We start from the raw sequence: 72,089 nt of genomic DNA, 5'->3' as shown, positions 1-72,089 counted from the left end.
TCGCTGTCGTGACTTGGCTGGAGTCACCGACACAGATATCATTGAAGGAATGAAAAATGAAGGCCACTGCAGTCCGTCGTATATTAATAATAATAATAATAATAATCTGCATGACACCAACACCATTGTACTCACCTTCAACAAACCAACGGTTCCCAAAGTGGTAAAGGTTGGCTTTTTGCAACTGAAGGTCGAGATTTACATCCCAAACCCACTTCGGTGCTATAAGTGTCAGAAATCTGCCATCACGAAGACCGTTGCCCAAAAAGCCAAATATGTGGCCGATGCGGAGACAATTCTCATCAGGAATCTGATTGTAGTGCAACTCCGCATTGTGTCAACTGTGGAAAGGAGCATCACTCCAATTCCAAGGATTGTGATACCTGGAAACAAGAGAAGGAAATACAGAGTGTAAAATATACATCTAACATACCCTATCCAGAAGCCAGAAAACTCGTTCAGGCCAAAACAGCCCATACTGGCCCATCCTTCTCCACTGTAGTGAAAAACAATATTAAAACAACAAAGGACGCCCAAACACAAACATAAACAACTGATTCAACACCAAGCTCAAACACCCCACCCCCCATTAACAAGCACATAAAAACACGCATCTACTCAAACTACTTTCAGTAATACCCAACCACCGAAATCACCAAAGAATAAAAACAAATCACATGGAAACAGGCAACAAAAGGGGTCAGATGACCCCATCAAACTCTATAACAGGTTTGGAGACATTGAGAACATGGATGCAGAAGATACTGCTCCATACGCTCAAGGTAGCTCCAGACCTACAAACAAAAAATTCACTCCCGTACTTCCCCCAGAGAAATAAACCACACAAATTGCCTCCGCAAATGGTCTGACCTAGCTCCACAATCTTCAAATTAAACATATAATGAAGAACACCATCATGCAATGGAACTTTCGAGGACTTAAAGCCAACTACCATGATATTCTTCTGCTTTTAAACGAACATAATCCTGCAATACTATGCCTTCAGGAAACGTTCTTGAAAAATACAGATCACATCACACTTAAAAACTACTCCCTGTTTAACACCTACTGCCACAATGTTGACAGGGCCTCAGAAGGAGTTTCTGTTATTGTAAACAACAGAGCCCCTCATAGCATCATCCCCTTAACCACATATTTGCAAGTCATTGCTGTAAGCGTCACTCTACATCGAGTGATTACATTTTGCTCTATTTACTTACCACCAAACACTAACTCAGTACCAAACGAATCAGACAATCTTGTTCAACAGCTTCCCGCTACATTTGTTTTAGTCGGGCATTTTAATGCCCATAACATTTTATGGGGATCAAATCATATAAGTGACAGAAGTCACAAAGTTGAAGACTTTATTTCTAGACACGATCTGTGTCAATATAACACCAAAACACCGACATATTTACACCCAGGAACGGGTACATACAAATGAATCGATTTGACAAATTGCTCTCCTTCGCTGCTTTTGGACTATGAATGGAAGGTCGCTGATAACCTTCACAGCAGTGATCACTTTCCAGTCTCCCTTGTACATATTAATTCTACAATTGAAGACGTAATTCCAGAATGGAATTTAAAGAAGGCTGACTGGGCTAAGTTTGAAACACTCTGTAAAACTAAGCTGAATGAGGGTACAATTTTCAATGTTAATGACCCCATTCAGCATTTTACATCTATTTTTAACCGAGATTGCAGAACAATCCATTACCAAGTCCTCACCAAACTGTAAAAGAACCTCATAACGTTGGATCACTAAAGACTGTAAGGAAGCCATTAGAAAACGCAGAGAAGCATTGAAAACATTTAACAATCGTCCGACGCCAGAAAATTTAAGTAAATATCGTATTCTCCGGGCCAAAGCTCGCCGCACAATCAAAGAAAGCAAACGAGCACCATGGAAGAAATATATTCCTACTTTAAACTCTCGTTCTTCTATTAAGAAAGTTTGGAACACGATCCGAAAAATAAACCGAAAGAGAAAACAATTCTCTCCGACATATGAAACTGAACAATAATAATTTTATTTCAAAACGTGACATAGCAAATGTTCTTGCTGATACATTCTCTAAAAATTCCTCATCATCTAATTATTCAGAAGCCTTCCAAAAACTGAAAACTCCTAAAGAAACGTCAAGTTTAAAATTCACATCCAACAACTCCCAAACTCATAACCAACTGTTGTCACTATCAGAGCTTATGGAGGCTTTACACAAGACCCATGATACATCCGTTGGGCCTGACGAAATACATTACCAGTTTTCAGAACACCTTCCAGAATCATCATTAACATCTCTTTTGAAAATCTTCAATGATTTATGGATTACTGGTAATCTACCTAAGATTTGGAAAGAAGCAACAGTAATACCAGTTCCCAGACCAGGTAAAGATAGCGAAGATCCTACCAACTATGTACCTATTGCACTCATAAGCTGCGTGTGCAAAACAATGGAACGAATGATCAATTCTCGGCTTGTATGTTACCTGGTAACTGACAATTTAATATCTCCTTTCCAATGTGGCTTTCATTATAGACGGGGCACCAATGATCATCTGGTTAGACTGGAAACATTTATTCGCGACGCATTTATCAAGAAAGAACAGTTAGTAGCGCTTTTCTTCGATTTAGAAAAGGCCTATGACACGACATGGAAGTACGGGACACTAAATGACCTGCACTATCTGGGTCTAAAAGGCCGTCTGCCCTCTTTCATATCCAACTTTCTCTCAGACAGAGAATTCAAGGTACGAGTGGGCTCTACTCTCAGATCTGCACGTTTTTCAATATCAAAATCAATAGCATAACCATGTGTTTGACTCCTGGTGTGGATTGCTCGCTATATGTTGATGATTTTCTAATATGTTATCGATCAAAGCACATGCATACAATTGAAAGACAACTACAGCAAAATATAAACAAGATTTAAAATTGGGCTAGTACGAACGGCTTCAAAGTCTCGAAATCAAAACGGTATGCATGCATTTCTGTCAGTTACGACGACACCACGATGAAGCTAAACTCACGCTGGACGGAACACCTATTCAAATTGTTGAGGAAACAAACTGTTTAGGTATTATCTTTGACAGAAAACTGATTTTTATTCCACACCTACAGAACTTGAAAGATAAATACTTAAAAGCACTTGACCTACTTAAAGTAGTAGCGCGCACTAACTGGGGTGCTGATAGAAAAGTCATCCTGAATTTATATAGAACGTTTATTCGCTCCAAACTGGATTATGGTTGCGTTGTGTATGGTTCAGCCAGAAAGTCATATCTGAAAATGCTTGATCCATTTCATCATCAGGGAATAAGACTGGCTCTGAAAGCATTTAAAACATCTTCGTGTGAAAGCCTTCAAGCTGAAGCGAACGAACCCACCGTTATCACATCGTAGAGAAATGCTTTCCTTATAGTATGCTCTCAAATTAAAATCAAACCCTCTAAATCCTGCTTTTTTGGCTGTTTTTCAACCTAAATACAAAACCTTATACAAAAATATACCAAACGCCATACCTTCCTTTGGAATTAGAATATCATCCAGCCTTGACAGTACAAAAATAGATCTTTCTAAAATTCAGAAAACGTCCACCTCCGAAACACCACCCTGGCTACTTAAACAACCAAAACTACTTTATACGCTACACGATGGAAAAAAAGTCCGAGACAAACCCTTCTGTCTTCCACAACTCTTACCATGAACTCCACACCGAATTTAAAATCTACACAAGAATTTACACCGATGGATCAAAGAATGAGGAAAAGGTTGCTGCAGCCTTCGTTTGTGGAAATCACACAACGCAAGTTCACTTACCAAATGGAAGATCAAGTTTTTCAGTCGAAATCAGAGCAATAGACCTTGCTCTGCAACACATAGAAAACAAACATATTTTAAACAGCATCATCATCTCCGACTCACTATCAGTACTTCAGTCACTACACAATAGAAAACTGGAGAATCCATTATTGAAAAACATACTCGTCAAAATTACCAAGCTGGGTGTCTCCCACAATATAATATACTGTTGGTTACCTAGCCACATTGGTATTAAAGGTAACGAAAAAGCGGATCGCGCTGCTAAAATGGCCCTTACTCAAGAACCATCTGATTTTAAAATACCGTATACTGATTTTAAACCTAGTGTCGGAAAGTCCTTACGTCAGAAGTGGCAGGCATCATGGAATGTTGCAGTGAATAACAAACTTCATGCAACCAAGCCAACTCTAGGAGAATGGACTCTTTCCTACAGAACCATGCGTAGGGAGGAGGTAGTCATTGCAAGAATTCGAATTGGTCATACTTATATCACCCACTCCCACATACTAAAAGGTGAAGACCCACCGCCAGAGTGCGTCTTTTTTGCAATGAACCCATTCACTGTTAAGCACTTTGTGATAAAGTGTTTTGACCTGCAACCTACGCGCGATCAGTCTTACAATGCGCATGACATTTAGGAACTTTTTGATACAATAAACATCACTTGTATTATAGAGTTGCTGAAAACAGTGAATATGTACTCTAAACTCTAACTTTTATGCTATCACCTTGTGCAGTTTTATGCAATATATATACCCTCTCTGTTATAATACATTTTCATCATTCTTCATTAACATACACCATTTACATTCCCCGTTGATCGGGAAGCTTTAGTTGTCACTGTTACCATTTTATCGTTTTAATTTCAACTATTTGGTTTTAATATCGCTGGTCGATATGATACTTTTTATAATCTTTTAAACATTATACATATAACATTTTGTTTGGCGCTAAATAGCCTAACAGTGCTGATGCGCCGTTAAAATATAACCAATCAATCAATCATGTAGCCACTGCAGACGTGAAAACAAACATTCGAGGGAAGTCATAATAGGAAGTTTCCCTATTATTCCGGCTGCCCTTTTCTGGAGTTTATAAATTCTTGACATATTATAATTAGACGTGTTTCTCCATATAGTACAGACGTAGTCTATCATTGGTAATATATATCCAGAAAACTGAAGTTAAAGTGACTGGAGAGGTAGAAATCTCGACAGCAATTTTAGGAGAGTTATTCTTTTCACTACCATTGCACATAGGTGATCGATGTGTGCATCCTACTGAGATGATGATGAATGTAGATGCCAAGAAGGTTTTGATTTTTGTCAATAGACACGTCTGCACCATTTTGAGTTTGAAGTAAATCCATGTTAGTTGATAGGCACTGCCTTGTTCCGATTGTCATGCATTTCGTTTCAGAGATGTAAATATACAATTTGTTTTGTTGTCACCAAACTGATATATTGTGGAGGTCGATTTGAAGTTTATTTTTAATGGAATCAAGATATATACCAGATGAATGAAATGTAGAATCGTCAGCTGTGTTAGAGTAAGCAGGATATAAGGCTACACAGTTTATAAACAGTAGACAGAGAGGAGGCCCTAGTATAGAACCTTGAGGAACACTACTTAAGATATGACTAAGTTCAGAAGCATATTTAAGCGTGCAAACAACCTCGTGTCTGTTAGTGAGATACAACGTGAACCACTCAACTGAGTTTGAAGAAAACTTGTTGGCTGACATTTTTAATGAGCACCGAATGGTCAACCAAATCGAATACTTTTTAAAAATCAAGGAAGATTATGCTAGTATGTTCGCCTGATTCGATTGCTTGTAGCGACTGGTTTTGTCGATGAATTATGACATGATTGATTCTAATTGTGATATATGGAGGAGATTGTACGTGTTAATATATCTAAAAATATGCTTGCTGACATGTTTCTTTCAATAAGTTTTGAAAGTACAGATAGAACAGATATGGGTCGATAGTTGGATGGGTTATTCTTTTCGTTTCCCTTATAAATTACGAATACTTTGCTAGCTTCAATGACTCCGGGGATTTACAGGAAGTGATGCTCTAAAAAAAGAGGTTTGCAATATCGAGCTCATCGGTACGACTAGTGCCATCATCCTTAATTTCACATGGAGTTAGAGATGGAGGTTTCGTTGATGATAATTGACGAGTTGCACATTCGGAATAGTAATCACTAAAAAGGAAACATGGTACGTTTATCTCGTAGAGATTGGTAGTGTAGATGTGGTCGATCACAGTAGAAGTACAGATTGTTACTCTTGTTGGAGCATTTATTACCTGTGTAAGGTCGTGTAATTGTATCATATGTAGCCGTTTAGTGTTAGTATCAGAGGAAATCAATATTGAAATCTCCAGTGATAATTACTTCATTGTTGAAAGATAAAGAAGCCTCTAGTGCATGTTCAAATTGGTCAGTCCAAGAGGAGATGGATTTTGGAGATCAGTAAGCCGAGCTGACAAAACTACCATTAAACATCACACACACACACACACACACACACACACACACATATATATATATATATATATATATATATATATATATATATATATATATATATATATATATATATATATATATATATATATATTACAATGCCATTGAATCATGTGAAACACGATTTGAGACTCCAACGTAGTTATCATTGTAGACATTAGTTATATACTGTGCAAAATAGTTTTGTGTGCACAAAATCTAACATTAATTGTATATGAATAACTCATAATGGTGTTAAATCTTACACTTGTAGTAATATGTTGATATCTACTAGGCATACTGCTCCTTTCTACGATGGAGCTTCGTTAATCAGGTCAGAGTCCTACAATTGTGCGCCTAAATTTGAATACGTTTAAACTCAAGCGAGAGGGTGAATCAAGGTTCAGAGTAGTGTTGTAGAGTGTTTAGTGTGACCAATACCAGTATTTCATTCAACGCATTTGCTGTTTAATTCATGCTGCTGCGTTTGTGAACCGAGGTGACACGTCAAGTGAATTTTTTGTTCTCTTTTGTTTTCGTCAGTGATATTTCCTACAAAAGAATCCTAATGTGATATAAAAATGTAGGCTGTGCATTTTGTATCAAGGATGGACACTAACTTCCAAGACAGTCTAGTAAGAATGTAGATATCTACTCATTTACTTGGGATCCTGATTAAAGCATATCTTGGCAACAAATCATAATACTTGAGAATTGTACCATACATGTGATTGGGATTGTATGTTATACGTATAAGATCCTAACTTACATTTATTTTAAATATATCCTTCTTTCGGATTGGTATCATGCAAAAATGAAAGAGTTGGAAAACTTTATGATAAATACTTATGTAAATGAAATCGAGAGATTTAATAAACTGGAAACGATTCTTATACTGCCAGAAAGAGTTTACAGTTTATAAATAACATTGATTACTATGAAATGGCTGCAAATGACAGATTTACGATGAACAGTCGGCATAAAATATTTATTTAATCTGTGGTTTAAAAAAATCCTACTGTTATATTCAGATTAGTCTGATACGTTTCCTGTCCCAAAAAATTAAATAAAGTAAATAAATAAGAATAAAAGAAAAGGACCATGAGATCAAGAGTAAATAAATAAAAAGGAAAGGAAAGAAGAAAAGAGCTTGTTAGGATAAAGGATTTTCAGCTGTGGAAATGGTGAATTACAGTACGTATATTTACTATGATGTTTCATAAATATTTTGAGATGATCTATTTTGGTCTTGGCAGTGATGGATGGTATACACGTCAGAACGTTTTATCAATTTACACCAAAATTATTATCAATTTTGTCTCTATAAAAATTTAGTATTAATAAAATAACAGGAAAAGGAACAACGTGTAAAAGTCTCTTTAGTTTGGATTGCATACTGACGCAATCTTTATAGAATTGTGCAAACACACACACATACATACATACATACGGTCTGACAGACAGACTTATCCATCACTCAAGTCATCAGCATAAAGGAAATAAATTGGACTCTTTGTTACGGAACCACTGTATATTTAAAGGTATTTTTTATATTCCTTATTATTTCAGTTAATACGTAATCACGTGCATTTTGCACTAACTTCAACTGGATTCCTATGAATTGTTTACAAGGAAACATGGATGCTCGTGTCAGGGGGTTTTTTTTGCGGGGGGGGGAGGGTTCTGTATATATCGTGTCTACATTAAAACTACCTTGAAGAAGTGCTAAAAAAAGTATGTATGTACATTTCCTCATGCGTAATATGTAATCGAACTAGAGCAACTTTTCTCGGAATAGCAAATCCTTGCGCTTCAAGTTTCATAACAACCCTCCCGTTAGCAGCTGTGAACCTAACTATTTACACTCACAAGCTATGTGGAGTGTTTAGTTATCATATGCCGGCATTTAATTGGACAAATTTATTTGCTTTATCTTTTCATATTGACGCGTTTGAAAATAGAAGTGACAGATCAATTAGCGGGTGATCCATTCGATATACCGCTTACTTACCCCGTTGAAATACGTCTTCTGTCCTTGGCAATGGCATTTATTTAAGCAATCCTAATCGGATATAAAAAAGTAGGTGGCACATTTTAGGTTAACGATCGCCACCTAATGAGCAAGACAATATATATAATGTAGATACATGTTCATTTTCTTCTTATGTAGGTAAGGGTAGATCTTGACTATAAATCATAATACTTGAGAACTGTGTCATACATGTGATTGGTATTTCACTTTATACATACAAATTCCCAATTTACATTTAGTGTTCGTACGGCATGTTATGGGTTGGGGTTATCCGTGATTACTTCAACATGATTAAAAACTGAATTGTTTGAAGAATTTCTGATAAATTCTTCGATAAACAAAATCAAGATAATAAATAAACTGAAAACGTTCATTATATGGCCAAACAGAAAGATGAAATTATGCAGATAACAGTATAAACTAGAAAATGAAACGAAACAAGTGTGTGAAGAGCAATCAGCATAAAATATTTATAATGTCTTGTGATATTATCCATATTGTTTAATATTTTGTTTCTACAATTCCGCTTTCTTATAATTCTTTCATTTATAATATTTCTATATTTTTGTTTTAAATTTCCAGAATGATGAAGAAAGTCAATCAATAAGAATAAAAAGGGAAACGAAACGAAAAGAAAATAATAAAAAAAATAAATAAAGGAGAAATGAAGGTCTATTAGTATAATAGATTCTCACCTGAGGAGACAGGGAAAGTAGTAGGTACGTTCAATTGTTTATTGTGTCTTGTGTCAGATTAATGGACGCACCAGAGTTTCGACGCAATCATACTACGCAGCGAAGTTAGACAGTTCGGTCAATTTTTTTTTAAAAATCAGCTAAAGCTTGCATCTGAGATATTGTGACAGATAATCAAAACTTACTCCATATCTGAAGCCAGTTTGGGTTGGTTAAGAGTAGAAACCCATGCTTTCACTCAAGTTTTGTTTTTATTCTGACTAGATCTGAGAAATCAAAGTTAGTTGTAATGGTCTCGTATTAAACGCTGTTTGATACAGCCATTGTTATTATTATTATTCCTCCGAAACCATAAGTAACTATAAGTCTCTCTCTCTCTCTCTCTCTCTCTCTCTCTCTCTCTTCAATTACACGAAGTTAAGTACCAAGGTAGCTCATCTGGTGGAACATCGAACTTACAATGCAAATATTGCGAGTTCGATATCTGCTCAAGCCATCCCGGATTGGCTGCTTAATTGTTTTCGAGAAATTCACTTCGCTTCCATTTATTCAGCTTGATAAATCAAATCACATGCTGAAAATACAATAAAGCCAATGAAAGCAAAACAGAAACACAAGACAAAATATAGTCATATACATTTTCAGATCATAAGATATTTATAGCGGCCAGTATATATGAGCAAGGAAGAACACTGGAACAAATGCAGAACCATCACTGACGGGAAGCTACGGCAAGCTTTCTCTGCTTACTACATTGGCCACGCCTAAGACTCAATCCCACCCGGAAAGGGGTATGATGATAGTGATTGGTAAAGATGAACGCCTTGCACCATTTGGCCACCCGGATCCCTTTCACATTTTTTTTCAGCGTAATCATTACAGTGTATTAGGCACTAATACAAATTTAATCTGTGGCTATTAATGTTTGCGGTATATGATGAAAAGAGGTGATTATACTATAAACTGTAGAAACTTACTCTGCTGATGTTTTCAAAATTAAACGCCGTTAATTAGTAAGTATTCGTACCTTTAGCGGTTCCTGGCTATTTTACACGGTCTAAATCAGTTCTATAAATCTCTCCATACATTACTGTTCAAACAGTTATACTGCTCTAACAGTTGTCAATTAATCAACCTTTAATTATATGCTGACATCGGCAATCAGAAATTTAGGTACTAGAACTGAAATGTCGTGTCTTCCGCAGTTTGGGGCTATATCAAAGATATGTATTGTTGGCCGCAATTAGCAGACTGATTAAACACCTGCCATTTTAAGTTTATGGATCATTTGAAAATGACCAAGAATACAAGTCTTCATCAAAACTATTTTGTCATGATTCAGCTACAGCACTAATTTTCAGATGAATAATACTAAGTGCAGTTAACAATAAGTTGTTTAGTGGTATATTTAAAATATTGAGTTATATTGTTTAAAAATAGGTGTTGGAGTGTAATTATGTTTTAACTTTGTTAAATTCTCCGGATATCATATACTTGATTGGATAACGTAGTGTATATTTGTTAGAATGACTTCTGCCCGTGCTAGTAAGCGCGCTAAACACGATCAGTACCGGTGCGCTGTTTGCAAACAGAATTGTGCCAAAGATTCTCTCTATTGTGATTCTCACGAAAGTTGGGTATATGCATTGTGTGAAGGCATCACAGTTAGTGAATTATATGTTCTTTCCGGGAAAGATAATTTTATGTTCCGAGTTTGCATTAAGACCAATGGTGGTGAAGAATATAGCTATCTGAACGGTCGCTTCCGACTGAACGAGGTAAATGATAATTGTGTAGTTTGTCGTACATCTATCTGCTGCATGTACCTGTTTTTATATTTTAACTATGTACAGTGCATGGCTGTGTTACACGCTATACGTAATGGTGGTCGTGCTGAGCAAGGCGTCATTGTTTAATGCGATTAAGTAATTTCTTGAAAGTGATCGATAATTATCAATTATACCATGGCGCGTAAATAACCTGTGTTCTTGTTTACTCGGATTAGCGTGTCTTATTGATTACCCCATGGCAAAGTTATTTCATTATTACATCATGTATGAAAATGAAATATTTAAGTTAATCTAATGGAATTCTACTACAAAATATCAGCTCGTTTAATTTCAAAGCGATATCTCTCTACGTTAAAGTTTGTTTTATCGAATATAGATATTTTATTTTGGAATAAATACTAATTTTGCCTGCCATATTTGTTAATATGGGTTAAGCTAGGAAGAATGCACTGTAAAACAAAACTTATTTTTCATACAAACTATATATATATATATATATATATATATATATATATATATATATATATATATATATATATAAGATTGTTTGCAGGCTGCTTCATTCATTGTCTATCATCTTGTTAATAATGCCCATCGAGAAAGATGTCTTTTAGCGTCTGCACACAGAAAAACTGTCAAGGACACTTCAAGTCTTCCTATAGATTTCACTGCTCTAGGATTCTTGGAATATAATTCTCGCAACGAAACCGATATTTTGCAACCGTTTATGACCATGTTTGATGAGACTTTTTGAATAATTCGTGGTCTACTGGATTATGTGGCAGTGAACCGTTAAGTGCACTAATGAGAGCACACTCGTGAATTGAAACGGCCGTGAATTGCGACTACTGAACCACGCAATAATATGCCAGGGACTTTCAAATATGCCTGCCATCGTTTGCAGAAGCAATAGTGAACTGTGCCAAACTTGGTGGTTACTCTAGTGCATGGAAAATACAAGCCGCATCCGATGCACTGAGGTGTTCAATAAAAGCTGTGTGTCCGTTAATGAATGGCGCAGTGGAATTCCAAGCTAAACTACTGACAAGAACACACGACGAAGAATATACTGAAAATTCGTCTGAAGAGCTTAATGAAATGTGGTATAGTCTACATTGCTACAGTGGAAGTACATAGCTTCTAAATCATTTTGTACCTTTGATGTCACGAAAACCACAGGTCAGTACGTCAGCCAAATTAAAAATGACGGAAGCATGACATGCGATAAATCGCGTATTAACAATAATTCAATATTTCTCGATGAAGAAATGTTGTAAACGTTTCTACCACCTAGTAGCAACATTGGTGATTTGAGTGACAACAAATCGCTATCTAGCAATGAAAACAGGGATAACAACAAAACTGAGGACACTTACGCCGATTGTGACGACACATGTTCTAGAAACAAACATATCGCAAGAACATAATGGACAGTATGATGCAATCGGAAGTGCTACATGCTAATGCCAAAAGTGCACGGAAACATACGAACGAACCAATCCAAAAACTCTTCAATGGTTTCGAAAAGAGTTTAAGCATCAAAACCCAGTGAGATGTATTGAAAACTTACCGACCCCTCAAAGGATGACCCAATAAATTATCCACGCGATATCTGGCAGTGTCAGAATGATAATGCTCAAGTGAAGGTGCAAATAAGAGGTGAAGTAGGTTTAAAGAACGTTACGAACGAACTTTCGAATATTACACGAATGTAAAGCCATAAGAATTCGTGTGTACCGTCGTTTATTAATTCAAGAGACAATCCCTTAACCTCAGTAATATGCTACATTGATCAACAAATATGGACTCAAAGTCGTTTTTATTGTTTAAAGAAGGGTGGTCGGCACTAATAGAACATTTTCAATGGGAAAATGTTTTATTACAACCACGGTATACAAATCTAACAAGATGCTGCGCGCAGAGAACTGGAGTCGCGCCGATACTTCTCAGGCCACTCATGCTTCATTGGGATGGCCGCCAACATACGTTTCTCAGATATTTTCAGATTTGAGAGGGATGCATGTCATGAAAATTAAAAATATTCGAATGATCCTCTGAACTGACGCAGATCCGGTCCGCTCAAGAAAACTGTGCTCAAACCACGTACAAGACAATATCCCAGAGGATACAATTGATAGAAAGGACACCATTGACATGATTTTCAGACCAAAGGCGTTGCAACGGCAGACGATTCTGCGACCTTTGGTGAGCGAAACATCAAACTTTAAAACAGTCTTGAAGAACAAGGTCATAGTGACTTCTTACAGTATTACGTTAAGCATGTAGAGGATAGATTGGCGAACCATGCTATTTCCAGCGACAAAGAACAAATTTCGACAAACGACAACATGAACCACAGATTAAAGTAAAACTTAACTGAGAGATGAGAATCTGTTGAAAAAATAATGGAGTGCAAACGGTGGATCCAAGAAGGGCATTATACTGAACGGGTAACTTTTAGCTGAAAACGCGATTTTTGAAATTTAAAATTTCCGAACTTTCATAGAACTCGAAAGCAGAAGAAAAGAAACAGCAACTCTTCAACAAATTCTTAACTACCAGCACTACAAGTGTTTCAGGACTGACATCTTCAGATGGGAAATTCCCTGTCCATACGCTAGACGAAAAGACAAAGGACACGATGTAGATCTAAACAGACATGAAGCAAGTGGATTTCATGCATCCAGTGAGAACAGTGAACATAATGCCTGTGATATAATGTGAGGTGTGGCCTATTAGTTGCAATGAAGACCGTGTGACCTATTTGCAAAAGTTCTAAAATATTGTTGCTTAGGCAAATGCAAATTTTATCGAAAAACACTTGTGCGTACATCGACTTTGGTATGCATCGATTATATTTATAATTAAAAAGGAGTACATACTGCTACAGTGAAAAAGATGTCAATCACAATTGATACTTAATAAATCTCGTTATGGAATAGGGATATGAAACTTTTCCCAAACTAGAAATACTTTAGACAACACTTTGAGAAAAAAAATTCATAAAAAGAATAATTTACTATTTCTTTCAGGCAATATCAACGAAAACTGCGCCATAGTCTGGTCCCGAGTGCAAAAGCAAGAGGGCTGTGCATCTATGTCAGGAAATATTAGTTAATCTATACCAGAGGCAATCTAGTTAGGTCTACTATACTACAGTTATTATTTTATATTTAAAAAATATATCTCATATATATATATATATATATATATATATATATATATATATATATATATATATATATATATATATATATATATATAACCGGACCTTCTTGTAAAGATTCTGCCTTTGTCATACGTGATCTTTATAACACTATATATGCCTCTGTTATAGTACTGATATCATTATTATATAAGTAACTAAACAGTTAAACAGTTATAAATAACCGTTATGATACATATCCGTATATTAAATTTATGCAGTATACAACATTCATAATGATGTTATGTGTCTCTCAATAAGTTTATTATTATATAAATTTGTTTAAACCTGACTTTGTCACATTGAATCTTCTTTCGTCACTGGCTTTGCGTTATTCGACTTTTTCATATTTTATCTGCATTTGTTCTATAAAATATTTGTATTATACTTATGCAATATAATACAGTTACAGTGTTATTGTGTATATCTCGGTAATATAATTATTTTGTTAAATAGCTTGTTAATGAACGTTTTTTAACAATTGTCAGCATATATATCGTTGTCTCAACGCGCCATGTAAGGGATACAACTCAGGATGTGTATGTACACATTTTACTTTCAAACAACATTAAAACACGTTTTTTAAAAACTTTTTAAGTACAATATCGGTAAGATAACGTTAATATAGTATATTATACACATATGTGTACAATAAAACAAAAATAAGCGGACCTTGTCAGGCTTTGCTGTGTTTATTAGGACACACCCCTTCCCCCTTCATGCCCCTCCTCCAATGATAATGAAAATGTCTAAACTAAAGGTAAAGGACAAATAAATAAGTGTGATAGGAACGGACCTATCTTCTAACAAAAATGCAAACAAGATAAGCAGAAAACTGTTTGCAATAAAACGGTAAACTGTTTTGAGGTAACCTTGTTATCTAGGTCTTTGCAACAATATCGTGTTTCACATAGCGCCATCTATAATTTATTGCGGTTAATCATTCTCTTGTAGCTCTTAATCCCGTATAACTGCCGCTATGAGAAACGTAGTTGTTGTTGTTGTTGTTGTTGTAGGGTTTAACGCCATTTTTCAGCACACGATAGTCTATGCATGGCGGCCAGTATTAATGGTGGAGGAAGAACGCGGGAAGAACCACCGACCCACGAGAAACTACAGGCAAGCTTTCTCACATACCCACATTAGCCAAATCCGAGACTCGAACCTACGCAGACAGAGATAAGAGACGTAGATAAAATATGTATGTATGTATGTATGTATATATGTATGTATGTATGTATGTATGTATGTATGTATGTATGTATGTATGTATGTATGTATGGATGGATGGATGTTTGTATGTATGTATATATATGTATGTATGTATGAAGTGACCACAAGGCGTCAATCAAGGATAAAGCTCTAACATTAATATTAATTGAAAATATATTGATATTCAACAGATCTGAGAGTTATGTGATCGTACTGTTTTATTATATACCATTAAGAGATTGTTTCTTTATAAGAGGGGAAATGAAAAACTCGGAGAGTATATAATTATACATCAAAGAAAGGTAAGGAAATACAGCCTGTAGTTATATTTCCAGCTTAATGTTAAAGGAATTTAGCATGAAATTATCATCTGACTGTACATTTCCCATACTCAGCATATTTTATGGAAAAATGAATGAACCACAAGACGTGTCTTTTAATAGCTATTCAAGAATGATTTACCTATTTTACCTTTCAATGGAAAATCCATAAACGCACACTCTTCATAAAAACAAAAGTATTATTCATGAACCATGCATTGTGCATGAGCACAAGATAATATCTCCAGACCATGCAAAGAACATGCATCAACCATTACATAAATTCTAATGAAAGGACGATCAGTTATTTTATAGCCTGTTCTAAACTCCAAGTGAAGTTCACAATTTCGTAAAGTGGAATTACATTATTGCTATGAGCGCTGGTATTATAGTGGTATTTCCAATTTCGTTAAATGGAATTACAATAATGTCATGAACTTCTTTTACAAATGGTGGCAGCGAGGGCTGGTCTTGCTTCCTTTACCTTAAATACAATAGCCCACTTAAAGGCACTGATCGTACGCGCGACGATGACCCTTGCGGTAGGGGCCGCAACTCTGAAATGTGCTATGACTGCTGCTGGTGCTGACACGATAATTGCTTGGATGCTATAACCCATTTCGTTACCATCGTCAACATGTAGGATACTGACATCTCGAACTTGTACAGTGCATTTACCATATAATATGCTTAAACAGGAGTACGGTCTTTGATACAGAGGTCAACGGTAAGCGTGTATTCACTGAGGACGAGCAGATTGCGATTCTAGTTGGTCATCTTAAAGCGCAGTTTGCTGCTGTTTGGCAAGAACAAAGGCAAGGGTGGTACGAATAGCAGGACTCAATGTTTGGACTAGACTCTGCTCCATAGTGAAAATACAGAACATAAAGCCAGGGCTGGTTATCACTAGTGCTTGAGTCCACGAAAGATGTGCAGATATCGTGGTATTGATCTGCAACCTGTGAAAGAGCGATAAAACTCGTGCTAGTCAAAGTTTGCTGTTCACCATGTGGTGTGCAGGTTTCGCAAGCTATGGACGTCAGTCCCGCGAAAGAGGGACACGTATTTACCTTGTTGCGAACTCCATTTAAAATATGGGTGCAGTGTTCAGTCTTTTTATGCCGTCATGGCTAAAAGACGCATAAGTTTCCTCACCACCATCCCATTATCATCACGTCGTCATAAATGATGATAGTATCTTGACCGCTTCTAATTCACTAGAACCTTGGGCCTCCTCGAATTTGGATAAAAAGCGAATTTGTTGTCGACTTGACTCAATATGTCATTGTATTTCTGGTAGAGTGCGCTTGCTACAACCACATAGAGCCTGTTCCATTTCATCCAGCGCGTCAGAAGGTTCAGCAGCAGCTGCGTCGTGCCTTTTCCAGAGAGGAAAGTAAGCGACGAGGGACTCAGTGGTAGCGTTGCGTTGTCGGCATTTTGTGCCTGATATGTCAATTATGTCCATGCTATTACGGAGTCCCTACGTCCTTTGAAATATTTGCATATCATCTGTGCGGGAGAACAAACCGTAGGTGGACACGAGGTGCTCATCGTCCATGGGAAACACGTGATCCAAAGAACTTGTGCTGTATGCAGAGTGAAAAGGTCGACCTTAATAGCGCGTGCCGATGTTAGTTCATACCACAGGGTAAGCATCCGGTGAGAGGCATATACCGCGCAACAACTGCTGCGAACCAAGCACAAGGCTTGGCATTCGAATATACAGCGACGATGGTTCCAAGAATAGAGAGGTCCAATACACCGTGTAGACACCGCTTGTAACCAGCTAAACCTGCCGTACACATAAAACATCAACATAAATGGATGGTGAAAAGACCGATGCGGAATTGATCTGAGACCAAATCTATGTCCACTTCCCCAAAGACAGCGAACGCCTTGTTCGCTGACTCTTAAACAGTTTAATGTTAGTCGAGCTGATGGTGAGCGGGCGCCTTTAGTTACACCCTCCGCTCATACTAGTTCTATAGATCACGCGAAATAGCATCAAAAACAGTTCAGACTTGATATTATAAGTCTTATATTTATCTCCCATGACAAATATGTTTCAGTTGCACAAATTTTGTATATATCTTATGCGTTAACCCAGCTACACCTGTCATAAGATCAAAATCTCAAAGTCTCATGAGTTCAAATACTGCAGCCGCACAGTCCTGCCTGCATTGTCGCTCCTGTGGCTTACTCTTTAGAGCGTCGGCCTCGGATGCGGGAGGTCGTGGGTTCGAACCCCGCTCGAGTCATAACAAAGACTTACAAAAATGGTACTAACAGCTGCCTCGCTTGGCTCTCAGCATTAAGAGGTTAGTTTTAGGACTGGTCGGCCTGGTGTCAGGATAATGTGAGTGGGTGGGACATCATGCTTCATTTCTGCGGCATGATGCCCCAGTGCTAGACATCACTATAAACTGCCACACTGCAGAGATCCTAGCGATATGACTGAAACAGTGTTAAAGCTACGTTAAAAATCCAAATCACATCATATCACAACACCTACCTGCATTATTGTTAATTAGATCCCAAATGTACCTAAGAGTTCTATCACAAGTCCAAATGAGTAAAGTTCCAATTGAATTACGGCAGTTCCAAATATAGTTCAATATTGAACGTGTTCATGTGCATGTAGTCTCGAGTGTGCTAATGTGCCAGTGGCATGGAATTTGGCGATGTGTTAAGTCTTTTGATGCATCACAATAATATAATTCCAAATTAGTGATTTAGTCCAAGAAGTAAAAATGAGAATTTTGTAATTCCAGTGAATAATTTAAATAAATAAATCGACACAAATTAAAACTGAGCACAACAATAAGACTGATTTAAATTAGAATGTTAAGGTAGTAATGCGCAATTATTCATGTAAAACAAATTGATATAAAATACTAAGACACAATAATATAGCCAGGATATATTTCAGTTTCCTTACTAAAACTTTTAGTTATCAAGTAAACAACATTGTTATTGAAAAACTAAGACACAATAATATCGCCGGTATGTAGGTCAGTCTCCTTTCTGAAACATTTACCTGTCAACAACTTTAAGACTTCTCAAGTGGAAAACTACTGTAGTGGACTTGGATTAAAATAAACGTATTTACCTCCATTCATAATGATCTGAATATTTAATTTATAATTATAGAGAAATATTAGCAATGTATTCAGTTGTTTACAAAATAAATTACATTTGTCAGATAGACCATTAACTTGATATTGAACTAAGCTAAATTACAAAATACAGATAGATATGCATAACATAATCATAGAGAAAAGCCAACAACCAATAAAAATTTAATATACAAAATCTCGTCTAAGATGAGAGTCCATGCAACTGCCAGATACCCTTCGAACCTGTCTTCTAGACTTATCGATAAACATTTTCCTATTGTTTCTAACGAGATGTTTGATCTGACATGCTTTATATTTCGGCCTATAATTATTTGAGCGAGGTGACGGTCGAAATGAGGAACTAAATGTTGCTCTTGTTTTGGCCATCTTGACATCATGCAGTATTTTTGTCTTGTTTACTTGTGGAATCAGAATCCAGTTGCTGTTCTGGACAGAAAATATCCATTTCGACTATCTCCATAGGCTCGTGTTCCATCTCTTTTTCTGATAGTTTATGATCACTTCTCTCCGACCGCTGATTTCTAGGGTATTGTGGAGTTCTGCATACCAGATGACGTTCTTCGTCTTCGCCAGACTTAGCGCACTGAAGTTCCACACGAGGATGGCCGATGTTTTTCTTCCTAGGTCAAGAATGAACTCAAAGCCAGACAAAGCACATCTTCTTGCATAGTCTTCGTATAAAAGGATGAAACTACTGTTGGCGCCTAATTGTAATGTGGTCAAAGACCCTCGCTTTTACAAATCACTGACATATTACCTCTGTTGGCGTGGTTTCGAGTCTCTGGCTCGGCCGACTTGGGTGTTTAGAAATCTTGCAAGTCGATTCCTGTGATGGTCCTTTCCGGGTTTTCTATGGTTCTTTCTCAAAAAATAGCATAACCTATGATGTACTAAAAAGTGGCGTTAATCCTACAACAACAATAGCAATAATCAAACCGAGTCTAGCAAGATCTCGTGTAATATTCTGAGCAACACTAGGCTAAAAGTGTCTGTTACTCAACGTCCGACCATATCGGCTGATTTCTGTCTTGTATACGTTGAAATGTTCGAACTGAAGGAATCTGGTAACTATTTGATGGAAGCCACATTGCTGACGATTCCAATGAGTAAACGTTTTCATTGTTGACGACCTTAAAGCTGAGTCACGAGGCAATGTTGAAGGCTTTCACTTCGACTAATCTTAGAGGATACTTGACTCTCGTTCTGATGTAGTCTTTGATTGATACCGTTTATCACTTTAGGTCAGACTTCAACGCGTCGCACGTAAAGTCAGACTTATTCGATGCTTGTTTTGTACTCATTGTTATTAGTGATCCAACAAAACATTACCGTACTACTTCAAATCAATCACATGAGTTCATCCTATTCATTCAACAAATTATTTACTAAATGCAAACAATCCACTGCTTATAAACTAAATCCTTGCTTTGTTTTCTTTTGACTGTCGTTAAATCGAACACTGACGTCTGCATCATCATTTGCAATCAAAGCTGTGCAGTTGAATCTGTTCAACGTGTTAGGTTTCTACACCACGGAAGCATCAAAATGAGTGTTCTTGACTTATTTTCCGTACGTTAAGAGATTTTTCCCGGTACTCTTGGTAAGAAGCAATGACATGCTGCTGCGCAGAAGTTTGTTATTCAGGTAGAAATATACCTCGCTGAACAACTAATGCAAACAAATTGTTGATGTGAACCAATCTGGTATTGGTGCCTGGATTAATGTTGTGAGTTTTGACAACTTTTACTTTCAGACCCACGTTAATGCTATTAAGATCGACGTAATCTTTTGTTGTTTTTTTTTTTTTTGATTCAAACTCGACAGGCAATGCTATGATCAGAGACGACACAATATGAACTTCTGCCCACTGTTATCATTGTATTGTCACCATCGTCAGTGCCATGGCAAAAATAAGTTCGTATACTGACGTGGAACATTCGCAAAAATATTGGTGGATCTTTCTCCGGTTTTAGTTAGCAATACAACAATCTCTAGCTCTCTGAGAGATCATGTTATTTTATCTTTTTTATCGTGTTATGAGGTCCCAGATGTTTTCAGCCTATCTTTCTGTTTTGTGCTTGTTGCGTTAGAGGAGGAAGTAACTCCTCCGCCAGAAATCTGAACCGAATTTGCAGGAGTGTCTCCAAGTCCTGTGAGTTCTTTACCAGTTTGAATCATCATATACGTTTTCGTGCTGTACGAAAGGCTTCTTTTGGGCTTTTCTTGTCAGTTAATACGTTTTGAACAAGTCCTTTTCCTAGCGTCAGTGCTGCACCTTTTATAGAATGCAGGGTTTTAAGATACGGAAATCTGATTTGAACATATTTCGTAAACCATGTCCTCGTTGTCGAGCGAACCTCGGTACACAGGATGGATTAGTAACGATTCACGGGAAAATTGTTTTCAAAAATAGTGTTTCGCCGTAGATTGTCATTTGGGGAATATAATGTTTTGTCCAAGATCTCGTTTTATATTTATATTGACACTATCAGTAGAAGATTTCTGACAGGACGTTAATCTGTGGACTTAATATGTGCTCCAGCTTTCATCGTAAGCATATCTCCTTTTTGAAAGGAATCACTTTCAGCAACGGAGCAGATGTGGTTCGCTATTTGTACTGAACAACGTCCAAATACACAAACATAAAATTTGGTCCTTCATTCAGATAAATATGAAAGCGAAAATACTTGTACAGTTGATCGTTGTTGTAAATATCTTTCCTGGGATCGAGTGAGTGAGATGTGTCCACCTAGAATAGCAAACAAATCTGGAAAAAAACTAATTGACAGTATTTTCCTTCGGAAAGAAATCCATTTCACGACGATCTGCGTTGATATTTTTGACCTGAGTATAGTAACTATATAAAACTTAGTGTTGTTCTTCATGAAATCATCTGATTATACTACATAAGGCAGACATCCAACATAATACACACAAAACCTTACATGAAGTCTTTCATCCTAGGCTACAATTGATTTGAAATGCAACATATACAAAACATATCGTTAATGAAAACAGTAATAAGAGACAATTTAAAGTATAAAACCTTAGCTTGAGAGCTGGTGCTTCTCGACGCAAGAGAAATTGTATAAACCTATTGTGCTGTCACAACAAAACTCATGCCTCTTCAAATACGCGCTGGCTTACACTGGTGAGACTCCCCCTTCCACCAAATCGAGGTTAAGCCTGAAGTGAGCCCCAGTGTCATAAAAGGGTAAGGCCACGAGAAACCTGTGAATGGAAGGCAACCCCATGATTCTCTTGGTCAGTCACACTGTTTACAATAAGTTAAATAGTATTTTAAATCGAGGAAACAAAATGTGTCATCGACATCCATGGGGTGACCTCTGTCCCTAAACATACTCCTTTCTAAAAGATTTTGTATTTGATAACTTTGTTTAAGGGCAATTTTGAGCATTTCTTCTTAAGGGAGCCTAGCCTTAACCTGAAATATTTCATGACATTTCTAAAACTTGAGTGGAGTTTTTCCTCGTTTTTTCCTTGTGAAACGTAATTTGAACTTGAGGAAAATCTCCAAATTGAGGCAAATGATTAGTGAAACTGGGCCCAGTTCCCCAACACTGAGTAGCGTTTGACTGTGATCTTATATTGCGTCAACAGATCAGAGTGCACAACTTGCGGTCTAATAACGAATTCAATCGAACTGAGGAAACTCGGACATGTCGGGTCATTTTTGCTGACCCTAGACTACTCGTATCTTGGTTATGCAAGAGTGTACACAGTATTATAGCTCTAACCCATTATGTCATTTTGAACAACTCGTTTCTTAGCTATTTCGTGATATATCACTCACTGTAGACCTTAATTCGTAATCGTATACTGACCCTGTCGTTTTTTATTACAATGTACGCACAAAAATGGACCTTTTGCTATTTTTAATGATGGCCAGTAATGTTTACGAAATACCTTTATTGCATGTCTGCCTGTCTCTCCAGGTAAACATGCACGCGTGTGTGTGTGTGTGTATGACTCTAAAATAGTTGAAAAATGAATAAAGAAATGATTGAATTAATAAAAGTTTGTTTATTGTAAAGTGTAAATTTAAACATATGATGGTACAGGTCTCCAATTAAACCAAATGATGGTACAGGTCTCCAATAAAACCATATAATGGTACGGGTCTCCAATAAAACCATATGATGGTACAGGTCTCCAATAAAACCATAGGATGGTACAGGTGGCCAAATCAACCGTCTATGGCTGCACATTCAGCATTGCATCCCCCGCAGTAATTTGCTCTGCAAAAGTAGTAGTTGTATTTGTACTGGTTGTAGGTAGTGGTTGTGGAAGCAATGATATTATTGGTAGCAGTTGTAAGTATAAAGAGACAATACTGCGGCTGTTACTAACACTAATACTACTAACCATCATCATAATTATCATCATCTGTCTCCTCTTTTTCTGCCTTTTCATTGTTAATTTTGTTCGTTCCTTGTCTACTTTGTCGTTTTTGTTTCTTTTTCAGGTTAATTGATTATTTCTTCTATGACCTGCTATCGTTTGGTCTGGCAATACGCCATATGAGGCAGCAGTCATTGAAACGTTCCATTCGAAACGATTGCTTTTGAGGGCACACGATTACAATATATTCACTAGATCAGCCCGTTTTGCAATAATCATAGCTGTTGAGAGAAATAAATGTTAACAGTGACAAGCAGCTTCTTGATTTGTTTGATAAAATATGATATGGAAATATATCCTTCCTTTGTTGAAAAAACGAGTTAAGTAATTCGTACATAATTACTTACGTCACTGTGTGACTTGATTTTACGTGGCATCAGATATTGAGAGAAAAACAGAAGGACAAACAGAAAGAGACAGAGACAGATGGATTGATACCTGCATATGGTTCCGTCGGGACAGGTCTTAAACATACAAGGGTCCACAAAGCAATTCACCAGCACGCATCCTACAGTAATAATAATAATAATAATAATGATAATAATAATAATAATAATAACAATAATAGTAATAATAACAATAATAGTAATAATAACGAACACGTGTACAAATATCACTCCAATTTAAACATATGGCAAATTATCATAATCATATGTACATTGACCCATACACACGTCTGCACATTCATATGCTTACATACTAGATGGAATTTTCTCAATAAATTAACAAAATATACATTCTTGTACAATGTCTATTACATTCGGTATTGTTGTGTTCTGCCTTCTATTTCACCATGCAAGGACTTCCTATTGTCATCATTATCAGGTAAAGAATGTTTATGAAAGGCATATCATACATTTCAACTTTTTACTGTACGACAATAGTAGAATCATTCATATCCAGAAAGGTTTATACATTGCATAGTACAAATAGTCAAGTATTCAACTTGTATAATTTCAAGAAAGCAATAATTTCTGTTTATGGTTAAAAGATGCTACTAATTTCAAAATGAGACCGTAAGATAAAAATGGAAAATTTGATGCTGATTTCCACCTAATTTTGCTTGCAAGTTAGCATCTGTATTTATGAAAATTTTTATCCTCACAGTTGTCTATTTTAAACCATAAGTCTTGAGGCAAAGTAGAACTGTGTACTCAATGTATCGATCCTGAATCTTGAACGTTGCTAGACACGATGTGACATGTGCTGTTTTTATTTATAGAAGCACAAATCATGCAGGGGACTTAATCTGATTATTTGTTACTTTTTCACAAGAACTCTTACGAAGTATACGGACAAAACCGCGGTGGCTCAGAAGTAAGTGTGGTTGATAAGTAATCAGTAGATTGGAGAGTCGAAACAAGTCCATTCCAGCCTAAGTCGATTATCTTGGTGTGTCCCTTAGTACGCACTTTACTATTGTTGTGTGTACAATAGTTTTTCGTGGGCATGTATATGTACTGTGAAAATCAGAGTTGGTAAATCGTTCGTTTTGCATTGAAAAGGTACGTCATGGACGCCAGCATATAGGGGTAAGGTGAAGCAACCCCCGATTTAAACTCTAAACATGTTTTGGCCTAATTCCGTAAAACTTAATGGCTGACCACTTCATGTTTGCCGCCCACCCACCCAGCGAAAATAATTATGTGGTCGCCACTGGTCCTTGATAAATATTGATGTGGCAAAATTTAATTAATACTATACGTGCCAGGGAGTATTCATCAACATTTTCGAAATCCAAATCAATCAGTTAATTGGAATGAAGAGCATAGAGAAGACGTTGGGATAGTAACTGCATGTTCTGTAATCTGTTATTGGATATTAATTGCCAATAGACTTCAAACTTTAACGGAAACCTACGTATCATATTCGCATGTGCCTTGCAATAAACTACTGTATGTATGTGTGTCTAAATAATATCCGGATCCACAAAGCAGTGTTTAAGCTACAACTGATTCATTTCAAAATATTCACTTGAATTGACTGTGCCTCGAAAATCGAAGTGATGGATCACGTTACTGAGTAGCATCCGTTAATTATATGGAAGTTTTTACCGCTTTCATTGTCATACTCTCTCTCTCTCTCTCTCTCTCTCTCTCTCTCTCTCTCTCTCTCTCAATGGTCACTGGAGAATTCTTTTCTCACTATATTATCCAATCCAGATTGATTTCATTCTCTTATTACTTGTTAACCCTTGTACTGGTTCCCTATATACATGCTCAGGCATTTCATCAATAGTATGCAATTGATGTTTCACATTGCTTGCAGGAGGTATATAGTCCTTTTACTGCAGCTCATACGACTCCAACAATGATCATTATTTTCTTAACGAATTCTGCTCTGCTCTGTCGTCGACAAATAGGCAGTGTGTTATTCACGGCTTCTTCTCTCATACCATAGTAGATCAAAGAGGTTCTGGTTCAATTCCGTTTGATAATATGAGATTGATCTTGGAAAAAAGCTATAAAAAAACAACAAAGCAAGACATAGTACTAAGGAACTATGCCATACATATGATTAATTGTATGTATTACATGTTTAAAACCTCGAGCATACTTAAGTTGGATACGGCATGTTTTCTACGAGAGAGAGAGAGTGAGAGAGAGAGAGAGAGAGAGAGAGAGAGATGAGGTACCTGGGGCAGCTTCGACATGACGAAAACCTGAGACGATAGAAGGGAAACTCTATACCATAGAATAACAGAAACAAAATCTATTGAGTCCATAAACTGGTTTTTTTGGCAACATAAATAAATATAAATTTACATTGCGTCTATAACATTGACTGTTATGAAATTTAATTTTGCAATTTCGTTTTTAAAGTTGCAACTCAAAATGAATGACGAAAACAGAATTAAATGTTTGCAATGATATGGTAATGACAACCATTATATTCGATGTGTTCAGATACAAAGTGACTGAGATACTTCCTACACGCTTTCTTCTCAGGTGGAATAATAAATAAATCAAAAATAAAAAGTGGAGAGAGAGAGAGAGAGAGAGAGAGAGTGAGAGTAAATAAACAAAGGAAGACTGGGAAAGAGTGCGATTTGCAAATAAATATATAGAAAATAAGTAATGTCCAAAAGTCAAGTAATTTGGTAACTAGATGACATGTATTTCATATTGATGCTACCTTTGAAAAATGTATACAGATACATACATACATGCACGCACACATACATACATACATACATACATACATACATAGAGATAATGCAAACACCGTAACGAAATATTTAATACTTACCCAACACTGTCGCCATCAACATCAAGCAAATAAAGTGTGCTTTCATCATTTTGTTTTCTAAATGACGGTGTACATAAAGATATTCTGTTTATTCCCAAATAGTTCAGTATTAAATGGACGACAGTTTATGTTTTCAGGTATTGTCACATGCTTTAGAACCAGATTAAAGTGGATTCGTATGCAAATCATGATTGTTGACAACAAACATCGGTGTGTCATTATTAATTAAATACGTAGTACCTATGTCTTTGCCGCATTATAAATACTTTGAAATATTATACAAGTCGGATAATTTGATAAGTAGGTGACATATATTACATGTTGATGCTATCTTTCAAGAAAATATGTGTAACTATATATATACAGACAGGCAGAGCGCAAGATGGAGTAAAACAAGGAACATAATAAAGCTTTAGAATTTCCAAATACTGTCACCATAAATTAAAGCAAATATGGTGTAATTTTATCATTTTGATTACTCGGAATGACGGTGATTATAAAATATATCAGGATTAAATATATTGCAATCAATCTTTTCTATGATAATTTCATATGCTCAAGAACCGGATTAAAATCTATTCGTTTACTAAATGAATGTTGACAACCTAGGTCACATATTGGTGTCATTATAAAATGCGTAATACATGTGTCGTGTTTGTATTTTAAATAATTTTTTTTTTTTTAAAAACCGCTAGATTATTATGTAGATGATTTTCATTATTTTGTTTGATGTATTAGTTAAATCTCATCAACAATCTTGACAAGCAAACTCGCACCCTGTTGTCATTCTGAAATGAATAATATCACTCTGTGTGAAAAATCTCTCATATATTCTCTACACAATTTTCATTTTGTTTGATGGATTAGGAATCCCAAACTAGAACAACTCTTGCGGCTAGCCAACACATATTTGCGCTCTTTAAAGTAATCTCTCCAGTGACACCCAACCGCCTTCACTCACATAAGTCACACCTTAATATATATTATATCTCTTATGTGTATTCCTGCTATACGTGCATGTATAAGCTTTCGTACACATAGTATTTATAAACTTCAATGTCAGTAAAATGTATTTTATATCTCAACGTAACTATGAACTCATGAGTGAAGTGCGCAGTAAGGTGTAATAATATTCGAAGAAAATATCCATTGACTTTGCATGCCATTGATTGTGAAAAGCTTTTTTCATCGATAAAAATTGTATACAGTATGGCTTCGTCGTTTGCTATAAACGATTAGTTAACGGACAACAAAATAAGCCATATTGCAATCGCTTCTGTTAACTCCCTCCCACGCCGTGCAACCTCACCCCTCAAGCCTAATAGAGGAAAACTTAAAAGATGTTTGATCGGTATGTAATCATAATTACTAAAATCGTTTAAAAACCTTACAAATGGCTGTTAATAAACGACTAAATAAAACAACAAGTAATTGTATGAAATCCTAATTGTGTAGGCCACAATTATTCTCTTTCTCTGTCTCTCTCTCTCTCTCAAAAGTATAATTACAAAACTAAATTTTATTTTAACAGGAATGTGCCCAAATACCAACACTGACTTAAAGAGAGGAGCCAAAACTGACATGATCCAAGTTCTACTACATTTAACGTGTTCATAATTATTTTGTCATTGCCGTAAGACTTCCCAGACTCGATATAAGAAGACATGAAAAGTTACTCTTGATATATAAATCTACACTAAAGTGATACTTGCCTTCGATACATTTTCCTATTCCTAACAGTCTAATGAAACTGCTTATTTCGTTCAACTAGCTGTGTCTCAAAATGTACTGCTTATTTATCACGACATAACTATATTCTAGAAAACTGCATCATTCAAATTCATGTATAATTTTTACATTTCTGGGTCTTTTATTTTCAACATCGACTTTGTTTAACCTGTGTCTACCTCTCAATCCTTTCATTTTCTAGCCGTTGATCTCTATTATGATTAATACCTTCATTAGACATCTCAAACTTTTCATTTTCTCGCTTTTGTTAAACTGAAACAAATTTACTCTGAAGTCATGGTAAATCCAATGCGAAATCTGAATGACGAATGAAGAAAATCATTTTGACATAGTTTTCCCCTGTTGTATACATTTTTGCCGAGTTTTAAACGAATATTTCATTTGCCATCAGCAAGATTTAAATACAGAGACAGGAATCGTCTTTATGCCAGCCAAGGATGTATACTTAACAAGTTTGAAAATCCATCTACTCCAGCTTAAACACAATTGTACTTCTATTGACGTTTGATCCTGTCAGACTAGAATCCAGAAAATCCAAATAAGCCTATGTAGCTAGAAATACTAAATGCGTATTTATCAATAACCCTTGTGTCTTTCACCATATCGATCTCTAACTTTTCAAACTAACATGATCAGGTGGAAACCGCCCACACCAAAAAAATGAAATATGGGTGGCAGGGACATTCACAACAATCTTTGTGGGGTATAAAGGGGATAAAGCACTATACTTCCCGTGTTAGATAAATGCAAGCTGGGATAGGACTTAAATCACCCGTACTACTGTTGAAGGAAAAGTAGAAGTTATACAATTGTGACACCTATTAGGATACACATGTTTCAACAATGTTTAACAGATGAAAATGGGAGTTTATTTACGTGTTTTACTGAACGTTCTCGTGTATATGCAAGGGAGTCACAAATAATGTAGCAGTTGATATGGAGGTAAACAAAACTTAAGAAAATTCATATAATCAGCATCTCACGAGACACATTAATTCTAGGTATCACAAACTTAACTTTATAATCATTGTGTTTACTTTAAACATAATTATTTTAATCAACCCAAGGCCCATGTCTTAAAATAAAATCCCGATGCAACATATAAAATACAGAAAATATTATATTCTCATTTTTATTACTGGTTGTTGTTGTTCTTGTTGTTAATGTACTTAATATTACTGTATAAGTAGTGATGTTGACGACTGTACATGACCACACTATGCATGTAGCTTCCTGTTCATATCAGCGGTATGGTCCAATCGCCAAGCTGTTCATATCAGGGGTATGGTCCAATCACCAAGATGTTCATATCAGGGGTATGATCCAATCACCAAGCTGTTCATATAAGGAGTATGGTCCAATCACCAAGCTGTTCATATCAGGGGTATGATCCAATCACCAAGCTGTTCATATCAGGGGTATGGTCCAATCACCAAGCTGTTCATATCAGGAGTATGGTCCAATCACCAAGCTGTTCATGTCAGGGGTATGGTCCAATCACCAAGCTGTTCATATCAGCGGTATGGTCCAATCGCCAAGCTGTTCATGTCAGGGGTATGGTCCAATCACCAAGCTGTTCATATCAGGGGTATGGTCCAATCGCCAAGCTGTTCGTATCAGGGGTATGGTCCAATCACCAAGCTGTTCATATCAGGGGTATGGTCTAATCGCCAAGCTGCTCATGTCAGGGGTATGGTTCAATCGTCAAGCTGTTCATATCAGGGGTATGGTCCAATCGTCAAGCTGTTCATATCATGGGTAAGGTCCACTTGCCAAGCTTGAACTTATCGATCTGTATTGAAACGGCACGCTTTGTTTCAGAAAATATGATATTATCTGTCTATCATCATGGCCATTGACTAATTTTATAAGCAGACGAGCGTTAATAAATGCAGGCAGAATTGTGACTGATTTAACAGACATTTCCTTTCGCACTTCTTTGGTGGACTACTGTTGGTGCTGAAATTTAAAGGATAGTAAAAAATTTGAGTGAAGCTTCACAATTAACAATTAAACGTTCATAAATGGCATATCAGCATTAGTTTTACCAATTCGGAAAATGCGTTGTAAGCTGCCAAACTGCCACGAGGGCATGCAACATTATATCATTTTTCTCCGGGACAAGCTCCAGTCTAAATCTGTTTTTGCACACAGCCGGAATGAAGTAAGTATCATCAGACAATATTCACAAGCGATTACGACACTTGTGAGGATGTTTTATCTGAGTTGTCTAAACTTGACATGAATATTTTTCTGTTAATTTGTATTCCTATAAGGAAAAAAATGTTAATTTGTGTATGTTAAGTGTGGTTGATAATATGGCTATTTTGCCGTGGGCTAGACTTGCGGCTGACAAGTGTCAGACCACAAATAATATTACTATACATATATACCTCCAGGCTGAACTCAGAACAAAATTCCAATTACATTTGGATTCATATGTGTGACAGTGGTATTATCATCCGTACGACACAAAGACTTGTCACTTGTTTCCAGTACATCTACAAACAACAAACAGCTGATAAAAACCTACGGGGGTCATGGTTCCAATTATGGGTCAATCACAACATAGTCGGTGACCATATTTCACACTTTACTTGTGACCTTCCACCACACTACTCTGGCAACAACAATAAAATGTATCTAAGAAAAGGAATGCATTCTTCCCATATATTCCATGGCAAAGGTCAGTCTCTGTCAGGAATATTAAGCAGTAAAGACCACAGTTAAATAAAACTTGAAATTTAGAAATGAACTACTTAGGAACTGACCCTGAAGTAATTAATTCTGGTTAAACTCCCGTTCAGTTCAGATAATTAAGTTTAAGTTTAGATTAGTCTTGGTCACTGTTGGTCAGTAGTAAGTATTTGTGACTAATAATCAGGGGATTGTGGGGTCGAATCTTGCCTGGGCCAATCCAAGTCGGCTGCAGCCGTATGCACATGGGTATGGTTCTTTACTCTTATTGAATGGCGATAAATTTCGTGGACAGATGCACAGTCAAGGGTAGAGTTTGAAATCGTTCGGTTTAGATAGAAAGGATAGATAGCGTACGTTATACACACGAGCTGTGGTTGGTCAGAGGTGAGTATATACGTGGCAGGTAGAGTTAGTGAATATTTTCCGTATCCGAATAGTCTCAACCTTTTATCAATTTACACCGAAATAGTTTCCAGTTATGACTGGGTTAAAGATTTTGAGGGTAATAAAATACAAAGAAAACGAGTGATTTTTTAAAGCAAATATTTAAAAGTCTCTAAATTTGTAATCATATAAAACGTATTGCATACTGACACAGTCTTTAAAAGTCGTAATTGCATACATATATAAAAATATGTATATGTACAGACAGCTAGACAGAGGAACTTGTCCAGCAGTCAAGTCGTCAACATATAGGAAATAACTTGGGCTCTTTAAATGTTGTACAGAATGACTATATATTTAAAGGTTCTCTTTTTATTCTTAATTATTTCAGTAGTAGCTTGTAGTAAATGCTTTGGCACTTGATAAAACTGGATTCCTAGAAGGTTTTGACAACGAAACCCGGTTTCCCATGTCAGTTTTATGAGGCACTAATGCAGATGTCGTGTCTACATTCGAAATAATACGAGATGTTCTGTATTTTTCCTTCCTATGACGTATATAATCAAACTTGAACAACACTTAGGAGTCAGAATACCATATCCTTACGCTTTAAGTTACATCCGTGTGACTAAATGTTCAATGTTCAAACTCGGTAGCGATGTAGCATGTTTAGTGATCATGTTTAATTCTACGCATTTCATGTATCTTTTATATTGTTGCGCTTGAAAATAGAAATAATAGCAAGAAGGAGGAGACAGATGATGTCGATGATACTGCTGCTGCTGAATATTATTATTAGTAGTAGTAATAGTAGCAGTAGTAGCAGTAGTAGTAGTATCTCCTATCATTACCACCGCCACTGCCTATATCTTCTGCGTCCGATGCGAGGCTGAGTATGTAGTAAGTATTTTTCGTTGAATAGGCGACTTGCGTGCAGAATTGTATAAGTTTTGGTGGTCATATTTTTTATATATCTTGCTAACTTTTGATTCTACGTGTACAATCATCACTCAAGAATTTATCACATGATGTATCAAATATCTATACATATTTACTGGGTATGCAAATTCATATTGATCCCTGAGTCTCTCTAACTGTTCCCCACCATATGCACATTTATGCACCTTCTGAGAATGAAAATGTCCATTCAGATATGCAACCAACAACGGCCACTGTGTCCATCCATGCCCTGAGGAACATTGAACTACGGGTACAGATTTATAGGTGTATGGGTGATGGAACATACAATGTATAACCACTGTCGAGGTTATTTCCAATTAGTGCCATGCATATTTACTGTAACATTATGGCCAGTTTTCCATTTTATTTGAACAATATTTGCATCTGTGCAACAGAATGGTTAGCTCTTTTGTCATGTTTTTGTACAGATTTTACTCTATATGATAAGATGGGATTTTAATATTGTATTTTATATGATTAAGATGTGTTTTTAATATTGTATTCTATGTGATTAAGATGTGTTTTTATCATTGTCTTTCCGGTATACAAATGCCTGTGATTAATCTAAATATTTTCTTACTGACTGTCACATGTATCATGTATAGTGCCTTCTATCTTAATCAGTTAATGTCATATAAACAAAAAAAGAGATGTATGTGTCATCTCTGAGCATTGGCTATTTCAAGAACAGATTAGGTTCTTGGAAGGTATAACATTATCTTTTTCTGCACTGCCACTCTTGACCAGAAAACTGTTTTTGCCCTCGTGAATGATTAGTGGAAGAGGTTGGGGTGGAGGGATGGATTTTATTTTGGGCTTGTAACATGCAATACTGATTTTTCTGCTATCGCCGTAGCCAACTATCGTATCCATGGCATTAGATTAATGTTTGATTCAATACCGTTATTTTCTTCATTGAAGCTCAGTGTCATCGGTTAATTTTGAATTCTGCTCTGAATAATTAGACTTCATGCATTTACAATATGTACTCACAGGATGAAACGGTTATTCTATTAGCCAAACAAATCAAAGAAAACTCTTTCCAAATCGGAAAAATGAATGTAGCGTGGTATACAATTGTTATGTTTTGAGTCTTTCTCCAATTTAGGTGTATCATGGACCGGACAGATTAAAAGAAATTGAAAGATGCGGTTGAATTATTACTACAGAGAAATCAGTGACTGATAATGTCAAAGAGACAAGGGTAATCGATCATGACACAGTCATCTTTCTAACCATGGGTACATTTCAATCCGTGGAATTTCAGTCTTACATGATCAATGACTCAAACTTCAACCGTTCGAAGTGTTACTGTAGCAACACGACTCTACGATACGACAAACATTTTTATTAATTATAATACATAATGACGTAATGTCTTGTAAGTTTCCAGAGGATCGCAATGTGGGTGGGGTGGAATGCGGTGAAGTTGGATTGGGGTGGGTCGGAATCATCTGTATTACTGTTTGCTATTATTATATATGAGCTAGATGTTTATGCTAAAGAAACAATGCATATCGTATGTGATCGTTCTCTACAGAGAGAACGATTTTGATATTCCATGGCATGCATGCTTAATTGGCAATTCATCTTACATAACTTAATAAGGGCAATAAACATGTGTAGACGTACTTCTCGCATGAGTTCATAAATAAGGCCAAATATAAAAGAACATTTTAGTTATATTACAAGTCATAAATACTTTGCGTACGAAACTTTATACATGCACCCATACCATGAAAATACATAATACATATCATGAACTGGAACATGTGACCTTTGGATGTGTGTGCGTGTCCGTGTGTGTGGAATGGTTGTCAATTGAGAGAGGGTTTTATATGTAATTTAAAGGGCATATATTTTGTAGTGCGAGACTAACAGTTGCTTATGTTTAGTTTGCTTAATACATCAAAACCAAAATCAAAATCGTGTATCGAGTATCATAGCAAGTTTTCACAGGAATTCTAACAGTATATTTCCACGAAACTGGAAAAACTCATTTAATAATGATACCAGGATGTGGGTTTGATTGTCAACATTCATTTGTGGCTAATAATTCCAGTTTAGTCCGGTTCAAGACCATGTGTTAGTACTCTGGAAACATATAAATTGCCGTTTATTTAATACGGATGAACTAAGGAATAAACATAACACATTTAAATTCACCGTCGTTTTGATTTTAAAAAAATGCTGAAAGCGCACATTATTTGCATTATGTTGATGGCATCAGTGTTGGGTAAGTACTACATATTTATTGTTATCTCTGTCTCTGTATATGTCTGTCTGTCTGTATGTCTGTATATTTACTTAATAGACACAATCGTTAAACTTGTCATTTAGTTACCAAATTAATTGACTTTTGTGCACCTTTTTTATGTAAAATGTATTACAACTCACTCTTTCTCCTTGTCTTAACCGCCCCGGTCGTCTAGTGACTAGAGCGTCCGCCTCGGATGCGGTAGGTCGTGGGTTCGATCCCCGGCCGAATCATACCAGAGACTTACAAAAGTGGTACTAACAGCTGCCTCGCTTGGCGCTCAGTATTAAGAGGTTAGTGTTAGGACTGGTCGGCCAGGTGTCAGGATAATGTGACTGGGTGGAACATCATACCATATGTCTGCGGCATGATGCCCCAGTGCAAGACATCACTATAAACTGAAACACTGCAGACATCGTAGTGATATGACTGAAAAATTGTTAGAGCTACGTTAAAAATCCAAATCGCACACACACACACACACACACACACACACACACACACACACGTTCTCCTTGTCTTAACGGATAACGAACATGAGTTAATTGAGACCACCTTTTGACGTAAATATAATCAAACGTAAAATCAATCAAGTTTTCATGACAGTCATGAACAAGAAAACAAACTTACATAGTGAAAAATCTTATAGCCTATTTCATCCATTTATTAGATGGAAATGTTATCCTTGATATCCGAATTCATCCGTTTATCAGATAGAAATGTTATAATTCTTGGCATAATTCATCCGTTCATCAGATGGCAATGTTATACTTGTTAGCCTTTTTCATCCGGTTCTCATATAGAAATGTTATACTTGTAGTTTTTTCCATCGTCCTTTGTTCGTTCATACATCCTCTCTTTCCGTGCCACTTCCGTTGTATCTTGTTTATTTATTTATTGATTTATTTAGGTATTTGCTATCCTGGAAATGAAGTATTTTTGAAGAATCTAGACACATTTCTATTAAAACACACCGAACATAATGGGTGTCATCACAAAATCAATACAAGCATTTTCTGTCGATTGTTCCTCATATATTTCCAGTTGCAGCCTTGAAAAATGAAATTCAAAAACCCACGTTTCGTAGTAAACATTGTTATCCACACACTGTAAACTTTATTTTTGTCCTTATTACGAAAGGTACCAGTTTAAAGAATTGACGATTTTGTTCTCTGTTATTGTTTTTGATAAAGTCTTCCATCCGTTTCAGCTCTTCATCGTGTTGAATCTGCGCCAGGTACTCTCTCTCTCTCTCTCTCTCTCTCTCTCTCAAAACATGCCGTATGCAACTTAAATGTTTTCGGGATATTATACGTGCAATCTAGAACGCTAATCACATGTGTGGTAAAATAAGCAAGCAATATGTCTGCTTTTAGTCAAGATCCACCTCTAAAAATCGAGCATATATTTTTATTATGTATACATTGTCTTGGACGTTCTTGGCAATCGTTGTCCTGAACGATGTTGATCAGAGTGTTTTCTTCAAGATTATATTTTTAGAGAAAAAATAATCCCCGATTAGCGAGGACATAATATGTAATTTAAGAGAGTTACTAAGTTTTACATTTAATTCAACTCTCACCTCTAGATGTAGAACTTCCTTTAAGTCTGTAGTAATACATAAATGCACTGCAAATGCGCCAAATTAGACACAGGTATATGATAAAAAAGACACATACAGGTATATGATCACTCAATATTTGTAAACTCCAGTCTGAACTTGGATCTATTGTCTTGCTGGAAATAAAAATGTTTAGGGGCTAAATTATATAGTTATAGTATGATCAAAGGCTAAAATGTACAGTATACCTTTGATATCAATACAAGAATTATCAAACGGAGCACACATATGTCAGTAGAAACAAACTAATGTTCTGTATTGGTAATATTTAGTATGAAGAAAAAACACCAAACGTTCATAAAATAGGGTTTAAGGGACGGATCCTAAGCTGAGAAATGAAATGGCAAAACTAAACTAGAATCTATAATGAATGTACATGCACAGAAGTACTTCCACCAAACATATCTTAAAAGTATTCAATAGGAACCACTCGTCCTAATATCGGACTACGGTTGGGAAATGGAAAATTGAGCACTAAATATTTTGAGATAAAGTCATTAGATAGTAAATAGAGTTATTTTGTTTTGCGTTATTAATTTTATAAATTTCAGCCTGTGGATTATAGTTGACAACAAACATAGTTTTATTTTGTGAATTTGTATTTACGTTCCTACTGACAAAACAGCATATGAACTCTAGGAGCGAGGGGATGCTCTTTGGTGCAAACAAGGAGAGTCCCGTGTTTAACAGAAAGAGGGTCAACAATATGCTCTGAAACATATTTTTCAAGGCTGAATTTTTTATTTTTTTATCTAACTCTAATGAATAGAAGCATGCGTGGTCTGTTTGCCAATTTAGTGCAGAAATTATTTTCATTTATTAAATTTATTTTAATTATGATCTATTCAGAGATTAATTAGTAGTCCAATCCCTATACGGGTTGGGGTAATATATATATAGCATCTATGTGACTTCTGCATTCCTTTCAATATCATTAGACAATTTATGATAAATTACAATGCCATGGATCATTGTTAGAGTAAGCTAGAGCAGACACAAAAGCTTCACTATCTGGATCAATCGAAACATTTTTAACGTCCGTGTGAGAGTGAAGACCTGGCATGAAACGTATGACTGTATGACATTTCTTGTCCCATCGTGTGTAACATTTATTATATTTTATGTTACACGGTGGTTTTAAAATGGCTTAATTTCTAAAATAATTTACAACTCTCGTTGCCAAAGTATTTGATGGGTTATCTCCCCATGACCATCTATGTGAACTAAGGACTGAAATGGTTCCTGTATTTAGCGTTTATACAAATGACATTTCGGAACTGTGTGAAGCGCCATCTCTCTCGAAATAATGTATTTGTTGCAATAGTTTGACAGTTTTATTTTGAGTCAAATTTGATTTTTATATTTTTAAAAGCGTTCGGTTTACTTTACTTTCCGTAATGAAATTAGGACATGCAAAATAGCAAATAAATCGAATGATTATATCTGTTTTGTTTGCAAGATTGAATAACGATACATTTATATTTACTCCCTTTCTTTGAAGTTCTCGGCATGCTTTACAACCTAAGACTTTCTGGAGTTAAGCCTCAGGAACTAGTATTGCATCAAATGGTTCTCAGCCTCAAACAGAGGTTTACTGCTCTGACCAGTTGTAAGGACCATTATTATTATTATTATTATTATAGGATGTGTTGAGGTGTTTTGCTATCAGGACCCCTGTACATATAAGCACTGTCCTCCAGGAACCATGTGCAGGTATTAATCCACATTTCTCTCCCTATCATCTTACACGCAAAATCAATTCATAAACCTGATACGCCATAGGGATTTAAGCACGAATTACTCCAGTGGATAGATCGATCATGAAATGAACGGGACATTTCTATATATTTTTAAGAAACAAATCAAGAAGTGCTTGTGATTTTTAATTGATCTTGTCTCGCCTGCTTTGAGTATTGCAAAAGGGTATATATAGTTAGTATAATGCTCTCCCATGGTCTTCATGTCGATTTGAGTGAAATTTTCTATTACTGTCACTGTAAATGTTTTAAGTACCGGGTCTAAAGATATCAAGTTTGGTCAAAAGGAATAACCGGTATTCTTCATAGAAGCAGTTATAAAAAAGTTGAGGAAAAAGAAGACAAGTAAGACAAAGTTTAAAATAGTAACTTTAACAACAGTAAGAAAGAAAAGGCAGCGAAAGAGGAGACAGATGTTGTTATCGATAATTCTGGTGATTATTATTATTAGTAGCACTGTCTTTCTGACGCTTACAACTACTACCAATAATATAATTACTAAACCAACCACTACCTATAACTAATACTAATACAACTACTAATATTACAGGGCAAACTACTGTGGCGGATGCAATGCTGATTGTGTACCATCATATGGTTGAACTGACCACCTGCTTGCAACACATATTAGATAGCACTTTACAAAGCGCCGCAATATTTCATGATGTTCATGTAATTTACACTATGAATAAACAAGCATTTGCTACTTTGAATATTTCATTTGGTCATTATTCAACAACTTGTGAGTGACACAAGCTCTCGTATAAATGCATATCTGTCAATGTTATTGTATGTTGTTTTGTATATCTGTAAGTTAATCAATATATATATATATATATATATATATATATATATATATATATATATATATATATATATATATATATGTATGTATGTACGTATGTCCCAACATTGTATGCATGGATGCATGGATGCATGCATATATGTATGTATGTATGGATGGATGGATGGATGGATGTATGCATGGATGGATGGATGCATGCATGCATGCATGCATCAATGCATGCACGCACGCACGTACATACGTATGTACGTATGTATATGTATGTATGTATGTATGTATGTATGTAATGAAAATTGAAAAAGGTCCATTGTTGTGCTTACACTGTAATCCATAGAAAGACAACTTAGAACTTGGGCAAGAATCAATGTATGTTTCAAGAAATCTTGTAGACCTTACCTTTCCGAATATGATATAATGCGAGTGATAAAGCATGAAATAACAATCAAATGAGTGTTTGATAACGAAACAGTGCGACAGAAAGACACTAATTAACATAATTAGCTGTAATAACATATTTAATTGTGCATAGCCTGGTCCCATCTGCGAACAGTGTAAACAAGACAAATGCGCCGCCACATCAGAGTATACTCTGTTTCATTGAAATCGCTAGTAGGACACAGGCTGTACACTCGGATTCTAGCATAGAAGACCTGGAATACACGCGATCACAACATAAGAGTGTTTGAGGATAATGATAACTGTTAATGAGGATATAAACTCTACATGTGTGTGTTTCACTTCTGTTGTCTTCTTACTAAATTGATTGTTACAAAATGAAATAATGCGTGTCCAGTGTTAAGAAGATTCGTTGTTCTTACGTCATATGGCATTGACACTAACAAAAACAATAGCTCATGTCATCAGAGATGGATTCAGTGGAGGGAAAACTGAAGTAATTTATGAAGGTAGAAACTGTATTGCAACGCATGACATATGCTTTGATTAGGTTATGGAGTGGCATGTTGTATGCAGGTAAGACTGATTCTACAGTTTGTGAAGATTTTATATGAATTGAATAGTTTCGTTTGATAATACAATGCGCGTTGGAGACGTTGATGTTGTTGCTTCTGTAGGTAGTTGATACAGACAAGGCTAGGCTCAAAACTAACTTTGAAAACGGATGGATAGCCTAAGGTATTCCCTAAAATTGTTATCAATATGTAAAGAAAGAGCAGTATCGTGTGATTATTTACAGCCAATAATATGCCAGAAAACACATTTTATTCATCAAATTTACAAATGTTTAAGATTTTCTTCTGACCCTTCCCATCGCATTTTAGAGATTTAGGCCTTAAAATAAATGCGTAGTTTTCTAAATTGGAGTGGAACAGGAAACTAACATTATGTTTATGATTAAACTGCTATGACTGGATATTAATCAAGAGTACGAAGGACAAGTAAACTGAAGAAAGCAGGAGGTAATCCTCACTCCACACTGACTGATTCAAAGCATATATTCCTGGAAAAGTGAATATTTATTGCAAATATAATAATTCCACAATGCCAGACCTTATAATAATAGTACGAATTTGAATTCTTTAGAATAAAAAATAAACCTTTGAAGACCGTTGTGGCTCCTGTCTGCATTTAAACGACCTGATTTTACGACTTGGAATGGTAATTGTTCCTCACCTTTTCCATTTCTGGACTGACAAACTACCTATGTTAATAATCACAGTTTATAAATATATCATAGGTTTCAATTTTCTAATAAAGGATGAAGTGACAGGAAAGAAAAATAATTAATCTTCAATATCAGTTTGATTCTAACACATGAATAATGTCCATTATACTAAATAAATCTCATTTTATTATTTACATTCAGTTTGTTTTCTTGGAAAATCAGATTTGCTTTGCATTTAAAATGGTAATAACTCTGTATAGTTACATTAAAGTTGAAAACACTGCATAATAAGTGTATCTACTTATTTTGGAATTAGTAAACGTAATATGCAATTTATTTTAATATGCACTTATCGAAGTGAAAGATAATATTATTAAACGACTCAGAATGTTTAATATCAATAACTACAGATAAACTACAGATAAACTTCAAGAAGATTTGAAATTGATGCAAAAACACGACGTGAAAAACATAATGATCTGTGTTATAACCAAGCCAATATACATTTGATGTCCTCATCAGTAATTAGTATTGGACACATCAGCAGAAAATCGGATTTGTTTTGGTAAATGTTTAAAAGTGAAATTTAGATTTAGTCCTACCATGGCCAACAGGTCACAAGGTTGGGATCTGTACCTTTCCAGCCTATGTGATCCGATATGTCATATGTACATCTAGCACGGGGCTGACCTGATGGATATAGGACTAAATTAGCAGTACTACCCGCAAAAAATATTTAGGACCGGAGTAATGGTATTTGCAAAATGGTTTAATGACCAATATTAATCGAAGAGCTTTCTAGGATCCAGCAAGAATGTAGTCCCTGAAATTTTCTAACGATCATTTGTTTCCAGCTAGACGTTTGTTCCCAAAAGGTTACCTCCAAAGCTTTCGAAATCGATATCATAGCTAGCGGCTTCGAATCGCTAAAGAAAATGGCAGATGACGCAGGACACGCAATAGAAAGGGAAGTACTCCCATCCTGAAGCACCAGTGAGAAGTTGTAAAACCAAAAAAAGAATGGGTTAATTTTGCGGCGGTCCATCAGCGGATGTGCCTCACACAAGGAGCGATCCTGGTATGGACGGTTTGTTTAAAAAAGTATCTAGGGACTTGTCAAAATGGCTCAAACACGGCAGCGGGGACGAAGGAAGCACAAGGTGATGGAAAGGCATATTTAATAAAAGAGTAACCGATGATACAGAGACAAACGCGAAATGCAATGCAACATATTGTTTGTTCGTATAGATTCCCAATCGTATCAATCTATGTTTCTATTTTTTTTAGAAAATATATACTAAAAATGGGAGATAGAATGTCAGATAGATACATAAGTTTTACATTTGTTTCAGAACAAATTTTAATGCTCGTACTAACCTTGAACAGATTTTGGAAGGAACAAACCAAGCCAAATATACAACACACATCAAATACATGTAACCTGAATTTTACAACGCTGAATGAGACACAGCAATTAAATCGGGTTGATATTGACGATAGATTTCTGCTTCTTTAGTTTGACTTCTGAAAACTTTTGCGTTAAATAAGTTTGTGAAACGCCCAAGTTGGTTGTTCTCGTAATCATTGCCATACGTCTTTGGGTTTTGGCATAACGATACAATTGGGTTAGTTTTGCGGCGGTCCATCAGCAGATGTGCCTCACACAAGGAGCAATCCTGGTATGTAAGGTTTGTGGAGATATAATGTCAAATAGATACATAAGTTTTAAATTTGTTTCAGAACAAATTTTAATGCTCGTACTAACTTTGAAAAGATTTTGGAAGGAACAAAGTAAGCTAAATTTAGAACACACATTGACGACACATAACAAATACATGTAACCTCAAACCAGGTTGATATTGATGATAGATTTCTGCTTCTATTGTTTGACTTCTGGAAAAGTTTTCGTTAAATAAGTTTGTGAAACGCGCACGTAGATCGTACTCGTAATCATTGCGATACGTCTTGCAGACGTAAAAGTTTGAGGTTGGGTTTTGGCATAAAGACACAAATATTGAATACCTGCGCATCCAGTCGCATGTGCTATATTCAAATAAATGCCGACCAAAAGTGGTGTCGTTGTTACTGCTCAATAAATCACCAACTGTTCGATATTCCTCTTGGGAGCGTGTAATATTTTGGATTGTCATGCTTGACTCGTCTGACGAGCAATAGGAATAGAAGTAGTAATCCGTTCTTTTCACTCTTTTCTTGATTCCTTTAACTCTTTAACTCTTCTGTCTTTCATTGATTCTTTCTCCTTGTGCTGGGGGAGGGCCTTGAAAACATGTGTTTGACACAGGCAGAGTAGGGGAGGGCTTCAGGAAGGTTGTCGTCGAGAAGGAAAAAGAGCAGATGGTGTTTAAATACTTCTCTTGTTTCTTTCTCTTCTGCCATACTTGTGGATGTTTCTGTCACTGTCTTTGTAGTTTGCTGATTCCTTAGCTCTTTGGGGTATAAATTTCTCAGAATTGATTTAGCTATACCGTCAACCATTTTTCTGATACATCATTTTGAAGAAACTCAAACATTACAGGAGACAGGTCGTGAGGGAAATCTGATTTAGAGGTAATACTACTTTTACTAAACATTTGCTTATTCACGACCTGTAAGTCTTGAACGTTTTCCTGGACCTCCTCCAGTGGGATGCTTTTGTGGTACTAAAGTGTTGTAGGTGAAAGTCGTGGCATCCGATGTCTTCGAAATGTCGATGGATAATCAATGTCTGACAATTTGAACCCTTTAAAAGTACTATGGCTTTGTATATTCCTTTTATTAGGTCAGAATGTAAACTATAAATACTTTGTCTAACGTATCCACCACGATCATAGTCTTGACCGACCAAATGAAAAAAGAGACAGCATGGACACCATCTCGAATGCTCCGAATAAAGCTATATCTTTATACTCCCATTCATGACGTTTCCCACTGCAGCTAAATAATTGTACTTGGTCGCCACGACGGAAGTGAAAACCTCTGCTCTATCGAAAGTTTTGAGTATGTCCTTCCAGATATTTAGGCCTTTAACTTTAAATATTTGAAATCGACTTTCAAAACTACAATAGCCAGACAAAAGCCAACGAAAGACATAATCTTCTTTCATTTGTGATTGCCGATGTACTTATTATATTCAGAGTGGTTTGTGAGTGCCTGGATGGATCAGGTCCATAGATGTGTACACGAACATCAATACTTGTCATGTCGTAAGGTACAGCATCACCCTGGGCACAGACCACATCATTGCACTTAACCTCACTGAACTTATGAAATATCGGACGTTGAGCTAGTTTTTGCCACATACAATTCAGATTGATAACCAAACAATCAAAGTCTCTTCGTTTTGATCAACATTATTCCCAGGTGATTCCTTCTATGGATCGGTCCAGTTCTTTGAATTTATGTCTGTTTTTTGGGGTGTGATACCAGAGAGGATATCACCTATTTTTGTGCTTTAATTTTGGAAACTCGCTGACACAGCCTCAAACAAATTCCAAAAACGCGAGCCAATTTTCGTACACTTTAACAATGAATGAGAGCATGAAACAATTCGACACTCAGGTAAATTCCTATCGAGATTCATTAATGGTTCTGTCGCATCATTGATGGTCTTGGTGATGTTTTGCCTCCCTTACCACAAAATGAAATTATCAGTTTTCCGACATAACGATGAGATCAGACTGGATAGTACAATTTCGTCGGTAGAAGAACATGACATTGGATCAAATTTTCGTATCGTCGAATATGTTCCACGTCGATGTGTTGAAACACACATGAATGTATTTTATTTGTTCCCCGTGAGATTCGCCAACATCGTACGGCAATCGTGCAACTTTGGTCCGTCATCTAAACAAACTCTCACATGGAATAAAAGGCACGATGCAACGTCAGGCTAGATCTGTTTTCAAGCCATCGATCGTAGTCATATTCTCTCATTTGTAACACTCGGTATCCTAAAAATTCCAAGCTCTAGAGTCGATAGTACGTTTGGTCCTTCAGCTCTTCCATAGACGACTCTGAGAAAGTGTTTTTCATGCCTATTTAGGAAGACAGGTATGGCATGCATGAAAAAGAACACCACCATCCCTAAAATACGTACATATCTGTGGGTTTTCTAAATCCCAACCATGCACATAATACGATCCAGTATTATTTTCTCCACTGTTTCTTGCATGCTGTATCTGTTTGTCTTGGGTTTCACACAAGTAATATAAGTGACGCAAAGCTTTAGTTGACAGCAGACATATATAGGATTAAAAACGTCTTCCGGTACACAAATCCAAACTCTTTGGCAATGGGAAACGCTTCCTTCAATCGATCGATACCATCCTGACTTAGAAACTGTAACTGTAGAGATTTTACATAACGTTAAACAAAATTCCACATCGGATCGACAATATTTAAACATGTCTCCTTGAAAATCATAATGATCTAAAGAGTGAGTTTGGTACCAAACGTAGAAAGCTTTTTGTCTCACTGTTCGCATATTATCAGGATCGAAGTAGAAAACTTCACGCAAATGCTGGAACACGACGTGCTGTTTTGCTTAGGTATTGAGAAAATGTGGAAAACAGCATTTAACCATTTCTGTCGTTCGAACCGTTTTGGGCATTCTACACAAAGGTATTGACAAGTAACTTATCAAATGTTTAAATTGTACTTTTCCCACTTGCATATAAATAAGTTTGGCTACGTTCGTGGTGAATGAAATTCCCTTCCTTGGTGTTTGATAAATATTTCAAATTTTATTAACATTGCCCGTCGTAACATGGGACATTTAAAGCAATTACTGTATAATAAACATGACAGTTCCTGTAATGATTTACCATCTCTTCGTTTTAAGTGTCGTCTATCAGGTATAAACTCCGCTCAGCAAAATCAACAAGAGTACGGGAGACACCGCGAAATATGTTTCCACGTCCACATGCAATGACGCTAGAACTCCAACAGTGATGAAATAATAGTTCTTGAATACAGACGCTGAAAGCGCGATGAGCTACACAAATATTAGGAATGTGTATTCCAGACTCTTGAAAACGTTAAAAATCAAACAACATAAAATCCACTTTTCTTATTCTTTTACTGATCGTCATTCAATAATTATTCGACTTCGTTGTCATATCATTGAATATAGCTTTGATGATCTAACCCATCCCAGTTTGTATTTAATTAATAGTTCAATGCTTGTTTCTCTAAATTTGCAAATATTTAATTTGATAAGCATTGTTAATTCTTGTAAATATTCAAGGTAATCAACGCATTTTCTTTCTGGTATGAGCCGTCTGTACTTGATTATATAATATTTGACAAGACAAAGGTTGATATAATCAATTTTCTAGTACCTTATAACCCTTTAGACGTTTATCCTAATAATCAGGGATTAGATAAATTTGCAAACGTATCAATCATACATAATTTTTACCAGAAAGACTATTACAGTCTCAACATTCAAACCCTGCTTCCAGTGCCACCAGAATGATGAGTGATGGAAATTGAAAGAGAAGGGATAAAAAGAGGCAAGAGTTGATACAGCAAGGGAAAACGATTGGTCGAAAAGATATATATTACATTCGGCATACGGATTCCGCGTCAATTTATCAAAAACGAGGAAATGAAAATAGTGAGAAGTACACCAATACTAATCTTAATAAACATTTTGAGAAATATATCGATGGTAATCAAAATCGATTTAAAAAAATATCAGATAGAAAGGTTTCAAAAAACTTAAAGTAAATACGAATATCACAGTTTTCAAGGTTATAATGAGATCATGATAAATATACAGTATATCTTGAGACAAAGTCAAACAAAAAATAAAACAAGTTTCATGAGGAAGTTAGGGAATATGTAAACGTATTGACAAAAGAGATCAGTTATTTAAAACATGATTACATCCAAGAGCTTGAAAATGTGTCCATTATATTCCGAGTCTTGAAAGTATTATGGTATCTAAAATATAATGTATGAACACGATAAGAGTAGCATAACAAAGACCAGGTCAATTTTAAGTGCAATCTTTAAATCAATGTTTTTATTTGGGCACTTCCTTTGTCAATCAAAAGGAATTTAGTACCTAACCTTATCAAGAGAGGTAGTAAGACTAAATGTTACTGCAATTAATTACCTGTGTTTAAATTCTTGTTAAAGCAGTTTAAGTTCCGACATCTGGATGTGTGCTTTTGTGTGTGAATGGAAGGGTGCTTCAATGGGGCGGGGTTGTTCATGTTTATTTGTGAGTGCGAGCCAAGCAGATTGTTCAAGTTTGGTTTACTTATATACAATGAAAATCGTGTACAGAATATCCTAGTCGTTTTTCAAAGTGTAACAATGCACCCGCAACACAGGTATTAGGCGTTTAATAATTACACCAGGATGTGGGTTTGCTTGTCAACATGTATGCTTAACATACCAATCCGGCTTAATCCGGTTCAAGAACATTTGACAATATCCTGGAGACATATAAATTTACATCTAGTTAATACTTAAACATTATGGATTAAGCAGAACAGCTTACAGAACTGTTATTCCGAATACAAAATGTTAAAAATACAAATTGTTTGCTTTATGTTGGTGGCCACAGCGTTGGGTATGTATTAAATATGTATGTACTATATGTTATCTATATCTGTCTGTCTGTCTGTCTGTATATATGCTTTTTTAAATTAGTTACCTTTTATACATCATGTCTTTTCTGCACATTTTATTACCTTTTATTCTTCTTCACTGTCTTAATTGATAATGTACTTGCTCTGGGTTTTAAATTATACCACCTTTTGACGCAAACACAATACATCAGTGCTAAAGCATAACAATAAAGCAAGATTTGGTCATAGTTTTCAAGAAAAATAAACGTATATATTGAAAGTACAAACACAGATTCATCTTTTCCCTTGTTTATTTACTCTTCTTTGTTTCAATTTTCTTTATTTCGCATTTATTTATTCATCCTGGAAATGAAACACATGGGAAGAATTCAACTGAAATCGTACCCAAAAATACCAAACATAGTAGATGTCATTCAAAAATCATAGCAAACATTTTATGAAAATTGTTTTTCGTATGGTTTAAACTACAACTTTGAATATTAAAATAAAGACTTACATTTCCTGGTAATTAATGTGATCTATATTCCGTAAACTATCTTTGCCCTTATTACAAAAATAACCAGTTGATTAGTCTATCGATTTTGTTTTGTACTCTTGCTTGTGAGAAAATCTTCCATCTTTATCCGTTTTTCATCAAGCTGAAGCTGCCCCAGGTCTCTCTCTGTCTGTCTGTATGCCTGTCTCTCTCTCTCTCTCTCTCTCTTCGAAAATGTCACCAAATATCATCCACGTCTTATACATGTAATCCACAGTACCAATCGCATGTATAGTACAAATCCCAGCAAGTATGTTGTTTTCAGTCAAGATCGATTTTATCGAGATCAGAAGCAAATGAATATGTATTTATATTATGTATACATCGTCTTGGGTATTGTTGGCTATCGGTGTCCTTAACGATGTCGATTACATTTTTCCTATCATGTTAGAATTGGTTTGAGAAACAAAGTTATCCCATCTACACAAGAGCATAATACTTAATTTTGGAGGAGTAAACACTTGCGTCTGGATGTATAACTTCCACATAACCACTACAGCCATATGAAATAACACAAGAATTGCGCCATATTAGATACATGTGTGATCCGTAAATCACACACAAGGTATACGAACAGTAAACGCTTTGCAACTCTCGTCTCGTCGAACAGAAAGGAGGAAGTATTCAAATTTATACATTCTGGCTAGATGAATGATGCACCATTGAAAACGTGTACAGAATACATATTTGATCTCAACAAACAGATCACAAAAAGGTATACTACTAGTAATCAGTAATGATTGTTATAACATAAGAAAAGAAATACTACCCTTTCAGAAATAAAAGGAGGGATGGAAACTGAGCTGATGAATAAAATAATAAAACCACTCAAATCTATTATGAAATTATGTGCAACTACTAATTTTGTTTCCAAAACCTAGATACCCAACTTTTACTTTGCGAAAATATATGCAAGAAAGTTACTGACAGATGGCAGTAAAGAAAAATCATAACTGGAGAACGTCATTTGAAGTGCGGTATTTCCAGCTGAAGCCGTAATTAGTCAATCGCCGTCTTTCATAGGTTTCTAATAGTTGTTGTTGCTGGGTTGTCTTGGGTTTAATGCCATTTTTTAGGACAAGATAGGCTCCACATGGCGGCCGGTATATATGGTGGAGGAATAAAGCGGAAAAAACTACGGTAAGAACCATCGACCCACGTGATTCTACTGGTAAGCTTTCTCACATACTCATATTGTCGGAGACCGAGACTAGAACCAACACGGACAGAGGTGAGATGACAATGATCCCTAAAGACACACTTTAGACCACTTGAGCACCCGGGGACCCATTTATGATGGTAAATGTCTCTATCACCTCGATCACTATATAACGGACTTAACAAAGATAAAGGTCTGTCCCCATACATGAATAAAAAGACGGAACGCAAAACACGGAATCTACAAACACTTTGGAAAGTATCTCATCGGTAGATACTAGAATGCTGTCAGATGACAACATGCGCACAATATGTATCACACACTTTGAATTTTATGTACATTCTCTTTCTTTAGATCTACTCTGACAAGTCATGAAAAAATTAGTTTCCAACCTTAGCAATTCCTTGCCTTATCCCTAGCATAAGTCTTTTAAATCAAGTAACAACTGCAAGACCATTTCAGAAAAACCCGACCAACAAATAACTTGAGAGAGAAACTTGCAAATATTATATTCAGAATCGATACAATTGTCAAGAAAATTAAAATTTTTGTTAGGGTCTTCCTGTTTGGATAAAAATATATATTAAAAAATACTGGACCCGATCAGGACTACTTAGATCTACTGGGATAGGAGAGTAGAATTGACAAATTACACACATCCTATGCAGGATACAGTGGGTTTACTAGACTTAATACGCCTAGTTTATTTCGCCCAAAAATTAGGAACAAACACTTTTCGGAAAATCAATGATCATTGTACAGCCGTATGAAATGTAGAAAAGTGAAGACGCTTTACAATATTTAATGAGAATATACGTCATGCAGAAATATAAAGTATCTGCACAACATTGCTGAAATGTCTGAGCATTTATTTAGGGATCAAGTACGCATATCAGCAAGCAATAAGGAATGAAAACATTTGTCCATCTGACTTAAATGATGGAGATAGAGAGGAATGCTCAAATGATGATAGAAATAGTGGATATGATTATGGAAACGGTAGACATAACAGGAACGTGTACTGCGGCAATTTAGATGGAAAAAATATCGTGAACAACATTCACACATGATGATGCTACATTCTTGTAACAGTGGCGGCTCAACACGTTACCTTGAATGTAAGAGGTTGTACATTTTTTTGTTTGTTTGCTTGTTTGCTTCAAACACTGTCGAAAAAAACTAAGGCATCTACTGCTGCTACTTATTATTATTATTATTATTATTATTATTATTATTACTTTGTTATCGCAGGATGTGTGCCCGAGTATTGCATTCCCCATCCCTGTACATTTGTGAACTGTCCTCCAGGAACCTCATGCAGGTATCAGTTCACCTCTCCCTCTCTCTCTCTCTCACACACACACACATACACACACACACAACACTCAGTGACACTCAAAATCAAATCATGTACCTACAGTGTCGTTAGTATTTAAGTACTTATTACTTAACAGAGTCGAATGTGTCAATCTTTCATGAAAGGAACGCGACATTTCCACATCGTACATTATCACTGTTAGTCATCGTTAACATTGTCTTATCTCACCCATTATGACGGTTGGAAAAGGGATAATATATGGAGCACAACGGAATCGAATGAGCTCCAAATTGGTTTGAATGGAATTATCCATGATTGCTACCGGAAATGGTGCTATTTCGAGACCGAAAATAGCAGGTCCAGTCAAAACGAACTATTATTAGTATTAAAAGAAGACATTTTCAATAAAGTAGGAAGTAAATAGATAGCCATGGAGACAAAGAAAGAACAAATAAAACAGCAGCATAAAAGAGATGACAAACTTGATACAGATGGTCATGGCACTGATGGTGATATTGAGGAGGAGGATTATTAGTAGTCCTTGTTATTAGTACAACTACCACCAATAATATAATTACTAAAACAACCACTACCTATGACTAATACTAATACAACTACTACTATTCCAGGGCAAACTACTGTGGCGGATGCAATGCTGAGTGTGTACCATCATATGGTTTATCTGACCAACTGCTTGCAACAAATATTGAATAGATCTTTTCAAAGCGCCGTAAGGTTTCGTGATGTTCATGTAATTTACACTACGAATAAACAAGCATTTGCTACTTTAAATATTTTATTTGGTCATCTTTCAACAATTACTGAGTCATATATGCTAGCTTATTTATGTATACTTGTCACAATTAATGCAAGTTAATTTGTTAGTGTCTAAGTCATTTCATTTGTCTTTCTATATACATGTCCCTACATTGTATTTATGCATGTCTAACTGGTAGGACACGCAGGAAAACAATAAAGTAGTTTTACCAAAAATAGAAATGGTCAGTGGTTTTTAGTACACTGTAATTCATCCAAAGACATGCTTAGTACATGGTCTAAGTTTAGACCGAAAAAGCAGGGTTCAGAGGGTTTGATTTTAATTTGTGCGGAAAGCATTTCTCTACGATGTGACAAAACTGATTCGTTCTCTTCAGCGAGCAGGCTTTCACAAGGGGATGTCTTAAATGCTCCCAGAGCGAGTCTTATTCCTTGACGATGAATTGGATCAAGCATTTTCAAATATGACTTTCTGGCTGAATCATAAACAACGCAACCGTATTCCAATCTGCAGCGAATAAACGTTCTATATAAATTGAAGATGGCTTTTCTATCAGCACCCCAGTCAGTCTGCGCTACTACTTTAAGTAGATCTAGAGATTTTAAGCGTTTAGCTTTCCATTCTTTAGGTGTGGAATAAAAGTCAGTTTTCTGTCGAAGATAATACATAAAAACTTTGTTTCTTCAACAACTGGAATGGTGTTCCGTCCAGCGTGAGTTTAGGTTCATCATGATGTCTTTGTAACTGACAGAAATGCATGCATACCGTTTTGGATTTCGAGAATTTGAAACCGTTAGTACTGGCCCAATTTTGAATCTTGTTTATATTTCGTTGTAGTTGTATGCATGTGCTTTGATCGATAACATATTAGAAAATCATCAACGTATAACGAGCAATCCACACCAGGAACCAAACACTTGGTGATGCTATTGACTTTGATGTTGAAAAGCGTCACAGATAAAATACTGCCCTGGGGCACACCCATGTCTTGCTCCTGCAGATCTGAGAGGGTAGAGCCCTGTCGTACCTTGAATTCTCTGTCTGAGTGAAAGTTTGATATGAAAGAGGGCAGACGGCCTTTTAGACCCAGATCGTGCAGGTCATTTAGCATCCCATACTTCCATGTCGTGTCATAGGTCGTTTCTAAGTCAAAGAAAACCGCTACTAAATGTTCCTTCTTGATAAATGCATCGCGAATAAATGTTTCCAGTCTAACGAGATTATCATTGGTGCTCCGGCCATATGGAAAGCCACTTTGGAAAGGAGATATTAAATTGCTAGTTTCCAGGTAACATACAAGCCTAGAACTGATCATTTGTTCCATTGTTTAGCACACACAACTTGTGAGTGCAATAGGTCGATAGTTGGCAGCATCTGCGATATCCTTACCTGGTTTGTGAGCTGGTATTACTTTTGCTTCTTTCCAGATTTTAGGTACATTACCAGTAATCCATAAATTATTGAAGATTTTCAAAAGAGATGTTAATGATGATTCTGGAATGTGTTTCAAAAACTGGTAATGTATTTCGTCAGACCCAGCGGATGTATCATGGGCCTTAGGTAAATCCTCCCTAAGCTCCAATATTGAGAACAGTAGGTTATAACTTTCCGAGTTGTTGGATGTGAATTTTTAACGCGACTTTCCTTTCTGAGTTTTTAATCTTCGGAAGGCTTCTGAATAATTGATGATGATGTACTTTTACAGAAACCGTCAGTAAGAATATTTGGCACGTCACGTTTTGAACTAAAATTGTTATTGTTCAGTTTTAGATGTCGGAGAGAATTGTGTTTCCTCTTTCCGTTTATTTTGCGGATAGTGTCCCAAACTATCTTAATAGAGGAACGAGAGTTTAAAGAAGAAATATATTTCTTCCATGATGCTCGTTTACATTCTTTGATTGTGCGGTGAGCTTTGGCCCGGACAATACGATATATATTTAAATTGTTGGGCGTCGGACGATGGCTACAATTTTTCAATGCTTCTCGGCGTTGTCTAATGGCTTCCTTATATTCCTTAGTGACCCAAGGTTTTGGGATTCTTTTACAGTTCGGCGAGGACATGGGAATGGATTCTTCTGCAATCTCGATTAAAATAGAAGCAAAATGCTGAATAGGGTCATTAAGGTTGAAAACTGTATCCGCATTCAGCCTAGTTGTACAGAGTGTTTCAATCTTATCCCAGTCTGCCTTCTTAATATTCCATTGTGGAATTGCGTCATCAATTTTAGGGCTAATATTTTCAAAGGAGATTGGAAAGTGATCACTGCTGTGATGGTCATCAGCGACCTTCCATTCATAGTCCAAAAGCAGCGAAGGAGAACAAATTGTCAGATTGATGCACGTATATGTACCCGTTCCTGGGTGTAAATATGACGGTGTTTTGGTGTTATATAGACACAAATCGTGTCTAGAAATGAAGTCTTCTACTTTGTGACCTCTGTCACTTATATGATTTTATCCCTATAAAATGTTTTGGGCATTAAAATCTCCGAGTAAAACAAATGGCGCGGGACGTTTTTAAACATGATTGTTTAATTCATTTTGTACTAGGTTAGTGTTTGTTTGTATGTAACTAGAACAAAAGGTAATCACTCGATGTAGAGTGACGCTTACAACAATGGCTTGCAAATTTGTGTTTAAAGGGATGACGCTATGAGGGGATCTGTTCTTCACAATAACAGCAACTCCTCCTAAGGCCCCGTCAACATTTTGGGAGTAGGTGATAAACAGGGAGTAGTGTTTAAGTGTGATGTTATAAGTATGTTTCAAGAAAGTGTCCTGAAGGCAGAGTACAGCAGGATTATGTTCGTTTAAAAGCAAACGAATATCATGATAGTTGGCTTTAAGTCCTCGACAGTTCCACTCTATGATGGTGTTCTTCCTTATATGTTTAAATTGAAGATTGTGGAGCTAGGTTAGACCTTTCGCGGAGGCAATCTGTGTGGTTGTTTCTCTGGAGGAAGTACGAGGGTGAATTTTTTGTTGGTAGGTCTGGTGCTACCTTGAGAGCCACCTTGAGGACATGGAGCAGTTTCTTCTGCATCCATATCCTCAAAGTCTCCAAACCTGTTGTGCAGCTGTATGGGGTCATCAGACCCCTTTTGCTGCCTATTTGTTTGCGATTTCCTTTTATTGTTTGGGGATTTTTCGGTGTAGTGTTGTTGAATGTTTTTTGAGTCGATATTGAGTTTTTCAGAGGTTTGTAATGCGAATGTTTGAGCTGGAAGGGATTCAGGTGGGTTTGTTTGGGTTTGGGCGTCTTTCGTTGCTTTTGGGTTGTTTTGAACTATAGTTGATAAGGTCACGCCGGGGAGAGAAGTTCTAGCTTGCACAAGCTTCCTGGCCTCTGGATAGGGATGTTGGAGGTGTACTTAATCCTCTGTATTTCTTTCTCCTGTTTCCAGGTGTCACAATCCTTTGAATTAGCATGGTATTCCTTTCCACAGTTAACGCAATGCGGAGTGACTCTGCACTCGGATTCCCGATGAGAAGGGTCTCCGCATCGGCCACATACTTGGCTCCTCGAGCATCGGTCTTCATGATTGCCGTATGTTTGACATTTGAAGCTTCGAAGGGGACTTGGTATATATACCTCAACCTTGACTTGTAAGAATCCAACTTTGACAACTTTAGGTAATGTTGGTTTGTTGAAACTGAGTATAATGGTGTTTGTGTCCTGCAAATTGTTGTTTCGTTTGATGCGAATTCTACGGGCTGCAGTGACACCTTCATTTTTCATCCCTTCGATGAATTCATTGTCGCTGACTCCAGCCAAGTCACGGCAACGAATGACCCCTTTTGATGTGTTCAGTGATGCGTGTGCGAAACAAGTTACTGGTATGTCATGAAAGGTCTTAATTTCTGGATGTTTTCAGTATGTGCTTTACGTTCGCACTATACAAGCAGACCTTGATTTTTTTTAACACTTTTGGGTTTGCCGACTAATTAAGTATAGTCTTTTCAACTATAAATGGCGATAGTGCGGCAAGTGGTTTAGATTCCTCTTAGGACTGGATGACCATGAATTGAGGAAAAGATTCCACGCTTCATGGCTCTGAAACAGTTTTTGTTCTCTTGCGTTGACTTTTTTTATTTTCCATTTTTGTTGTTGTTATTTCTTCACCCGCCACGGTGTCAAACAAGGGAACACTTTCCAAGTGCCAGGAATACACAGGTGGTATACTCAGTAGGTAAGATTACCTCCCGATTGACCCGTTGAGCCGCCGCCTTCTAGAGAGTCTTCTGAGAGTAGGAGAAAGAAAACATAGAGGGATAGAAAGTAAGGGCAATGGCGGTATCAAGAGATATACATGGAAAAAAAGAGAAAGTGAGCAAGTAAATAAAGACCTCCTAGGGCTTGGCGTGACCAGCCGATTAGTTGAGACGGGGCCCATCCCGACCACCCGTCTAGAAGACGTAGAGGCCAAAGTAGTGTATTGCATCTGAAAGCCTCTGCTCAACAACCAGGATCCTCTCCTCAATCCGACACGGGACGCAACCCACGGCAAACAGGTTGCCTCTACTTAGTCGCCTCTTACGATACGTAGTGAGGCACGTAGGGCCAATTCTACAACCCCGGACCCGCAGGGGGATATATATTTAAAGGTTGTCTTTTTATTCATAATTATTTCAGTAGTAGCCGGTAGTATATGCTTTGGCACTTAATAAAACTAGATTCCTAGAAAATGTTGACAACGAAACCCCGATTCTCGTGTCAGTTATGAAGCAGTAATGCAGATGTCGTGTCTACGTTAGAAACAATATGATATATTCTGTATTTTCCTTCCTATGACGTAATATAATCAAACACTTAGGAATATCAGAGCCTTACGCTTTAAGTTACACGCAACACCCTCTCTTTGCAGACTAAATGTTCAATGTTTAAACTCACTAGCGATGTAGCATGTCTAGTGATCGTGTTTAATTCTACGCATTTCCTGTATCTTTTATATTGAAGCGACACATCAAGTAACGAGTGTTGCATTTTTCATACAGCTTACTTACTCCGTAATAACGCCTTTTGTATCCTCTTTTCGTCAATGGCAATTCTTAAAACAATCGTAATCTGATATAAAACTGTAGGTGGCACATTTTATGTTAACGAGCTCCACAAATGATCAAGACACTATGTAGAATGTCTATACATATTCATTGACTGGCGATGTTGATAAAGGTAGATGTTGACTATAAATCACCACAGGAATTGAAAAATACACATACATGTCATTAGCATAGTAATTTATTGGTATTAGATCCTGATTTACATACGACCGGGGGGGGGGGGCGGGCTATTTGTGATTACTGCCATATAATCAAGAAATAAATGAGCTAGAAGACTTTATAATAAATACATATATAAGCCAAATCAATAGAATCAAACAATTGAAGCCGTTAGTTATACCATCAAGTTGAATAGTTTGAAGTGTGTAGATTAGATAACATTAACAACAAGGCAAATGCTGAACAAGTGGTTGATATTTGTAATTAACGTATGGTGGTAGAAATAGTGTGTTTTCTTCTTTTATCTTTTTTATTCTCTTTCATTTATATTTTTTAATATATCTTTATATTCCAGAATGATCAAGAAAGTAAATCAATAAGAATTAAACAAAGGGACACAGAAAAGAAGAGGAAATAGATAAAAAGAAAATTTGCGAAATAAAGAAAATCTGTGGAGATAGCGGATTTTCAACTCAGGAAAGAGTGAATTAGTGTTGAAGGTGTCTTCAGTTTGTTAGTTGTTTCATACATATGTTAGAAACTTCCAACACTGTAATGCTTTGGTAGTGATGGACGGTATGTAAGTCAAAACGTGTAATCAAGTTACACCGAAATCATTGCCAATTATGACCTGGAAAAAGACTTTGAGCGTAATAAAATATAAAGGAAAGAAGTGTTTTTGTTTTAAAAACAAGTATGCGAAAGTCTCTGAACTTTATTAGCAGATAACATGTTTTGCACTGTCGGAATAAAGATAAAGACAATATTTTGGGCTCTTTTCATTTTCTTATACAACGATTGCATATTTAAATGTGTTCTGTTTATTTCTTATAATTTCAGTATTAAATAATCGTCAAAATATGTTTCCAGTGTATAATATCATGCTCTTGCACTGGATTAGACAGAATTTGTAATCTACGCAGAATTGTTTACGACAAAACTCGGATTTTCGTGTCAGTTGTAGGTGAGTAATACAGCTGTTTCGCCTACGTTAAAATTACGTGTGTGAAATTGCTAAAATATATATATATATATATATATATATATATATATATATATATATATATATATATATGGTTTTCAACTTAGTGACGTAATATGTAACTCAAACTAGACCAGCTTGTATGGCTCAGCATGTCCATTCCTTACGCTTTTGATTACACACAACAACCCTCCCCATTAATCCCCCAACTAAATCAACAATAAAACATGTCCGGGTACCAGCCAGCCGATAACAGCAATGGTCCCGGGGCATTACATATCCTATGTGTACTCTAATATAAATGCATTTCTTCAGTTTGTTACAAAAAATATTTATAATGTCAATGTCGCTCAAGTTGTTGTGTATATTTCTTTTAGTGATCTACATGGATGTATGTATCAAGTACATCTACAGGTAGATATTCATTGTATTCAGTAAAAGTGTAATTTTTCAAATGATAAATACATTTTTTATACCTTCATGCCAGATTGTCCAAAACATTCTCTTTGTCAATAAAAGTTGGATATAAGAAGCCTTGGTTCTTTGGCTTAAAAGACTACTACATGGATTATAAAATAGGTTATATTTCACGCCATCCCATTCTGAAAACCCCAACACTGACCTAGTCCTCCTCCACTGTAAACTGAAAGCTTAAAAGACGTAGATGATTATGTATCCTAAGTAACACAATCGTTTAAATTCCCTTAAAATTAATCAATAAAATTATTTTAAAAATCATCAGTGTAGAAAACATTATTGACCGATAACTGTTTAGATCATATTTTCTTTCATTTCATCCCATTTGATTGATGTCGAATGAGCACAAATACCGATACTGAGTTAAACAGAGAGGTCAAAAAATGTTCTATCGTAAAAAAACTATATATAATGTGTTCAAAATACAAACTATAACAACAAAATACAAAACATAACTAGCCATTATAGATGAAAAATGAAAATCACCGATATTTTTAACTCTTCAAATGTAGCTCGATGTTTCCACTCAGATTTCATTTGCCATATCTTGACCGATTTCCTTACTATATCATGAAACTTCTTAGTCTATTTTCTAGCTTTAGTGGGGACTGCAATGTCTTAAAATATTTTGATATTGATCCACACTATCTTTACTCTCTAGAGAACAAAGTGATTAAAAGTCATTTCAAGGGTTTTTCGATTTTTCCATCTATTAAGTTTTATTTTAAAATCAATTTTGATTTACTTCGGTAAACTTCTGATATATGAAACTATGTCAGTTTAATCAACCACCATACTGACATAGAAAACAATATTCTTTTTTTCATAAGCGACTCTGTACGTAGTGTGTCTTACGACGAATTTATGACTTAGGATCCACTACTTGTTTTATAATCGAAATGAAAAGCTTGAAGCGGTTTTATGGCAGACAGGTTGTGTGTACTTATTCACGAAATACCTAAATGGTATTCATTCTGCAACAATAAGTATTATACAGATTTTACCAGTGAAATTAGTATGGAGCAAACTAGTAAATAAGCTATAACTAATCTCAGAAATTCAGCTCCAAAACGAATTCTCGATGACTGCATGTAGTGTAGTAGGATTATCCATGTATCGAAAACTTTACTACTATATCTGCCTATGCTTGGAAACGTCTTACGCATTCTTGTGAATGTAAATTATCTGATTATTTAGAATGTGGATTGAGATTCCTGAAACCAATGATTTTGACGCATATCCACTGCGTAAATCGTGTTATCTAAAGATCTTACAGCACACACCACACCATCTACTCCAACATGTGCCTTGTGTCCTATTAATGGACACTCGAGCGTAGCGGCACATTCACACTGCAGATAAATTAGAGACTTCTATCACCGAGATTTAAAACAAAAACTACAAAAAGCTTCATGTTAAGATTGATTTTATGATATAGCGCTAGATAATCAAAGATTACTTAATATCGGAAGTTATTTTGATTGGCCAAGAGTAGACAATTAATGTGTGTATCAAGATCTTCATCTTCTGAAAAACATTGATTAGTTGTAACGGTCTCGTGCTAAACAATGTTGATACTGTTTCTGATGTACCTTGTTGTTTTTTTCTTCTTCTTCTTCTTCTTCTTCTTCCAATTATTATTATTATTATTATTAATATTATTAGTAGTAGTAATAGTAGTATTAGTAGTAGTAATAGTAGTAGTAGTAGTATCAATACCGTCCATCAGGAATCATATCTCTCTCTCTCTCCAAATCCAGTTACACCAAGTTATGTACCAAGGTAGCTCATCTGAAAGAGCGTCGAACGCGTAGTGCAAATATCTGCTCAGGTCATTCCGAATCGGCTTCGGCTGTGTGTCTTTGAGAAATACACTTCTCTCCCATTTCATCGGCATGGTATATCCAATCATGTGCTGAAAATGATGTAAAGCCAATGAAAGTAAAATACAAATACAAAACAAATTCCAAGTCATATACCTACAGCATCAACTATATTTTTGTCAGCATTACTTCGCCGAATGGAACGACTGGATATTTCATAACTGGAATGATAAAATTCCATATGAAATATTAACAGCAAAGCATAGAATGTATTGGATACAATGTTAATACCGTTTCCATCGCCATTGTTGTCATAGCTGTCGTTATCACCATCATTAGTTAACATTTGCATTTTTCACATATAATAATATATTGCTAAAAGGCTTGTTAGTAATTACTCAGATCAGAAATAGTAGAAGGAGGAGACAGTTGATGACGACGATATTGCTGCTGCTGAATATTATTATTATTATTATCATTATTATTATTATTATTATTATTATTATTATCTACTACTGTTAGAAATATTAATAATAATATTATTACCACCAACACTGCCTATATCTTCTGCGTCCGATGTGAGGCTGAGTATGTTGTAAGTATCTTTCGTTGAATAGGCGACATGCGTGCAGAACTGTATAAGTTTTGGTGATCATATTATTTACACCTTGCTAACTTTATGATTGTACGTGTACAATCGCACCGTTCCGGTGGACTAGTGGTTAGAGGGTCCGCCTCGGATGCGGGTGGTTTGGTTTCGATCCCCGAAAGGGTCATACCAAAGACATACAAAAATGGTACTAACCGTTGCCTCGCTTGGCGCTCAGCATTCAGAGGTTAGTGTTAGGACTGGTCGGCCTCGTGTCAGGATAATGTGACTGGGTGGGACATCATGCCACATGTCTGCGTCATGATGCCCCAGTGCTAGATATCACTATAAACTGTCACACTGCAGATATCGTAGCGATATGACTGAAAAATTGTTAAAGCTACGTTTAAAATCCAAATCACACACACACACACACACACACGTGTACAATCCTCACTCGAGAATTTATCACGTGATGTATCAAATATCTATATGAACTTACTGGGCATGCAAATTAATATTGGTCCCTGGGTCTATCTAACTGTGCCCCACCATATGCACGTTTATGCAACCTCTGAGAATGAAAATATACATTCAGATATGCAACCAAGAACGGCCACTGTGTTCAAATTTATGGGTGTATGGGTGATGGAACATACAATGTATAATCACTGTAGAGTTTATTTCTAATTAGTAACATGCATTTTTACTGTAACATTAAGGCCAGTTAGCTAAATGTATTTTACTGTAACATTAACGCTTATTAGTTACATACAGTTTTACTTTAACGTTAAGATAGTTACTAATTTATAATTAGCCATTTTATTTGAACAATATTTGCATGTGTGAAACAGAACGGTTAGCTCTTCGGTCATGTTTTTTAATATTTTATTCTATATGATTAAGATGTTTTTTGGTGGGGTTTTTTCAGAGGGAAGATCCAAAAATCTAAGTGTATTTAAGTATACACTAGAAAGATAACAGAAATGCAATATGTAGATGTTTTCTCTTTTAATTTCAATGTAGTGAATGTAAAATTATGAAGTCAATACCAGAACCCTCAATGTTAAGAATCTGGTATTTTAATCATAGCTTGTTAATTTACTACTTCTTTCAACAAATATTTGAAATATAATTCTTTATTGTTGTTGTTGTAAATACTAGTGGTTCAAACTTCTAAATCAATCAACGTCTGGTTTATGTTAAATTTGTTTCATACATGAATAATGAGGAGATAATCCACTACTTACGAGTCTTTGTTGGCCTCTTACAAAGAGGTAAATCTCCATTTGTTTTAAAAAAATCATATGTGATCTTTATAAAATAAATTTACCAAATACTCAGGTGAGTTATGTCTGAATTTAATGGTTTTTGCTTTCAAACGTTAGCCATTTATACATGCTATCTTTACATCAGGATGGCAAAAATCTAGCCCTGTGTCGGTAAAAAAGTATTGAATATGGCCTAAATATACTGTATGACATTGCCATCAGAATTGTTGTAGAGATGTGCACAATAATTGCTGCCCAGGGTTCTTGGTAAAACGTATATTGAAAATGTATCAAGTATTCTGGTAAGATCATGGACACAGAAGGCCAAAAAGATCAGGGATGACTATGCAGGTAAGATAATAGCAGAAGGCCAAAAGGATCAGTGTAGACTATGTATGTAAGATAATACCAGTGCTAATAACAGCAATAATTTTGTTCTTGAGAATGATACTGATGATTTAGATTTGGACAGTTAGAACAAGAATCAAGCCGAATGGCAAGACTTACAATGATTGGGATTAGCACTTGTAACTGGGGCATCTAGAATATAAAATAGAAAGGTTATTTGCAGGTAAATCTGATCCCTTAATAGATAAAAATACAAATGAAACGTTTCGTCGTAGACGTGACTCTGAAATCACAAACGGATTGCTAAAAGTAAAGGGCCTGGTTGCACATTTAATATAACAAATGTAAAAATTCTCTGGATTTACTAAAAGTCATCTGACCCAAAGATGTTTATTGCAGACAATAGTTAACGTGCATGCACCTAAGCAATCATGATGATTACCATACAGCATCAGCTGGATAAACAGTCATGCGAGTCTTCTCTTACCTGACCATTTATTGTGTCTTACAATTATACAAATGACTGCGATTGATCTAAATATTCTCTTACTGACAGTAACATGTATCATGTATAGTGCCTTCTATCTTAATCAGTTACTGTCACATAAACGAAAAAGAGATGTATGTGTCATCTCTGAACATTGGCTATTTCAAGAACAGATTAGGTTCTTGGAAGGTATAACACTATCGTTTTCTGCACTGCCTCTATTGACCAGAAAACTGTTTTTGCCCTCGTGAATGATTAGTGGAAAGGTTCGGGTGGTAGGGTGGATTTTCTTTGGGCTTGTAACATACAATAATGATTTGTCTGCTATCTCGGTAGCAAACTATCGTATTCTTGACATTAGATTAAGACTTGATTCATTACTGTTATTTTCTCCATTGACGATCAGTGTCATCGGTTAATTTTGAATTATGCTCTGAATAATTAAAGGACCGTGTATTTACAGTCTCTACTGACAGGATGGAACGGTTATTTTATTACCGAACAAATCAAAGAAAACTATTTCCATATCAGAACAATGAACGAAATTTGGAATACAATTGTTATGCTTAGAGTCTTTCTCCAATTTAGGTGTATCATGGACCAGACAAGTTAAAAGGAATTGAAAGATGCGGTTGAATTATTACTACTGACCAATCAGTGACTGATAACGTCAATGAGACAAGGGCAATCGATTATGACACATTCATTTTTCTAACCATGAGTACATTTCAATCCGTTGAATTTCAGTCTTACAGGATCAACGATTCAAACGTCAACCGTTCGAAGTGTTGGTGTAATAAGTCGACTCTACGATACGACAAACGATTTTATTAATTATAATACATAATGACCTAATATTTTGTAAGTTTCCAGAGGATAACAATGTGGGTGAGGTGGGATGAGGTGAAGTTGGATTGCGGGGGTGGGGGGTCAGAAGTTTCTATATTGCTGTTTCCTGTTATTATATATGAGCTCGATGTCTATGCTAAAGAAGCAATGCATATCGTATGTAATCGTTCTCGACAGAGAGAAAGCTTTTGATATTCCGTTGCATGCACTCTTAATGGCAATTCTACTTATAAATATTAAACTTTATCACAGGCAATAAACATGTGTAGAAGTACTTCACGCATGAGTTCATAAATAAGGCCAAATATAAAAGAACATTTTAGTTATATGTAGTCATAAATACTTTGCGTACAAAACTTTATACATGCACCCATACCAAGAAAACACATAGTACATTTCATGAACTTGAACATGTGACCTTTGGATGTGTGTGCGTGTCCTTGTGTGTGGAACGAATGTCAATGGAGAGAGTTTTTGATATGTAATTTAAAGGGCATAGATTTTGTAGTGCTAGACTAACAGTTGTTGCTCTTGTTTATTTTACATAATAAATCAAAACCAAAATCAAAATCGTGTATAGAATATCTTAGCAAGTTTTCACAGCAATTCTAACGGTATATTTCCACGAAACAGGAAAAACGCATTTAATAATGAAACCAGGATGTTGGTTTGGTTGTCAACATATTAATCCAGTTTAGTCCGGTTCAAGACCATGTGTTAGTACTCTGGAAACATATCAATTGCCGTTTATTTAATACTGAACAACTAAGAAATAAACATAACACATTTAAATTCACCGTTGTTCTGATTTTAAAGAAATGATGAAAGCACATATTATTTGCCTTATGTTGACGGCAACGGTGTTGGGTAGTACTACATATTTATTGTTATCTCTATCTCTTTATATGTCTATCTGTATTTCTGTACGTTTTCTTAATATATACAATCGTTATACGTATCATCTAGTTACCAAATTAGTTGTCTTTTGTGCAGCTTACTTTTTATGTAAATGTATTATCTCTCACAGTTTCTCCTTGTCTTAACAGCTCAGCGTTAAGAGGTTATGTTAGGATTGGTCGGACTGGTATCAGGATAATGTGACTGGGTGGGAGATCATGCTATATGTCTACGGCATGACGCCCCAGTTCTAGACTTCACTATAGACTGCCACACTGCAGATATCGTAACAATCTGCCTGACAAATTGTTAAAGCTACGTTAAAAATCCAAATCGCACACACACACACACACACACACACACACACACACCAACCCCAACACTTGCACTCACAAATTCTCCTTGTCTTAATTGATTATGAACTTGAGTTAATTAAGACCAGCTTTTGACGCAAACATAATAAAACATAAAATCAATCAAGTTTTCATGACAGTTATGAACAAGAAAAGAAACTTACATAGTGAAAACACCTTATATCCTAATTCACCCGTTTATGAGATGGAGACATGTTATACTTGATAGCCGAATTCATCCGTTTATCAGATGGAAATGTTATAATTTTTGGCTTAATTCATCCGTTCATCATATGGTAATGTTATAGTTGTTAGCCTAATTCATCCATTTTATCAGATGGAAATGTTATGCTTGTTAGCCTTTTTCATCCGTTTATCATATAGAAATTTTATACTCGTAGCTTTTTCCATCGTCCTTTGTTTGTTCATTCATCTTCTCTTTCCGTGCCACTTCCTTTATATCTTGTTTATGTATTTATTGATTTATTGAGATATTTACTATCCTGGAAATGAAGTATTTTTGCAGAATCTAGACACATTTCTATTAAAACACACCGAAAATAATGGGTATCATCACAAAGTCAATACAAGCATTGTTCCTCATACATTTCCAGTTGAAGCCTTGAAAAATGAAATTCCAAAACCCACGTTTCATAGTAAACATTGTTATCTACACACTGAAAAGTTTCTTTTTGTCCTTGTTACGAAAGGTACCAGTTTAAAGAGTCGACCGATTTTGTTCTCTGCTATTGTTTTTGATAAAGTCTTCCATCCGTTTCAGCTCTTCATCGTCTTGAATCTGCGCCAGGTACTCTCTCTCTCTCTCTCTCTCTGAAAACATACCGTATGCAACTTATATGTTTTCGGGATCTTATACGTGTAATCTACAATGCTAAACACATGTGGTGTGGTAAATTTCGCAAGTAATATATTTGTTTTTAGTCAAGGTCCACCTCTAAAAATCGAGCATATATTTTTATTATGTACACATTGTCTTGGACGTTCTTGGCATTCGTTGTCCTAAACGATGTTGATCAGAGTGTTTTCTTCATGATTATATTTTTAGAGAAAAAGTAATCTCCGAAAAGCGAGGACATAATACATACTTTAAGAGAGTTACTAAGTTTTGCATTGAGTTAAACTCTCACCTCTGATGTGTAACTTCCTTTTAATACAAATGCGCAAAATTGGACAAAGGTATATGATCAATAAATGACACATACTAATATATGATTACTCAATATTTTTAAACTGCAGTCTGAACTTGGATCTATTGTCTTGCGGGAAAATAAAAATGTTTAGGCGCTAAATTATATAGTTATGGTATGATCAAAGGCGCAAAAATGTACAGTATAACTTTGATATTAATAGAAGAATTATCAAACGGAGCAAGCAAATGTCATATAGCCAGTATAAGCAACCTAATGTTCTGTATTGGTAATAATTTATATGAAGATAAAAGCACTTACATTTCACAAAATAGGGTTTAAGGGACGGATCCTAAGCTGATAAATGAAATGGCAAAACCAAACTAGAATTTCTAATGAAACTACATACACACAAGTTCATCCACCATAGATATCTAAAAAGTATTCAATAGGAACCACTCGTCTTAATATCGGACGACTTATTATTTTACAGCCATAAATGGAGTCTACGGTTGGAAAATGGAAATTTGAGCACTAAATATTTTGAGATACACTCATTACATAGTAAACAGAGTTATTTTGTTTTGCGTTATTAATTTTATAAATTTCAGCCTATGGATTATAGTTGACAACAAACATAGTTTTATTTTGCGAACTTGTCTTTACATTCCTACTGACAAAACAGCATATGAACTCTAAGTGCGAGGGGATGCTCTTTGGTGCAAAGAAGGAGAGTCCTGTGTTTAACAGAACAAGAGTCAACAATATGCTCTGAAACATATTATTCAAGGCTGAATATTTCATTATCTAACTCTAATGAATAGAAGCATTCGTGGTCTGTTTGCCAATTTAGCGCAGAAATCATTTTCATTTATTAAATTTATTTTAATTATGTTCTATTCAGAGATTAATTAGTAGTCCAATCCCTATACGAGTTGGGGTAATATGTATCCATAGCAACTATGTGCCTTCTGCATTTCTTTTAATATCATTAGACAATTTATGATAAATTATAATGCCATGGATCATTTTTAGAGTAAACTAGAGCAGACACAAAAGCTTCACTATCTGGATCAATCGAAACATTTTTAACCTTCCGGGTGAGATTGAGGACCTGACATGAAACGTATGACTGTACTACATTTCTTGTCCCATAGTGTGTAACATTTATCATATTTTATGTTACACGGTGGTTTTAAAATGGCTTAATTTCTAAAATAATTTACAACAATCGTTGCCAAAGTATTTGATGGGCTATCTCCTCATGACCATCTATCTGAACTTAAGCACTGAAATGATTTTTATATTTTTAAAAACGTTCGGTTTACTTTACTTAGCCTAATGAAATTATGACACGCAAAATAGCAAACAAATCGAATGATAATATTTGTTTTGTTTACAAGATTTAATAACGATTCATTTATATTTACTCCCTTTCTTTGAAGTTCTCGGCATGCTTTTCAAGCTAAGACTCTCTGGAGTTATTAAACCTCAGGAACGAGTATTGCATCAAATCGTTCTCAGCCTCAAACAAATGTTTGCTGCTCTGACCAGTTGTAAGGACCATTATTATTATTATTATTATTATTATTATAGGATGTGTTCAGGTATTTTGCTATCAGGACCCCTGTACATATAAGCACTGTCTTCCAGGAACCATATGCAGGTATTAATCCATATTTCTCTTCCTATCAACTTTCGCGCAAAATCAATTCATAAACATACAACGCCATAGGGATTTAAGCACGAACTACTCCAGTGGATCGATCCATCATGGAATGAACGAGACATTTCTATATATTTTTAAGATAAAAATATAGAACTGCACGTCATTCTTAACTTGATTTTGTCTCGTCTGCTTGAGTATTCCAAAGGGTTGAAATAGGTAGTATAATGCTCTCCATGGTCTCCATGTCGATTTGAGTGGAATTTTCTATTACTGACACTGTAAATGTTTTAATTCCTGGGTCTAAAGATAGCAGTTTTGGTCAAAAGGAATAATCGGTAGTCTTCATTGAAGCAGTTATAAAAATGTAGAGGAAAAAGAAAAGTAAGACAAGGTTTAAAACAGCAACTTTAACAACAGTAAGAAAGAAAAGGCGGAGAAAGAGGAGACAGATGATGATGTCGATAATTATGATGATTATTATTAGTAGTAGATGATGTCGATAATTATGATGATTATTATTAGTAGTAGATGATGTCGATAATTATGATGATTATTATTAGTAGTAGCAATGTCTTTCTAACGCTTACAACTATTACCAATAATATAATTACTAAAACAACCACTACCTATGACTAATGCTAACACAACTACTACTATTACAGGGCAAACTACTGTGGTGGATGCAATGCTGAGTGTGTACCATCATATGGTTCATCTGACCAACTGCTTGCAACAAATATTGAATAGAACTTTTCAAAGCGCCTCGACGTTTCGTATGTTCATGAAATTTACACCATGAATAAACAAGCATTTGCTACTTTAAATATTTTATTATTGATCATCTTTCAACAACTTCTGAGTCACAAAAGCTCTCGTATAAATGCATATCTATCAATGTTAATGCATGTTGGCTTGTTTGTCTGTAAGTTAATCAATATACCTATCTGTATGTCCCAACATTGTATGTATGAATGCAAGGATGTATGTATGGATGGATGGATGGATGGATGGATGGATGTATGTTTGTATGTATGTATGTATGTATGTATGTATGTATGTATGCATGTATGTATGTATGTATGTATGTATGTATAAAAATTATAAAAGGTTCATTGTTGTGTTGACACTGTAGTCCATAGAAAGACAACTTAAGAACTTGGGCAAGTATCAATGTATGTTTCAAGACAGCTTGTACACCTTACATTTCGTAAATATGATATGATGTGAAATGAGTGATAAAGCATGAAATAATAATCAAATGAGTGTTTGATAACGAAATAGTGAGACTGAAACACACCAATTAAGACAATTAGCTGTAATAATATATTTACTTGTGCATAACCTGATCCCATATGCGAACAGTGTAGGACACACGGTACTAATTATACGGAAGAACTGAACCAGTCTAGAAATGGGTGAACAAATAATAGAGCATTTACGGGTTTGGTGGTCTATAATTGGTTAATAATGAAAATTAAAATTTTAGGAAAAATATCTTTTCAGATCTTATCCTATATGTAATTTAAAAAAATATAGACAAATTTCTACTGCTGCAAGTTTAGTATTTTGACAGGCTTGACTCAGGAGTACTCAATAATGAAAGTAGCACCTGATTCATTTGGTGCAGAATCAATAACATGTGTTTCATGCACCTGTAAATAAACAAAATGCCGCGGCTCATATGGTGTTCTCCACACATAAGCTTGCACCAAGGTCAGATGTGCATGGAGAATAATAGGTCGCATCATCAGCACCCATAAATTTTAAGTTATTGAATTTTGAATATGATAGTGTTTCCATATGTTTACTAATGGAGTTGAATTAGTACCGTGAGTCCTGTAAACTAGACAAACGCGCCGCCACATCAGAGTATAATTTGTTTCGTTGAAAACGCTAGTAGGACACAGGCCGTACACTAGGATTCTAGCGTAGAAGACCTGGTATACACGTGATCACAACATAAGGAGATACTTATAACTGTTAATGAGGATATAAACTCTACATGTGTGTGTTTCACTGCTGTTTTCTTCTAACTATTTTGATTGTCACAAAGTAAAATGATACGTGTCCAGTGTTAAGACGATTCGCTGTTCTTTCGTCATATGGCCTTGATACTAACAAAAAACTAGATCATGTCATCAGAGATGGATTCAGTGGAGGGAAAACTGAAGTAATTTATGAAGGTAGAGACTGTATTGCAAAGCCTCACAAACGCTTTCATTAGATTATGGAGTGGCATGTTGTATACAGGTCAGACTAATTGTACAGTGTGTGAAGATTTTATATGAATTGAATAGTTTCATACGATAATACAATGCTCGTTGGTGACGTTGCTGTTGTTGCTTACGTAAGTAGTTGATACAGACAAGGCTTTGGCCCAAAACTAACTTGGAAAACGGACGGATAACCTAAAGTATTCCCCAAAATTGTTATCATTTTGTAAAGAAAGAGCAGTATCATGTGACAGTTTACAGCCAATCGTATACCAGAAAAAAACATTATATTCGTCACATTTACAAGTGTTTAAGATTTTCTTCTGACCCTTCCCATTGCATTTTAGAGATTTAAGCCTTAAAATAAATGCGTAGTTTTCTAAAATGGAGTGGAACAGGAAACTAAGATTATGTTTATGATTAAACTGCTATGATTGGGTATTTATCTAAGTATGAAGGACAAGTAAACTGAATAAAGCAGGAGGTAATCTTCACCCCATAGTGACTGATTCAAAGCATATATTCCAGGAAAAGTGAATCTTTTTTGGAAAAGTAATAATTACACAATGCCGGAGTTTATAATAATAGTACGAATGTGAATTCTTTTCATGGAACAATTAACCTTTGAAGGCCTTTGTAACCCCTGTTTGCATTTAAACGGCCTGATTTTACGACTTGGAAGGGTAATTGTTCCGCACCGTTTCCATTTCTGGACTGGCAAACTAAATATGTTAATAATCACAGTTTATTAATATATCATCGGATGTAATTTTCTAATACAGGATGAAGTGAGAGGAAGAAGAAAAAACTAATCTTCAATATCAGTTTGATTCTAACACACGATTAATGTCGATTATAATAAATAAATCTCATTTTATTATTTACATTCTATTCTGTCTGTGTGTCGAGGTTCGTGGAAAATCAAATTTGCTTTTCATTTAGAATGGTAATAAATCTGCTTTGTTACATTAAAGTTGCAAACACTGCATAATAAGTGTATATACTTTTTTGGAATTAGTAAACGTAATATGCAATTTATTTTAACAGGCACTTATTGAACGTGAAAGATAATATTATTTAACGACTCACAAAGTTTAACATTACAAACTTCAAGCAGATATGAAAGTGATCCAAGCCATAATGCAAAGAACATAATCAACTGTGTTATAACCACGCCAATATAAATTTGATGTGCTGATCATTTAATTAGTATTTGACACATCATCATATTATCAGATTTTTGTGGGTTAAATGAGTAAAAGTGAAATTTCGATATAGTCCTACCATGACCAACAGGGCACAACGTTGGGGTCTGTACCTTTCCAGCCTATGTGGTCCCAAATGTTTTCCGTACATCTAGCACGAGGCTGACCTGATGAATATAGGACTAAATTAGCAGTACTACCCGCAAAAAATATTTAGGTCCGGAGTAATGGTATTCGCAAAATTGTTTAATGACCACTATTAATAGAAGAGCTTTTTAGGACGAGTATAGCACCCAGCTGGAAGTTAGTCCCTACATTTTTCTAACGCGCATTTGTTTCCAGCTAGAAGTTTGTTACCTAAAGGTCACCTCCAAAGCTTTCGAAATTGATATCATAGCTAGCAGCCTCGAATCGCTAAAGAAAATGGTAGATGACACAGACCACGCCATAGAAGAGGAAGTAGTCCCATCCCGAAGCAACAGTGAGAAGTTATAAAAATCAAAAATGAATGGAATAATTTTGCGGCGGTCCATCAGTGGATGAGCCACGCACAAGGAGAAATCCTGATGTGATAGATTTCTGCTTCTTTAGTTTGACTTCTGAAAACGTTTTCGTTAAATAAGTTTGTGAAACGCGCACGTAGATTGTTCTCGTAATCGTTGCCATACGTATCGCAGACGTAAATTTTGAGTTTGGGTTTTGGCATAACGATACAAATGTTGAATACCTGCGCAGCCAGTGCCATGTGCTGTATTGTAATAAATGCCGACCAAAAGTGGTGTTGTTGTTACTGCTCAATAAATCACCAACTGTTCGATATTCCTCTTGGGAACGTGTAATATTGTGTATTGTCATGCTTGACTCGTCTGCCGAGCAATAGGAATAGAAGTAGTAGTCCGTTCTTATCACTCTTTTCTTGATTCCTTTAACTCTTCTGTCTTTCATTGGTTCTTTCTCGTTGTGCTGAGGGAGGGTCTTGAAAACATGTGTTTGACCCAGGCAGAGTAGGAAAGGTTTCAGGAAGGTTGTCGTCTAGAAGCAAAAAGAGCAGTTGGTGTTTAAATACTTCTCTTGTTTCTTTCTCTTCTGCCATGCCTGTGGATGTTTCTGTCATTGCCTTTGCAGTTTGCTGGTTTTCTCAACTTTTTGTGATATAAATTTAGATTTAGCAATAGCGTCTCCCAGTTTTCTGATACATCATATCGAAGAAAGTCAAACATTAATTTACAGGAGACAGGTCGTGAGTGAGTCAAGTTTAGAGGGAATACTTCTTTTACAAAACATTCGTTTTTCATGACCTATAATTCTTCAACGTTTTCCTGGATCTCCTCCCGTAGGATACTTTTTGTGGGACGCCAATGTTGTAGATGGAACTCGTTGTATGAGATGTCTTCGAAATGTCGATGGATAATCAATGTCTGACAATTTGAACACTTTAAAAGTAGTATGGTTTCTCAGGGTATTCATATACAAATGGTGAAATTGTTCACTGAGTTCACTTGAATGTTTACAAAGTCTTTGTAGATTCGTTTTAGCAGGTCAGGATGTAGACTACAAATACTTCGTCTAACATATCCACCACGATCATAGTCTTGACCGACCAAATAAAAGAAAAGACGGCATGGACACCATCTTGAAAGCTCAGAATAAAGCTATATCTTTATACTCCGATTCATGAAGTTCCACACAGCAGTTAAATAATTGTACTTGGTCGCCACGACGGAAGTAAAAACCTCTGCTCAATCTAAAGTTTTGATTATGTCCTTCCAGATATTTAGGCCATTAACTTTGGAATATTTGAAATATACTTTCAAATTTACAATAGCCAGATAAAAGCGAACGAAAGGTGTAATCTTCTTTTATTTGTGTTTGTCGATGAACTTGTGATATTGAGAGTGGTTTGT

At 35.8% G+C, this 72,089-nt stretch overlaps 1 protein-coding gene and 2 long non-coding RNA genes across 13 annotated transcripts; 2 read left to right on the top strand and 1 right to left on the bottom strand.

Moving 5' to 3' along the window:
- Nucleotides 1-22,758: 22,758 nt before the first annotated feature.
- On the bottom strand, nucleotides 22,759-26,568 carry LOC149801262 (uncharacterized). Its single transcript, XR_016420623.1, has 4 exons — nucleotides 26,406-26,568; nucleotides 25,792-25,818; nucleotides 23,595-23,664; nucleotides 22,759-22,993 (listed from the first exon to the last, which is right to left on the bottom strand). It is a non-coding gene; the product is annotated as an uncharacterized LOC149801262 (long non-coding RNA).
- A 7,707-nt stretch (nucleotides 26,569-34,275) lies between these two features.
- On the top strand, nucleotides 34,276-38,546 carry LOC149801261 (uncharacterized). The gene is made up of 4 exons (XM_089955326.1): nucleotides 34,276-34,434; nucleotides 35,666-35,692; nucleotides 37,720-37,789; nucleotides 38,384-38,546. The coding sequence occupies exons 1-4, from the start codon at nucleotides 34,386-34,388 to the stop codon at nucleotides 38,433-38,435; spliced, it is 198 nt and encodes a 65-aa protein (XP_089811452.1). The 5' UTR covers nucleotides 34,276-34,385; the 3' UTR covers nucleotides 38,436-38,546.
- Nucleotides 38,547-38,990: 444 nt separating this feature from the next.
- Nucleotides 38,991-67,593, top strand: LOC149801260 (uncharacterized). 11 transcript variants are annotated; one of them, XR_016420616.1, is made up of 7 exons: nucleotides 46,476-46,845; nucleotides 49,810-49,879; nucleotides 56,230-56,374; nucleotides 56,715-56,838; nucleotides 64,732-64,758; nucleotides 66,695-66,764; nucleotides 67,430-67,593. It is a non-coding gene; the product is annotated as an uncharacterized LOC149801260 (long non-coding RNA). The 11 variants fall into 11 exon arrangements; XR_016420620.1 differs by lacking the exon at nucleotides 66,695-66,764 and having other exon boundaries at nucleotides 46,508-46,845; XR_016420619.1 differs by lacking the exon at nucleotides 56,715-56,838 and having other exon boundaries at nucleotides 46,528-46,845.
- The last annotated feature ends 4,496 nt before the right edge of the window (nucleotides 67,594-72,089 follow it).

Source organism: Sinohyriopsis cumingii, chromosome 4 (assembly GCF_028554795.1).
Source record: "Sinohyriopsis cumingii isolate HCF-2022 chromosome 4, ASM2855479v2, whole genome shotgun sequence".
Lineage (NCBI taxonomy): Eukaryota > Metazoa > Mollusca > Bivalvia > Unionida > Unionidae > Sinohyriopsis > Sinohyriopsis cumingii.
This window is presented reverse-complemented; position numbering and strand designations above follow the sequence as displayed.

Excerpts from the sequence above, each read along its gene's own strand:
- LOC149801261 (XM_089955326.1), top strand. The coding sequence starts at position 34,386 with ATGCTGAAAGCGCACATTATTTGCATTATGTTGATGGCATCAGTGTTG. Across the intron at positions 35,693-37,719 it reads TCGTGTTGAATCTGCGCCAG|GATGTGTTGAGGTGTTTTGC; the intron begins GTACTCTCTCTC and ends TTATTATTATAG. Across the intron at positions 37,790-38,383 it reads CCTCCAGGAACCATGTGCAG|GGCAAACTACTGTGGCGGAT; the intron begins GTATTAATCCAC and ends CTAATATTACAG.